This window comes from Curcuma longa, chromosome 18 (assembly GCF_044706935.1).
Source record: "Curcuma longa cultivar G26 ecotype Majalengka, Jawa Barat chromosome 18, ITB_CL_G26_1.1, whole genome shotgun sequence".
Classification (NCBI taxonomy): Eukaryota; Viridiplantae; Streptophyta; class Magnoliopsida; order Zingiberales; family Zingiberaceae; genus Curcuma; species Curcuma longa.
In genome coordinates, this window is record NC_133878.1 from 192,789 (window position 1) to 254,943 (window position 62,155).

Below are 62,155 nucleotides of genomic sequence, written 5' to 3' on the forward strand. Positions count from 1 at the left end.
CCTGCGATATAATAGCTATGCATATGAGTTGTAGTCATGCATTTTGTTTACCGTAGAGATAAACTATGTTCTGTTCGGCATGTTAAGGTTTACAGCATGTTTAAATGTTTTTGTTTTCAGTATGTTGGTAACAAGATTTAAGGTATTGCATGTGTAAACTATGTTGTTGAAAACCTAGAATTCGATCATGTTTTACAAGTTAAGATTTAAAGATAGATTAGATAGTTGTTAGAATAAATGTTGTAAAAAGTTTTGGTTAGACGGAACTTAACCGAGAACAGCGATGATGGTAATCGACTGCTTAGTCGATTACCAAAGCGTGTAATCGATCGGTTGATCGATTACACGGCTTAATGAGATGGAAATCGCGGCTCGTAATCGATCACCCGATCGATTAAGGGGCCGTAATCGATCAGCTGATCGATTACGAGGCTGTAATCGATCGGTTGATCGATTACCAAGCCTACTGTGGACTCCGTAACGAGGAAATCGATCTTCTGATCGATTAAACTCCTGTAATCGATCGGTTGATCGATTACAGAGAGTACTGTGAGGAAAATTATGAACAGAATCGACCCGTGGATCGATTTAAGCCTATCAATTGATCTTCTGATCGATTATAAGGATATAATCTCCTGTTTGGGTCGGTTTAAGGTGAATGAAGCTTAGTGAAGCTAAGTTTATGAAGGAAGTTCAACCAAACCTAGATTAGGGCTTCAAAGATATGTTGAATGCAACCGATGAGAACAGGTCTATGTTAAGAACCCTAAGAATGCTCTAATCCTAAGAAATTTGGGTTAGTTGAATGAGGGTTTCAAGTATCATAGTTAGTTGTATTCAAACAGGTTCGAATGAAATGAAATGATATGCTATGAGTGGTTGACCTCTTTAAGGAAAGGTTATGGTTGGAGCAAATTAGGATTTAAATAATGATATGCCTGATGATCTATGCTCCATGACCCTACTCTATGCCAAGTAAGATTAAGTTATGATAAGATGTGTTAGACATAGATTAAGCGTAATGAAATGATTAAAGAATATTATGGGAAGACTCATACGTGTCTAGGCTATACCTGATTAATGAATAATGGAATGTTGGAAAACATTCACTATGAAAGGAAAGGGAATGGTGTATGCTATGACTTATGAGTTATAATATGTAAATTGACTGAATGTTAAAAGAACATACATTATGATAAAGAAAAGAATGTATGTTATATTAATGCGAGGCTTGTACCGGACCCGGAAAGGGATCCAAGGGATGGGCACCTAAGAACGCTCCTAGGCCGAAGGATAGTAGGTCTAGTAGGTCGAAGGATAGCTTGAATGTTCATTATGTTATGATAATGAAATGAAAGGAACATTCATGATGAAAATGAAAAGGAAGCATGTATGATAAGCATGTATACATTATTTTACTTTAATGCATGCATATCATGTATAGCATTATTTTACTAATGCATGGCTGGTACCCGACTTCCAAGGTTGTCGTTAAAGAAATCCAGGTGACCAATACCAAGGTTTTGGGCCTAGTGAGACCACAGGTGACCAATTCCAAGGGTTGGGCCTGGTAGAACCCCTTTTAGGCTGGCGGCTCGCTACCCCAGTGACTATTAGGGAGCGCGCTTTGGTACCAAGCCAGGGATCCCCAAGAATGATTATGATTATGTTTAAATGTTTTCAAAAGGAAATGATTTTCATGTTTATGATACAAATGTGATTGAATATGCATGTTTAAGAGATATTGATATGCTTTCATGTTTTAAATGTTATGATGCTATGTAACGATGGATTTTGTGAGTAGGAAAGGAACTTACTAAGCTTTATGCTTATAGATACTTTCCTTATATTGCAGATCCAGTTAACAGGTACTAAGCAATGGGAGGCAGCAGGACAGGGCAGTGAAGATGTGTGTGGGGTGACTTGACCAAGCCGTGGATTTTGTTTATGCCTGTTAAACAATGTCTTAATTACCATGTTTTATGAATGACTCGAAAAACTTTATAATCGAGATTTACCATGCAATCTAGGTTAGTTTTATTATTAGGCTATCATATATGAACTTCTGTTGTAAATAGTATTAATGTTTCCGCGGCAAGTAATAAGTCATCGCAGATTAACAACAATTAATGAGACTGATAAGAGACAATTAGATCATAACAAGGTCAATAGTAATTATTAAGCAACAAATACAATAAGGATAACAACAAGATAATTAACATTGGATAATAAATCATGCACTACGAAAATACTTGTGTTGATCACGCACAAGAGTACCCACCTGGTAAGACGCACGTCGAATATAACCTTGTATATAACAGGATCATTAATAACAATTTATACTAAATCATGCACTAACTTACCCAATTAAATCAAATTAATACAACTCGGTTAATTTAATTTAAGATAATCTTATTCCAATTTAGCTCAATCCTCACTTAATCACCTGGATCCAACATCAAAACAAGACCAGATCAATGACACCTTCGATTGATACAGAATCAGCAGTTTCAGGTTGATTTTTAGTCAAATCATATCTGAGGCACCAAGCTGATCATCACTAGCTCTAATCCTTGCAATATCAGGGTTTTCTAGCTTAGTTGACTCAAATTTACCATCCTCAACTTTGACGGCACCATTGTCGAATGAAGTAACTTGTTCAGAATTAGGCCTTTCTTCCTGATTAGATCCTTGAGAAAAGTGATCCATGGAAGTAGATATCTTGCGCTCCCTCTCTGAGCACTCTAAGCAGTGAGTGAGCTTGTTGTCAGATCCGATGCTCGCGATGACAGACTCCCGGTCCGGATGTGCGCTAGGGTCAAGGGAAAACATGGGAAGAAGGTAGACATACCATCTCTGATCATAGAATTTCTTGGCGCTAGAGGAGTTGGTGACTCGCTTGAAGCCGAACACGGTGATCTGATCAAGGAGGTGGGCAATGAAGCTAGGTGGATCGACGTAGAAGTGGCCTGAGACGACCTGAGCAACAGCGTTGACGCCCTTGTCGGTGCGAGCAGATCGAGCCCAATCGTAGCGGTGCGAGAGGCCACAGTTAGCAGCAGGGGCAGCGTCGGCAAGGGGCACAATGGAGCAGGGGAGCGTGCGGCAGCAGGGCGGCGGCATCGGGCGTCTTCTCCACTCGGAGGGCGACGAAGGGCGATCGTGACAAACGATAGCGACGTGCAACGTGCAATGTGCGGCGAAAGGTCACGGTAGACGGCGGTGTTAGATCGCGACAGGTACGGTGCAAGCAGAGAAGAAGAAGAGGAATCACCTCTCCCAGCTAGGGTTTTCCCCGATTTATAGGCTTCCTCCACGAGTTCCTCGCTGGTGGACACGGGTGCGAGCAGCGGCGTCCGTCGGTTCTGCGCGAGACACGGGCATGGGGGAAATCGTAATTACATGATTTTTTAAAGCTACACTGAATTAAAACCGCGATTTTGGGATTTGGCTGAACCGGACCACACGTGAACCGAACTAAGCCTAACCGAAACCGAGTTTACTGTAGCAAACTAGATTCAATTTTGGTTCGCTTGGTTCACTAACCAAACGACCTCCAATTTGATTCAAATCAGTTTTATTCAATTCGTCTTCGCAAGATGAATCTTCTTGTCCCTTTTATTTTGTCAAAACTTCTTCCATCATGAACCAAACCAAGTTGGTTCAATTTGATTCAAAACTAAATCGTTTGGTTCACTAACCAAACAATCTATGATTTGATTCAAATCAGTTTCGTTTATTTTATCTTTACAAGATGAGTTTCATTCTCTACCACTAGCAATTTACGTGGTTAACCTAATTCTAGATCCAACCCATTAACCTAAATGAGCTTAGCTAATTTGAGCTTCAACTTATTTAATCCGGCCTAATTAAAATTCAGCCTTTAATTGATTAATCCTAATCATAAAATTTCTAGTATCTTACACAATCAAATAAGAAAAAAATTAATAATCATCAAGATAAATCTAATAATTAAAATTTAATAATTAAGATAATTTAAATAATTAGATAAATTTAAATTCTCATAAAATAAATTTTAAAATTAATAATTTAATTATTGAAAATTCAAAATTAAATCTAAAAACTTCTTACAATAAATTTTTAAACTTTAAAAATATTAATCCAAATTTAAATTTTAAAAATTAGAATTTAAATAATAAAATTAATTACAATCATGTACCATTTAATTATGAAATGATGAATAATTTTTAAAATTTGAATAAATGTAAAAAATTTGAAACTAAATCCTAAAATTCAATAAAATAAATTTATCAATTTTAACAAGTCAAATGTAAATTTTAAGAACTCAAATTTAATAATAAAATTAATTATTATCAAGTTTCATATAGAACATAACTTAATTTAATTCAAAATTTAAAAACAAATTCAAATTTTAAAAACAAACATAATTAAAAAAACATAATTAAAATGAACATAATTGAAATAAATATAATTAAAATCCATAAACTTAATTATAATAAAGTACTTATAATTATGAATCTAATTAAAATAGTACGTAATGAAATAGAAATATAATAAAATTTAAAATATGTTAAAGTGGATTGACACATTCGCGGGTTCACATGAAATGTATCAAATTAAGAATTTGATATATTATTATAAATTAAAATTTATTTGACATGATTGACTCATGAATATCTAGTCATGTACATGTATATGCTTATTTAATTATATGCACATAAATGTCATGTCATTAATGTTTAAATTCCTGTTTAATTTAGAACGGTTAGTTAAGGACACAAGATTGCTTGATTCTTGTTCAATATAGTATCAGGGTGGGGTGAGATGATAGTATGTTAGGGAAGTTTGATCATAGATAGTCAAGTGGGGTAAGGAGTACCTTGCTTGGTATGCTTAGCTAAGTGAAATTAACAAAAGCTACATCATCACATCCTAGACTAGTTATACCAGTATTTCTCAAGAAGTTAGTTAAGTTCATAATTTCTTAAAAAGATTTTGTCTAATAAAGTGGTCGTTATTCTCGATAATCAAGAAGGTCCCTACCTTGCTATGACTTGAAAATTGATTTTTAAAATGTGGACTTAATTAACTGATAGTTAAACCTGAATCTAACACAAGATCAAATACTCATTAGCACCTAACTTAAATTAATAAAGATAAAATTAACAAATCATCTCACAAAACCCATAAAACAACTTTTATATATCATGTACTAAGGCACTTAGAATAGTGAGATGATAAGGACAATTAAATTATTAAGTTTTAAAAATATTTTCAAGAAAAAACTATTAAAATAAAACTATTTTTAAAATTTGATAATTATTTGAAATTCATGCTTATTGAGTGTAATTATACTATAGTTTTCAATACTCTATACATTTAAAAATTGGTTGACCAACACTTAGACACAAAACCTCTAAGTCAACACTATATCTATAACCCTAAGATACATATGTAGGTAGAAATTCTTTGTGGATAATAAGGATGTTCTAAGGGAGTGTCTAGTTAAGAGGGAGGTACTTCTTGAAAGATCCTATCTTCAAAAGACCTTTAAACATGTTACATGAAAACAATGGCGGAGCCAGGAAATGGATAGCCTCCGGGCTAATCCCGAGCTCCCTGGGCTATCTTCTTTTCTCCTTTATATTTTTTAATTTTTAACAATAAATTTAAATAGTAAATTTGTTGGGCCCCCGGGCTAAAGCCTGGGCAGCAAACTGTTTGGCTCCGCCCTTGCTTGAAAAACATTTTTGAAACTATTTTAAAAACTCATGATTTAAAAAATATTTTATAAATTATTCTTTTGACTTAAAATAACCCCTAAGATATATAGAGAGATTATCTTGTGGTCAACAAGAAACCCTAAGGAAGTGTCAAATTAGGAGAAGTTCAAATTGAAGGTTCAATACAAATTCATAGTTTAAAAAATATTTTAAAAATCATAAGTTATTTATTCTGTTAACTTGGATTAACCTCTAAAACACAAAGGGAGTTTACCTTGCGATTAATAAGGAGACCTAAGGAAGTGTCAGATTAAAGGAGAGGTCCAAATCAAATGAGCAAATATATTTCAAAAATTACTTTTTATAAATCTTTAAAAACCCTCTGAAAAATATTTGAAAATTAATTTTAAAATCATACATTTTAAAATTATTTTTTAATTTGGATTAAACTTTAAGATACATAAGGAGGTTGCTTTATGGTTAATAAAGACACACTGAGAACATGTCAGGTTAAGGGGGAGATCCTGATTGAAAGAATAATAAATAATTTTTTAAAAATATATATTTTAAAAATCCTTTGAAAATATTTATGAAACTTCTTTTGAATCTTTTAAAAAATCTTTTTAAAAACTTATTTTGAAAATCTTTAAAAAATATCTAAAACACATTTCAAAACTTATTTTGAAAACCTTTTGAAAAACTGCATTGAAGACTATTTTTGAAAAATTATTTTGAAATCTACTATGGTCTTTCAAGAAATATCAAGACTAAGTTATAATTATAGGAAATACCTTAATTGTTGATACAAACTTTTTGATGTATGAAAAGGGAGAGAAGGGAACTTAAGTTAAATAATCTAGAATTCTTCCAGATTGACAAAACTCTAACCTAATTTAACTTAAAAAATTATCAAAAATAAAAAAGGAGGAGATTGTTAATGCAGGGAGCACCAGTCTACCTCCAAGATTTTGATATTTGATAATATACCTAGGTCTGATCAGTTTGACTAAGGGTTGATCTAAACAGGACCTAATATTTGGATATAAAGTGAAGTCTAGTTAGGGCAGATTTGACTAGATGACTAGCAAAAAGAAGTCCTAGTCAGTTGGACTAGACAGGAAAAGTCTTAGTTGGAGGCTAGGTAGGAGAAAGTCCTAGTTGAAAACTAGGCAGAGGAAGTCTTGGTGAGTGAAGTTGGATAGGAAGTCCTAGTGAGTGAAGCTGGGCAAGGAAGTCCTAACTGGAGGTTAGGCAAGAAAAATCCAAGCAGGTCAAGGGTAGATTAAATGTGGCAGGTGAAAATTATGGTAAGTGACTAGTTCTAACTAGAGGTTAGGCAAGGAAAAGTCCAAACTGGTCAAGGGTGACTGGATGTTTGACAGGTGAAAAGTACCTATCAAGTGACTAGTCCTAACTAGAAGTTAAACACGGGCAAGCCGAGTAGGTTAGACCTACAGGGTAAGGCTTAGGTAAGCCTAGTAGGTCAGACAGACTATAGGTAGGTTTAGGTTGCTTGTTTATTGTATACTGATCTTCCATGAAGCAAGAGCTGGAAGCAAGACTGAGGAAGTATAAGAGAAGCAAACAGAAGCAGCATCAAATCAGGAGTCAACTTAGATCAAACTTGAATTGACTAGATCGGGTGCTCGGAGCATCCGAGTGCCTAGGGTTGGTCCAGGCACCCGGATAAGGTGGAATTAGCCTAAATAAAGACCGACAGAATCAAATCGAATCAGATTAGTTCGGGGCACCTGGAAGCATCTTTATATGGTCTCTCCATCCAGCACCAAGGCACCATAACGACGCTACTACTTCTTTATCCTACGATGCTGTTGAACATGAACGGAGATTAGCATGTGCAACCCAGGAAGCTCCTAGAAGGGTGAGCTGCACTCAAGGAGATTAGCATAATCAGAGTTAATCAAGTAAGCATAAATATTAAGCATGAATATTTAGTATTTCTACTAAATTTAGTATTTTCTACTAAATTTTCTTTAAGCTATCATTCATTCATTAATATCAAGGAATTATTGAAGGAAAATTGTGGGTATTACATCCACCTCTCTGTTCTCTATCGTGATGCTGAAGTTCTTCTTCTTCACACATGGTTTGCCCATCGGTCTTCGGCCTTCTTCTGATCGAGTGGCATCGCATCCCTTCTCCCAAGCATGTGGACCATTCCCGAACGCAGTCGAGCAGTGTTCCTCCTCCTTCGATCGTGGCATCTTCCTCTGATTGCTCCCGGCTGCGTAAAGTCATCGATGCGTCGAGCGATAACAGCAAGCAGGTTGCAGAAGGGGAGCGGCATAAACCCTAGTTGTTGTTGGCTGGCGGTTGCTCGCGTCGGCTGCTTCTTCAAGGGTTTGTGAGGAGAAACTAAGACAACGATTAAAGAGTATTGGGTTTTTCCATGAGAGTGCTACTGTAGCTTCTCAAAATAATAGAGGATCACATTTTCCCTGGTCTTCTTCCTTCTCGATCGCGCGGCATCCCCTATTCTTCTTCATCCGCGAGAAACACGAAAAACCCTAAAGCCATCGAACTTCCTCCCTACTATTCTCTCCTGCCCACTGCCAACTATGTCACATCCCGAGAGATGACTGTCCGAAAAATTTATGCAGCAACTCCCGTGTAACAATTCAACTTTCCTTGATACATTTCAACATAAAGGCTCACACGGCCGCTCTACAATCCAACATATATACATAACTGCTAGAACTACAAGAAAAAGGGCCCACATGGCCACATCTACATATCCGACACATGCATGTAAAAATACCAACCACAACAAGCTGATCCACATACACATACCAATAAGGTATGATCACCAATACATGTCAACTACATAACAACGAAAATCCCATAGCACATCGATAGTGCTCACAACAAAATCAAGCGACAAACTCCATAAGTCTACGATACAGAATTTCATAGCAGAATTCTGACAAAATCCATATCCACATGAAAATGAACATAAGTCTAAACCACAGATCAAAACAATCCAAAACGACACAAACAAATACCAACCGAAAACCACATAAAGAAAACCAACGACTCCTGCTGTGAGATGGGGGTAGTCTGGCAGAACTCCAAGCTTCAAGTCAGCATCCTTATCTGCTACCTAGAGAGACAGAAAAGTCCCAGGGTCTGGGTGGTGAGTATAAAATACTCAGTGGATAAAAATAGAAATGCACAACATAAGAATATAAACATGAATATCAAAGGTATACAATCTCAATATGATACTTAAGGAACAAGATCAACATACTACGTACAACTAATATGTATCATACAATACGAGAATAATGTATGTCATGTCACAAAAATGCAACAATCATATAACAACAAGTGCACAACTATAATCATATAACAACAAGTGTAACAACCACAATCATATAACAACAAGTGCAACAACAATAAATGTAGTAAATAACTACCAACAAATGCATGTACATATGCTATGCATGGTCACTGTCGGCTCGCCACCCCCAGACACCCACCCAGAGCAGTGGACTAGGGCGCACGATAGGAAAATTGTACACACTCCAATAACAGACCACTACACGTGAGTGAGGAGCGGGGAAAATATCGTTGTTTTGTTAATTTGAGGGGTGTCCTAAGGCAATCGTCTTACGGTTATACTATTTATTGGATAAATAGCAATTCACTATTTGAGTGCACATTCCATATGTGTTTGATTGGATCTTAAACTCAAATACTGAATGTCCGCAATACGATTCATAGCGTGAGAGAATTTGTGATTGGATCACAACTAGTGAGCATCTCTACATGTGTAATTATGAACGTATTGAAATTATCCCTAGTCGAGGAATTGATGAGCACGGACGTCATCGATTCTGTCGAGACTAGCACGTTTTGAACTCCTTGGTTAACCAAGCAGCTGATCTCATTGCTGTCAACATTAGATGTTGAGAGTTAAACGTGGATGCTGGTTAAAGGTAACCAGTTCATTGGAGTGACCTGCTTTGAGACTTCATATGGTTCGATATATATATATATGTCAATGAAGATCTCAGTGCAGCTTAAGTGCGAGTTTCCTTTGACTTGCGGTATTCAAGTCACCTTGGTCATGGAGGCTTATACTTTGACATCTTAAGCAAGCATCTCCGAGGAGGTGTGGACCAGAGATGATTGGGTATAAGTCGAAGTGTTCGAAGGTGTTTGAATAGCCCACAGAGGATTCACCGCTCCTTGAAAAAGGAGACGTATACCCTGCGGCCGCTTGTCAGGATTGTTACTAAAAGTCTTTGGCCAAAGCATTACATGTTAAGAGTACAGTACTCTTGGATACATGTACAAGTAACTTGAATCCATAGGACAAGAAAGCAGCTTGGGCTAGGTGTGACGTAGTCAGCCTAGTGGGGACCGACACATAGACCATGTCCTGAACCAAGCGGGTATAAGACGGTGAAAGGAACGAGGCACGATTCAGTGTAGCTGCTGAAAGGTTTAGAAGATGTTCTGGAATCAATCGTTGATTTTTCGATCAATTGGGGATCATGATATACTACTAGGTGTCACTCATGATCGTTCCGTAATTAATGGTTAATTACGGACGGCCAACATAACCGGGAACCTATTGGGTCACACGCACAACAAGTTCTCCGAAGGACTTAAAACGAGTTTGAGAATTAGATTCTCAGAATGAGAGAAATAAAATCTGGTTGGACCAGACAATGGACAAAATGATGGAACTTGTCTTACGAAGATGAAATGAACGAAATTGATTTTGTTCAAATCAGAGGTCGTTTGGTTAGTGAACCAAATGATTCAGTTTTGAACCGAATTGAACCAACTTGGTTTGGTTCATGATGGAAGAGGTTTTGGCAAAACAGAAGTGATGAGTAGATTCGTCTTGTGAAGATGAATCGAACAAAACTGATTTGGATCAAATCGGAGTTCGTTTGGTTAGTGAACCGAGCGAACCAAGTTTGAACTTGGTTTGCTACAGTAACCCGATTAGGGTTTCCAGCTGGTCCGATTTTCTTTGGGTTTTGGTTTTGGTTCGAAAACCTGCATCACTTGATCCGGTTTAACAAAACCCTAAAACTGTTTTTCTCCACTTGACGCGTGGATCGCTGCAGGGGATCTTCTCCATCCCGCCAGAAGGTGAGAAAACAGGGCAGGAGCTCGTGGCTTGATCTCCTCCACCGTAGAAACCCGCCACCGCCCCTTTTCTTCTTGAGCTTTGTGAGCAAGGGAACGACGACGAGTTTCTTCCTGCGTGCACAAGAGAATAGGCCACCGGCGCTATTTCTCCAACGCCTGCGACCGAGGAGGTCTTGGGGCTTCCCAACAGCGGTACAAGGTGGCTGTGTTCTCTATTCCGGCGCGATTTCACCGGCCACATGGGAGAGGCAGCCGATGAAGCTTCTTCCCGCAGAAGCAAGGCGGCTCGTCTCCCCTGTTGACCAGCCGCCGATGAAGAATTTGCCTCGATAGAGTCCAGCGAACAACGCTGAACCCCTGTTTTTCTTCTTCTCCGACAATGCATGAAAGAAGTCTCTGTTCGTTGCCACAAACCTGTGTTAGACTTTCTCTACGCGTGGCGAACTCCACCAAAAGGGATCTGAGCTGGAATCGAGAAACCAGAGCTGCTGCTGGTTCTTTTGTGTTTTCGGCTGCGGAGAAGAGAAGTTCGGTTTTGGGTTTGATGGTGAAGAAAGAGGGAGTTTGTAGGGTGATTTTCTGATTGTATCAGGATTTTGATTGTTGGAAATTGAAGCTTATGATAATCCGTTGTCGATCTAATCTCGATCGTTAGTGACCGTTTGTTTCTCGTGGAAGGAAGATTATTCCATCATTATCGGAAATGTTCCGATCAATTTGTCCGTTATCGGTGGTCAATGGTTGACCACCGAAAACTACATCGAGAATACGATTCTCGGTGATAGTTAGAAAGCCCCGGAACGATCGCGACAAACGTTGTTGCGTGGTTTCTGGAATAAGGCTTCTCTCGATTCGATCGTCATCGATCATCGGCTAGTACCGAAGACGATGACGCGACTCGTGGCTTCCGAAGCCGTCCAGACGGGAGCTTGGCGTGGATCACCAGTAGAGGCGGGACTCCGACGAGGACCGCTCGATTGATTCAACACGGCTCAAACATCGTCATCGCGAGGTACGTTTAGAATAATCTTTTATTCTGTAAATTTTAATTGTGCAAGTAGAATAATTTTTATTCTGTAAAATTTTAATTTCCTGTCATGCCTTGTACATGTTATTTCCTGTTTATGCATGCGTGTGTTGTATAATAATTAGTTTTAATTATTATTTTATTTCCGCTGCGCACGTTTTTGAAACGTGTAGAACACGCGCATTGCACCGGGACGATCCCAACAGTGGTATCAGAGCTAGATCGTGCAAGGCCTACGCGTAAAATTGTTTACGCGTAGTAGTTAGTCGTAAATTTAATTTAGAAAATTTTGAGATTTTAATTTTGAATTTCTAATTATAGAAATTTTCTAATTTGTTAGGAAATTTCATATTAGGAAATTTGTTTCCTAATTAATTAGATTTTCTTAATTAAAATTTTATTTCCTAAAATAGAGAAATTTATTATTTAATTCAGAATTTCTAATTGTAGAAATTTCCTAATTTGTTAGGAAATTTCATATTAGGAAATTTATTTCCTGATTAATTAGATTTTCTTAATTAATAATTTATTTCCTAAAAAGAAAATATTGATATTTAATTTAGAATTTCTAATTGTAGAATTTCCTAATTTGTTAGGAAATTTGGATTAGGAAATTTGTTTCCTAATTAATTAGATTTTCTGATTAGATTTATTTCCTAATCTAATTAAAGAATTTTGATTTGTGAAATCAGATTCTTTACCATATTTTATTAAATTAGATTTACGACAACTATGACTGGAAATAATCATACGATATCTTAAACACAGGGAGACTAATGTACTTATAGTAAGAAGGAGCCTATGTTGTAATATGGGATTGGTACGGTAGTGCAATAATAACTCTCTAGTGGAATGAGTTATTATTGATGGACTTAAGCTGTGTGTTCAGGAAGAACATGAGAAGCTTAAGCCCATCGGGAGACCAAAACCAATTCCTCCTCTAGGTCCCTACTATAGCCTCTGAAATTCCTCAAATCCACCTCAGGAAGAATTCTTGGAGACCTTCGGAAGAATTCTTAAAGACCTCCCGGAGACCTTCGGAAGAATTCTTGAAGACCTCCCGAAGACCCTCGGAAGAATTCCGGGAGAATTCTGTGAGAAATTTCAAATAGGAAATTCTATTTATAAAAGAAAATTTTTGGAATTTTATTTAGAATTTTTCCTGGGAAAATTCTGATAAGAAAGACATTTTTTATAAGAATTTCCGCTAAGAAATTTCGTCTCTTCTCGTACAAAATTTTATTATAAAATTTTGTGAATTAATTTTGTTAAATTAACAAAATATTAATTATGGAATCTCGTTAAGAATTAGCGAGATATAATTAAAATATTTTGTTAAAAATAAGAACAAAATTAATATATAATTGAAACTTATTAAAAAGATAACAAATTTTATCCATAAGATTTTATTAGATTTGTTCTAATTAAATCTTATAAAAATTTGTTAGACTTTTTCTTAAATTTCCTAGATGACATATCTATATAAGGAGGATTTTAGGGGAGTCAAAAGAACACACAAAAATTCCTTTCTCCTCCCCCTAGGGTCGGTGGCACCAAAGTTCTTTCCCCTTTTTGTTGCCGCCGCCAACACCCCCTCTCCCTTCTTTTTGATTTCGGTTCTTCTCCATCCCTCCCTCTTTGATTTCGGTTCATCCTCTACCAAGCCTTGCTAGGGTTGGAGCACTCCCTATCTCTTGGCTTGGGTCGGCGGCAAGTGAGGAACAAGAAAGAAGAGAAGAAGGAAGAAGAAGAAGAAAAAGGAAGAGAAGGCTCCTTGCTTGCTTGCCATCGGAGAGAAGAGACTTGGTGGAATCATCTCGAAGGATCGTTGTCCACACAACGTTCGAGAAGAGGAGAGGATATACAGCAAAAGATCGAGGGGTCATCCATCTCCTTCTAGACATCCCGAAGAAAAGGTATAATTTATTGCTTTCCGCTTTAAATAAATTATTCCTTTTATCTCGGATCCTGTAAACCAAACACAAGAGCCCAATGATCTAAATGTATCGATCAAACTTTGTTTGATTGACTATGAGGGCAACTTAAATCCGTTTTCAGAAAAAAAATTTATTCTGCAAGAATTCACCGGAACGAATTTTCTAGTGTTTCCCATCAACGTCAACAAACTTTGCTTATCTAGCACCACATCAACACCTTTTGTGACATCTAACCATGCAGTTATCCAGATTGACATTTCGGTGGCCCGAATAATCTGATCGATAGGATTGACCTTTTGGTCGATCGAAAACTTAAATCTTTGCAAAAACAAGTTAGCACAACAAATAGATTATATATATATATATATATATATATTAAAATTCATGTTCTATTTTTTAACAGTTAAAACTATCTAACTTCAACTTTGAAACTCATGTTAGTTTTTTAGTCAAATCATCGCCAAACTATAGGATTAGCCCTGTCCCAAAGAAAAGATGCTCCTCACAATCTTCTTTCAGAATGACCTCTCCATAACTTACCTTATTTTATCTTACCTGGCCAAACATCTGGTCCTGCTGATCTATTTGGACTTCTTCTACTTAGTGTCTAATCTTCTAACCTATTTAGGGTTTTCTTCTATTTGGTGTTCGGTCCTGCTAACCTACCAAGTCTTTCCTATCAGATGTCCAGTTCATCAACCCATCTGATCTTTCTTTGCTTAGTGTTTGGTCCACTTGATCCATTAAGACTCTTTCTATTGCCTAGTGTCCAATCCTCTTGGCCCACAAGGGCTTTCCCTATTAAGTGACCTATACATTAAACACCCAAGTTAGATTCTCAATTTGTAACTTTAAACCCTTTACCAGATATCAAAATACAAGTTTGACTGTCTGTGCTGAATGCACCAACATTTTTAAAATCCTTGCTTCAAAAAATAAATTTATATACGAATATACCAAGCTTATGGGGATTGTTTTAATCCATATAGCTTTCTTTAATCTATAAACTATATTCTCATTACCAAATTTCACATGACCAGGAAGTTGATCAATAATACCTGTTCTTTCAAATGTTGATTTTACATCCAACTAAAAGATAGATTATGAATTTTGAACTATCATAACTATCACCAATTTGATTGTATCATGCCTTGCCATGACAAAAACATCTTTATAATTAACACCAAACTCTTGCTTATAACTATTTGCTACCAAGTGTGTCTTGTACTTGTCAATTTCGCCATTATCCTTTAACTTTGTCTTGTAAATACATTTTACACCAATTATCTTTTACCTTTTTGGAAGATCACATAATTCTCATGTACTATTTTATTCAATTGTTGCAATTTCATCATCCATAGCCTTTCTCCATTTTGGTTCTTTGACAGACACTTCAAAGATAGTAGAGTCACAATATGAAAACAAAACAAAATATGTAAGTGGATTATCACCTTGGTCAATTCCATACACCTCATAATTAGACATCCATGTTGGACTTCTTCAAACACATTGTAGCCTTTGTGATTCAGTTTCAATTGGACTTTGATATACTATTGGAATACTTTAAGTGACTTCCTCATGTTACTCATCCTCTATAGAGTATTGCAATTTCTCATCATCATCAAAATTTACAAGAATATTTTCTTTAACACAATTTTGATTCCATGACCAAGTGATTTTTTTCATCAAATACAACATCATGACTAATAACAATTTTCTTAATACTAGGATTATATAATATACAAGCTTTTGATGTATTACTCATACTAAGAAAAATGCATTATTTACCTTTGTTATCTATCTTCTTTCTCCTTTCATCTAGAATATGAGCATAAGCAATACATCCAAAAAATCGAAAATGAACAACAATAATAGATTTTCTTTCACTCCAAGCTTTCTCTAATGTCATATTTTGAATAGATAATGTGGAGCTTCTATTTAATATATAGGTACTCCAATTAACTATTTCTAACCAAATATTTTTGAGAATACCACTTATCGTAAGAAGGTTTCACACTATATATATAATAATACAGTTCTTCCTTTCACATACATTATTCTATTGGGGTGTGTAAGCTACTGTAAGTTGCCTTTTGCTACAAAGGCCTTATATTTTTCTTACAAAAAATAAACTAGTATTTTGCGACTAAAATCATCCATGAAGGTAATTATATGTCTTTTACCTTGATTAGAATGTGATGTTATTGACCGATAAATATCTAAGTGGACAAGCTCTAGTGCCGCCTTTACTCTCCAAGATTTTCCTTGTGGGAATTGATTAAGGTGTTATTTGCTAACAAGACATTCTTCACAAACTTGAAAAGGAGTTATAATTTGAGAAAGACTAGTCATCATATTCTTCTATTGTAATATTTTCAATCCGCCAAAATTTAGATGTCATAGCAAAAGTGTCATAACCATGCCTCATTATCTAATTTTATTGGAAAACATGAATGAGATGTAGTATGGAGATAAAGTGGAAACATACAATTTGTTGTTATATTAACTTGAGCAAATAAACTCAACTTTGCATCTTGAATTTGACAAACACCATCTTTGATAGAAATTAATCTCATATCCTTTTTCTTGTAATTGACCTACACTAAGCAAATTAGCCTTTAAATCTGACAAAAAAGAACATTAAAAATAGTATGAGTAGAATTCCCTTTCACTTGGATTGTTACCTTTAATTTTCCCATAATAGAAATTGTAAAGTTGTCATAAATTTGATAGAACTCTAAAAGGATACATTCAAGTCAGAAAATGTCTCCTCTTCACACATGCGATTACTGCAACATGTATCTAAATACCACATAATTTTGTTGAGTTTTCTCCTTCTTGTGACATACCCTCAAAAGAGACACTTCTTCTTTTTCTACAAAGTTAGTCTGATCTCCACTTTATTTCTTCAAATTAGTATAATATTTTGAACTATAATGTGCATACCTATAATATCTATAAATTCAACATTCGACTTGTTTGCTGACTTTGTTTTATTAGTTGTTAAATGATGACCTCCACCTCCTCTTGTTTATGCAGGCAACACCGATAATCAAACTTATATTTTAATGTTTGATAAAAGATTTAATGTTAGACATTATGCATTTAATATTGGAGTTAAGTGTATACACTGAACATGGAAAATCCTAATAGGTCAGGAGGACCGGGCATTAGACATTGAAAGTCCTAGTGAGTCAGGTGGATTGGACACTAGATAGTGAAGTTTTAGTGGATCAGAAGGACCAAACACCGGGTTGAAGATCAAATAAGTTGATCTGATAGAACATTTGATGGGTCAACTGGATCGGACATCAAGTAAAGAAGGAAGTCCTAGTGAGTCGTTTAGACACTAACCATAGAAAGTCCAAACAAATCAACTAGACTAGATGTTTGGTAGATAAGTGAGGTAAGTTCTTGAGAGATCTTTCAGATTGAAAGGCAGTGAGGACGTGTGTCCCATTTGGGAGGAATTGATTAGTGATGGTCTAAATTCAAAACCAACAAGGAATGAAATTGTAATAGAAGGGTTTGGTCGATCGAACAGGGAGGTTCGATTAACCGATCAGAGAAGAAGAGAAGCACAGATTGATTTCGATCCAAGCCCAAAAGGAAATATAGGATTGATTGACTGATTACCATGATCAATCAACTGAACACATATGGAAAGCAAGGATAAAAAATGATCAGACCATGCAACAAAGGAAACTCCAATGTTCAATCAATTGATAGGGATGTTCAGTCGACCGAATTAAGTGGAATGTAGGATCATGTAGGATTGGATTTGATTGAACGAACCATCAAGGAAAGAAATAGGGTTTAATTGATCGATAAGAGGTTCAATCGACTGGAAACCCCTGAAATCAAGCACGGATATAACAAGGATCTAATTGGGATCAGTGGATCGAACGTGGGTTCGATCGCTTGACTAAAAGTTATAAAAGAAGCTCGAGTTTTGAGGCTTCAGACATCAATTCTTTATAATCCAACTCTCTCATCTCGCTGGTTGAAGAAAGGTTTGCACTTCTATTACATCAAATCTCTCTTCGACAACCTACACGAACCTCTACTATTTTGTTGTCGGTAATATTTATTATGTGCATTATAATTCAAAAGAGATAATAGTAGTTTACTATTCTCTTATCATTTTGTACAAGTTTTCTTCTTTGAAAGCTTTCCGAAGGAAACTTATAGTGGATTGCCTACTCGTAAATGATTCAAGAGATTGTAGGCCTTGGAGTAGTAGTCGTTGAACTATAAACCAAGTAACCAATCTTGTCAAGTTTCGCTTTATGTTTCCGTTGTGACTCTTCTTGATTTGTTTCAAAAGAAAAGAAAGATTTTAAAAAAGCGATATTCACCCCTCCTATCACTTTCCTAGACCTACACATCTATCTCTTCTTTGAAAATAACTCTCTTGGTGTTGATTTGTTATCGATTCTCATGATCATTATTGTTTCTACCTCATCTTCCTCGACCTTTATCTCTTACTTTCCTCTATCACCTCTACTATTTATATAGTGATTTTCTGATAAAGCATTCAATGATTGCTTCTCTTTTCAAGGTAATTAATTTTCTACTCATGAACTAATAATGAACTTTGTAATTTATCAATTGAAAGTAGACTTACATCATTCACTTCTTCGATTGAGCAGACAACAAAATTAAATTTTGATGTCATAGATCGAAAGAATTTTCTCAACAATAAGAACATCCTTTGTCTTATCGCCAAGGATCCATATTTTATTAACAATTACCATTGGTCTTTAAAAAGTAATCTATAATTGATTTCCTTGATTTCATTCGGAGCATTTAAAACTCTAAACGAAGTGCTTGAAGTTGCTGCTTCTTAGTCCTTGTTGTACCTTAGTACTTCTTTTTCATGAAATCTTAGATATCTTTGACGGTATTCTTCCAAAGAATGATTTCCAAAATTGAGTGGTCAATATCTTAGAAAACATAATTCTTTACTCTAAGATCCTTTAATTTCAACGTTTCATGTTCTATCTTCTGCATATTTATTAGTGCAACATCTTCTGTTGGTTTTGCTACTCTAGAAACCATGACTATCTAATTTTTTTTTAACCTTAAAAATTCTCCACGAGTATGCTCCAATGGTTATAGTGACCATCAAATCAAGGAATGATGGGTAATATAAAACTTTTAGAATCATGTCTCTCCTCGAAATTTGACTATGATATTACTATTAAGAAAAATAATAAAAAAGTTTTATACAAACATACAATGTAGTAGAAGGTTGAGGATAGACAAGGAAGGTAAAATAAAATTTCTCAATGCTTTTGATTGATAAATAAATAACATATTTATAAATTAATACGTAACTTACCATTAATCCACTATCATCTTAATTATACTCCACTAACTCTTCAACATTAATAACCAGCTTCACAATACAACCATTATCTCATTACCTCTCATCTACTAATTCAACTACATAGCCACTATTTTAAAATATATATGGATAATTTTTATAACCATTAACTTTCACTCTTTAACTCATCAATCCATTGACTCTCCAATATTTATATTAAATTTTATCAATGTGTCGGGGCAAAATTGACATTTCACAGTCTCTCTGGCGATGCTTTAGGTCATTTAATCCCTTCTTTAAAAAAAAATAAAATTTATCATCTTAAAAAAAAATGATAAATCCCAATCAGTCTCATGGACTCAATCCCTGGGGGTGGCCGGCCCGGTCCCATGGAAGTTTCCCACCGACCACCAGGGTAAATCGGGAAGCGCATACGGCGACCAATCCAGATGCACAACATCCTTTGATTGCGTTCTCCATTTGGAGGAAAATTCCTACAAATACGCCGTAGCTGGGAATTGAATCGCGGGTCCCTAAGTCCACAATTCGAATGTCCTACCGTTATACTATTCCCGGGGATAAAAATTTACCACCTTAACATCTCCACGTAATAGGTCATCCAATCTCATTTTGCATAGAAAAGATGTTGATTGAGCCAAAAAAAAAAAAAAAAAAAATCGGAGGCTGCGAGAGCCCCAGCAAGTCGCGCTCGACTCCCTTGTCAATCCGCGGACCGAGTTTCCGCCCTCGAGGGTAAGCGGACCCTCCAATATAGTTGAACCCCCTACCCTCTTTGCAGTCTCCTGGCGTCCGACTATTTTTGCGATGACTCGCATTGGTCGGGTTTTCCGGATCGTATCCGCTCGCCCTGGCCCCTCTCTCCTTTTCTTCTCTTCTCGTTGCTCTTCCTCCTCAACTCGAGCAACCGCGCGTCTGCTCCGGGTCGGCGACGTGCTTAGGGAGTCTAGGCGGTTCTCTGAGTCGGATGTGGCACACTTCTCCGAAATCAGTGGCGACCACAACCCCATCCACCTGGACGACGGCTTCGCACGGGATATCGGCTGCTTCGACCGCGGCCGCGTCGTCCATGGAATGCTCGTCGCTTCGCTTTTCTCTTCCGTCATCGCTTCGCATGTCGTAAGCTCTCCAACTCTTTCCGTCTTATTCTATTTTGAAGGATGTTTCTAGTCCTTGGTTTTCCTTCGAACATTTGTAGAACATGTAATGCGGGACGACAAAAGTAATTTTTCCTAAGGCAAAGTTGTCTAAAATATTAAGGATTAATCCGATCAATAAATAATGGCTCTTTTTCGGAAATTTTATCGAATATATGAAGGACGAATGACTGAACTATCTGCAGTGAAATTACTTGATGAAAACCCTTAAATGTGTGAGCATTATTAACTATAAAGAGACAAATTTAGGAGATATAATGGCACCAACAAAAAAAAAAATGCCATAGCAACTAAATTAGTTGGATTCCAATGATCCATAAGGTGAGAAAAGGCTGTGTGAGAGAGAGTGGAGAAATCCATAAGGTGGATTACTTGATGGTGAAGATGACGAAAAGGAAAAGTGGAAGTGAGTTGAAGAGATAAGGAATTCAATCTTTCACCTTCTCTATCAAATCCATCTTTCCAAATCCATTCAAGTGGCATTGCTCATCATTTTAGCAGACAAATGCCTTGAGGTCTACATCTGGTATCATCAATGACGAGCATTATATTGGATCATAGAGGCGAAGGGCATCATGGTCTTTCTGCCCATTTGACTAATTTTTCCTTCATACATATATTTGGGAGGAAGCAAAATTTGTCCAGATCCTTTTGCAGAATCATTCGTGGACTCCATTCTAAAATCCATTAAGAGTGATCGGCAGTTAGGGGCCTTTCTATGGAATGGGAATCTATCCTCCTGAGTAAGCATAGTCCAAACAATGACAATTTTAACTTCATCAGGGCTTTCTATCGAACTAATGTCCTGTCACAGTTATAGATTGTTTTTTTTACATTATTAATGGTTTTTTTTTAGTGTGGCCTATTTTGTAGCTCTTTGCTCATTTCATCAGAAAACAGAATAACTTAACTAGCTTTATTGAAACCACAATATCCTTTCAACCACTATAAGAACTATAAGCAAAATTTGGGACCAAGTTTTTTATTCCTCAAATTCTGAAACTCGTCGCATCTTGGTGCTTAAAATCATGATCTATCTATCTATCTATATATATATATATATATATAAAGGGATAAAATTCATAAAGTCAACCCCATATAGATGAAAGTTAATGTATAATAATCACACTTGACCAATAATTAGTGTTCTGGCCAAATATCGTGGATGATCAAACTATCGGTTAATGAACAGGCTGATGTAGACTCTCCCCGGTGATAGCTGTCGGAAGGGATGAAAGGGTCTTGAAAATCACTCCAAAAGACCGTTAGAATGACACCGGAGATGGATCTCGACATACTACTTCGATGATCAACTTAGGAGTTTTTTGCAGAAGTGGCTAAGGGAAATTAAGGTTTTGTGTGTGCATACCTGTGCTCCTGGAGGTGGACAACTTTTTTAAAAGTTATTAATGTGTCTGTTCTCCCGAACATATGCATCCATTATGATCTGTTTTGAGATACACACTACCATTTATGGTATGTTTTGAGATACGTGCTCCTATTGCCAGATCTTCTTGGAGAAACGGTCTTATGAACAAAAAGGTCAATGGGCCCAAGTCAGGAGCGAGTGAGGAGGTGAGATTGATGTTGAGCGATCTCATAGGGAGATGAGGTTGGTATCTGGGACCGAGTTAGAGATGTGGTCGGTGGCTGAGGCCGAGTTGCAAATGAGGTCGGTAGCTGAGACTGAGTGGAAAATGAGGTCGGCGACTGAGGTCGAGTTGGAGATGAAGTCAGTGATTGAGGCTGAGTCAAAATGAAGTCGGCTATTGAGGCCGAATTGGATATGAGGTCAGCCGCTGAGGTTGAGTCGAAAATAAGGATGATGGCTAAGGCCTAGTTATGATAGTCAATCGATCCCTTGACAAACTTGGCTTCTTGGGATGCGTACATCGAGTTGATTCGACTAGACTCGAATCCCTTCTAGGCCTAGATTGTTTCATTTCGGATCACGTCTAACCCGCCTTGACTTCGACTGATAGCTCAACACGATTTTGTATCACATGGGTCATGTAGAGGCTGTAGGCTTTTGTTATATCACAAATCTCCTCAATTAGTCTAATTGAAAGAGGTGTAGTCCGATTGATTAGACCGTGCTAAGTTGTCACACACCTTCTAAGCTGGCTGGTTTGGAATGCTGAGTCGAGGTGTCAATGTTTTGTTAGGATAGCTGGTCGGGTCTTTGTTACGGAGGAGATAAGGCGTCACATTTAATGAACACGATACGTCAGTTCGCGTATCACCCTTATGATTGGTGCGCTGTACCGTCACCTTACTGGCAGACATATAGTATCCATCTCGAGCTGCGAGAATACCTTGCTGCATTAATTGTGAAGGCACGTGGTGATGTCGTTGCTTACGCGACCCTAGATTTTGTGGTGGCACTGTATTGCCACTTATCTGAACGACTTTCTTTAAATCATCGCGGAGCTCGATGGTGTTGTCTCACCATTTTCCCTTTGGTGCTTTGATGGGGGAGATTGTGCCATGATCGCAATGATCCGACTTCTCAATCTGAAGGCTATGATAGACATCTTGCCGTTTAATTCTCTCCATTCGATGGCTCAGTGGGCTGATGTGGTAAACTATACTACCGCCAACATATATTAGGTTATCGAAAAGCAACACCACTTTCATTTGCTTTGGATTGTCTCAAGGTCTTCATCTTCCTCCAGCTTTCGGTGACAGTATGTTTGCCATCCTTTTTCTTCCTTTGTTTTCTTTGTCTTCGTCTTTCTTTCTGAGCCCATGGTCATTGATGAACCCTTGGTCTTCTGGTATAAGACCCAACGATCTATATATATGAGAGAGGAAGAACCGTACCTCCGACTACAGTTTGGCATCCCTTGCCGATCACGAGATTAGGATTTCAATGCCGGAGCATCGACCACATGAGTCGCCTCTTGCTTATGCCGCCTGTTTCCATGGTCAGCTAGCGCATGGCCTTAGGTTTCCCCTCCTTTTCCTTCAAGACCTCACCACCTATTTTTAAATTTCACTATCACAACTCACCCTAAATTCCTATCGTCGATCTGTGGCACAGTCATCATTCTCCAACTGTACCAAATTTCACTTGATCTCCGTGATCTTTCACTATCTCTTTTACCCTAAACGAGGAGAGCCCATAATCTTTTACTTCGCCACCAGACCGGGGTGTAACTTCCTCAATGAATACCCGACGTCACACAAGGGATGAAAAGGTTGCTATATCTTTGTCAAGCCACCCCTGTATACCCGGCCAACTGCTTGGTGAGCCGACCTACCGCCTCAATCGTTGCTTGGGTAATACAAACTGGAGCAGACATATTTGGAGGCGATCGAGACCTTAGCGGGCTTGAAGTTCAATATAAATATGCTGGAGAATGAAACCCTACTATATCGAGTTGAGTTAATCTCGAATAATATTGCGTTGGAAGAACGACTGAGTAATGCACTATTTGTTTTAGATTTCCACCCGCACTGACTAGCTCTACCTTTTCTTGTAGATCAAACTATGTTGAACGCCACGGTCAACAAAACCCTAAAGTGGGACCTTTTGAGTGTGGAAGGCCTGTGGGCCTTAGAGGATGCGACCAAGGGCTCAACAGAACTGCCACCCCCTCACCCCTCCATGGTCTTCTGTTGCGGCTGAGTTTGAGGTCCCCATCATTGAGGAGACGCAAATCGAGTCTGGGGTCCCCGTCGTCGAGGAGATGCAGATCGAGTTCGGGGTCCCTGTGGTAGCCGAGACATCGACTTTCGCCATCGAGTTGGAGTCTCACGAAGTAGACAATCCTGAGGTTGGGGTCAATACTGAGGTCCAACCTCGAAAGAGGGATTGGGCTTCTAGACAACCACCATCTGCCCATCCAATTCAGCAAACGTCAAGTTTGAGGCAAATCGGCTCCTCGAAACGATAGAAGTCGACCCGACCTCCAGCAGAGAATATCCTAGCCCCACAACCAATAAGAAGTTGCCCTCTATAAGCGAGCATGGGGAAAGAGCAAAGACTTCCAAGGACTTGGTGACCTCTTGTGCCGCCAACAGAGTCGCCAACCCAATACTCGGACAAACGCAACCTAGTCCCTGTATCGAGATTCAGAATCGTGCCTCTTCATCGTCTAAGCCTTCTTGACTGAGCTCTAGTTCTGCCACCCCCCTAGAGTTCCTCGAGGCGAGGAAAGATCTAGAAGGCCTAGCCCCTCCCCAACTGAGGGTCTTAAGGCTTACGAGACGGGCGTCATACCCTGCTTGGGCCTCTTGGACTTGTGTGAAAACTTGTTCGGGTCCATTTTAAAGGTATGATTCAACGACCAAGCTATATTTATAGGAACTGCACCACCGCCTTCTACACTTGGTGAAACAACATTGAAGAATGGAGACGTGATTAGCTGAGCTGGAAGGTCAACAAACTCAATCGACCCCGGGACGCGAGGTCGAGGAGGCTTAGTGCGAAGCTGATAAAGCCAAGGTCGAGACAGTTGCTGCTCAGATGGCAAATGAGAAAGCTGAGATCGAAATGGAGAAATAGCGTTAAGGGGCCCGGATATATTTTGATACGGCTAATGAGTTGGAGCACGAGTTGGCAAAGACCCAAGTCGTTGCACGAGCTTCAGAGGAGTCAACTAAGCAGCTACAAGATGAGCCGACTCGGGCCTAACAAGATCTAATCATGTAAGAGGTGAAGCTAACCCCCCTCGAGGGTCAACAGCTATAACATCAATCTAACCTTTGCGCAAAGACTTCGACCGTGGAAAAGTTAGAGCTACAACTAGTTGATAAGAAGGGGAAGGAAATGAAGCTAACCTCTAAGTTAGAGACCGCCAAGGCTGCATTGGTTGATTATCAGCGGGTGAGGAAGGCCGCTGGGAGTACCGAAAGAAGACCTTTTTGGCCTCTGAAGAAGTAAATGCTTAAGCATGGATTTGAAGGCGCCACCCACTAATTCCTTCGCTTAGGGCTCGTTCCACGAGGGAGTAACTTGGCCTTCCTAGACCTGAAGAAGGTTTAGGACGATTTGCTCGATTTCGAGAAGGCCGACTGATCTCATCCCCCGTCTCGAGTTTACAATTTCATATTTGTACTATCTTTGTATCTTCTTTTGTATTGAATTTGCAAAATTTCAAGTAATAAAGGTACTTATTCAGCTTTCGTCTTTCTTCATATGTCGAATGCTTGTCTTCACTTCATTTCCGAGTGGAGAGTGAGCCAGGTAGCAGCTAAGGCCATAACCCCTATAGGGAGTTAGAGTTAATAACGATCAAAGGCTCGGTTGATAGTCCTACAAACTTCTCATGGCTTGAACGGTGTGAGGAGTGTTGAATAACGGGTGACCCGATAGGGGATCATTAATTGAGGGAGGGCTTATCGTCAAGATACTTTACTTTGGGGGTCGAAGGTTTCGAGCTTGTCGTGAGACTATAAGGTTGAATCGCTAGCTTAAGGCTAGGAATTTTCTGCCTGTCATAAGGTTGTATTGCTAGCTCTGGGCTAGGAGGTCCATGTCTGACGTAAAATTGCATCGCTAGCTCGGGGCAAGGAGTTTCGTGTTTGTCGTAAGGTTGTATTGCTAGCTTAGGTTTAAGGGTTCTGTGCCTGTTGTAAGGTTGAGTCGCTAGCTCAGGGATAGGGGTTCAGTGTCTGTCGTAAGACTGAGTCGCTAACTCGGGGCTAAGAGTTCTGTGCTTGTCGTAAGGTTGAATCGTTAGCTCGGGACTAAGTGTTCCATGCTTGTCATAAGGCCGAGTTGTTAGCTATTTTGTGCCTGTCATAAGACTGAGTCGCTTGCTCGGGGATAGGAGTTTTGTGCTTGTCGTAATCTTGAGTCGTGAGTTTGAGGCTAGATGTTCTATGTCTGTCATAAGGCGGAGTTGCCAGCTCGGTGCTAGGGGTTCCCATGTCTGTTGTAAGATGGAGTTGTTAGCACGGGGCTAGATGTTATGTGTCTGTCGCAAGACTAAGTTGCTAGCTTGGGGTTAGGGGTTCTGTGTCTGTTGTAAGACTGAGTCGCTAGCTCGAGGCTAGGGGTTCTATGTCTGTCGTAAGACTGAGTCACTAGCTTGGGGATAGGCTTTCCGTGTCTGTCGTAACACTGAGTCGCTAGCTTGAGGATAGATTTTCCATGCCTGTCGTAACGCTGAGTGATTAGCTTGGGGATAGGTTTTCCATGTTTGTCGTAAGACTGAGTCGTTAGTTCAAGGCTAGGGGTTCTGTGTTTGTCGTAAGGCTGAGTCGTTAGTTCGGGGCTAGGGGTTCCGTGTTTGTTGTAAGGTTGAGTCGCTAGCTAGAGGCTAGGGGTTTCGTGTTTGGTAAGTAATATTTGCATACAAGGGAAACATGGAAAAAAGATGAAAAGAACGAGGGATGACTCGTTTATTGTATGTATGACATATGCGTTGGCGGTAGGAGGTGAGTCGTGTGACTGCTCTCTCCCTTGTTTCAGTAATGAGGTCAAGTTCGAGTTGTCTCTTGTCTGAGTTATCCTTTCCATAAGTGTAGATGCACATCAATTTGAGGTCGATCTCGATAGGCACCATTGTTTCCCCACCATAGACAAGATAGAAGGTGTCATCTTTGTGTAGTCCCTCGGAGTAGTTTTTAAGCCCACAGGATGCCAAGCAATTCGTTCACCCAACTGTATTGTACTTGATCTAACTTTACCTTGAGACCTTGGATAAACTCTTGATTGACTGCCTCTGCTTGATCATTGCTTTGAGGATAGACAATAGAGGTGAAGGTTTGAATGATACCGAGCCCTTGGCATTACTCCTTAAGCTTACGACCTTGGAATTGTCGGTCGTTGTCTGACACCAGCTTGCGAGGGATGCCAAACCTATAAACGATGTTCTTCTAGAGAAATTTGAGGATGACTTTCTCGACGATCCGTGCCCATGGTTCTGCCTCAACCTATTTAAAGAAATAGTCGACGACAATTAAAAGAAATTTCTTCTAATTGAGATATATAGGGAAAAGACTCACGATATCTATTCCCTATTAGTTAAAGGGGCAAGAGACGGTCGTAATCTTTGACTACTCCGTAAGATGATGGGGAGATGTTAATGCCTCTAGTAGTTCAGGCAGGTATTGACCAGCTGAGTTGTGTTGGCCTGAAGGGTGGGCCAGAAGTAACTAGTTAACAAAACTTTCGTGTCAGAGTTCGCTCTCAAATGTGATTTCCGTAAAGGTCTTGATGAATCTTCCGCATAACATAGTCAATCTCATCTAAATTGAGGCATTTAGGCAAAGGGCGACAGAAAGTCCATTCGTAAAAGATGTCTCCTATCAAAGTGAAGCGTGTTGCTCATCTTTTTTAGTGTTCTGGCCTGATCTAAGTCCTGGGGTAGAGTTCCATACTTTAAGAAGGTAGTGATGGGAACCCTCCAGTTGGCGGTTCAACCAAGTCAGCCACCTGGTCGATCGTGCTCCCATGCCACTAAGGTACTGGCTAATTTGGCCAGTTCATCTGCCTTCTGGTTTTCAGATCAAGACATTCTCTAGATGATAACCTCTTGGAAGTCAACTTTCATTTTCTCAAAGGCTTTAGTGTATCACCGAAGCTAATCATTATGATTTTAAAGGTGTCATTAAGTTGTTAAGCTGTTAATTGTGAATCTGAGTGGATGATTATTCGGGTTGCTCCACATGTGTTTGGCTGCTTGAAGGCCAACAAATAAGGCATCATATTTGGCTTCCTTGTTGGAGGCCTTGAAGTGGAGTTTTACCGTTAGCTGCAATATCTCCTCCTAGGTGAGCATAACAATACCCTGACTCTACTTTCTTTCTTGGCGGTCTATCCGTATACAAAGATCTTCCAGGTCTTTTGCAGTTCTATGCAGGAGGTTTCGATTAGGAAGTCTGCTAAGGCTTGGGCCTTGATGGATGTCTTGGCTGGTATTGGATGTTATACTCGCTGAGTTCCGTAGTCCACTTAATTAGGCGTCTAGAAGCTTTTAGATTAAGTTAGCACTCGACCCAGGGTGCTGTTAGTGAGCACCATAGTGGGGGTGTGAGAGGAAGTAAAATTGAAATCGATGGGCAATTAATACTAATGCTAGAGCAAGCTTCTCAAAGGTGGTGTAGCAAGTTTTAGCGTCTTTCAATAGATGACTTAATAAATAGATAAGTTGTTGAACATTGCCCTTCCCTGTCGCACCAGGATTGAGCTGAGAGCTCCTTCAGGAGCTGATAAATATATCCACAGAGGTTCTCTTGTTACAGGCTTGGACAGAACCGGAAGAGTTATTAAGTATGTCTTCAAATCGTTAAAAGTTTACTCACTTCTCATCCCAAGTGAATCTAACAACTTTGCGCATTATTTTAAAGAATTGAAGGCTCTTTGCAGTTGATTGTGATATGAATCGTGATAATGTCATGATTCGTCCGACCAATCTCTGGACCTCATTGGTGTTTCGTGGTTAAACCATATTTTGTAAGGCTTGGTCTTTTTCTGGGTTGGCTTCTATCCCTTTCTCGATGACTATGTATTCGAGAAACAATCACTTTTCACATCGAGTAGACACTTGCTTGAATTTAATTTGAGATTATACCTCCACAAGGTATTACATGTCTCCTCAATGTCATTGATCAGGTTTTCAACCTGAGCTGATTTGATTAGTTTGGCGTCCATATATACCTCGATGTTGTGACCGATCTAGTGTCTGATGACCTAATCTATGAGCTGTTGATAAGTAGCTCCTATATTCTTTCAACCCAAAAGGCATAACTGTATAATAAAAAATCCCATCAGAGGTGATGAAACTAACCTTTTCTTGATCTTCCTGAGCTAAAAGGATTTGGTGATATCCTTGATACACATCTAGCATACATATAAGCTTGCATCCCGAGGTCGAGTCTACCAACTGATTGATTCTAGGGAGCGGATAACAGTCCTTAGGGCAGACTTTGTTGAGGTCTCGGAAGTCAATACAGACTCGCTATTTACCTTTTGGTTGAGTATCAGCACTATGTTCGCTAGCGATATTGGAAATTGAATTTCTTGAATATGTCCAACCTTGATGAGCTTGGTGATTTCACTACGTATTACCTTATCTTGTCGAGGTCTGAAGTGTCACTTCTTTTGTTGAATAGGTCAAGACTCTGAGAGGATGTTGAGGTGATGCTCCATTATGGTGGATGCTATTCCAGTGACTTCGTTAGGCACCCAGGCAAAGACATCGTTATTCCAGACAAGACAATTTAAGCTCAGGTGTTAAGTCAGTTGCTATCTGAGTAACACGGTTAGGTTGACTTGGTACAATTTGAACTTCCTCCTTTTCATGAATAGGCTGCGATCCGAGTTCTTCGCATCTTCCTAAGGTCGATCCGAACTGTCTCTATATAGCATTTTTGAGCAGCGGTTTGATCTCCTCTAACCGAGCTGACTTGATCGTCTACTGTGAACTTCAACTTCTGATGAAAAGTAAAGACAATCGTGTGGAATGAGCTGATGACTGACCTTCCAAGGATGAGATTGTAAGAAGATGGAGTGTTGACCACGATGAAGATGACGCTCCGAGTGGCCTAGTGAGAGAGGAAAGCTGATTTACCCTAGCAGTTGTATCTTTGTGAATTTGAATAGGGTTGCTGACATAGATTGTAACTCTACGCGGTCGATATGCATTTAGTTAAAAGCTTCTTTGAACAATATATTAACCGAGCTCTCCGTGTCCATGAATACTCTAACTATATCGTAGTTAGTTACAGTGGCGTGGATTAATAAAGCATTGTGTGCGGGGTAGACTCCCTCTAGGTCTTGAGGCCCAAAATTTATTTTAAAGTCATTTTTGTAGGGATCTTTTATGAAAAATAATAAATAAACGCAGCAGAACAAAATCGATCCCTCCAGAGATCCATGCGAATGTAGTATACATGTTTAATCGAGTTGTCACTTTTGTTGCATGAACGGAACAATCCTCGGTAGCAACTTGATTTGGTAGATCTCAGCACGATCAAAATGGTCACGCCTCTTCGGTATCCACATGAACACGTCCTTCGTTCGTCGCACGAACTTAGCCTTCGGAGAAGAACCACCTTTGTTGTGCTAGCAACTTGGATGATTTTGCTAAGAGTAGAAGAAGAGGAGACTAGAAGTGATCATTCACCAAATGTATAAAATTGACCTTTTGTACTTATCCAATGAATACAAAAGGTCATCTAATGAATACCAATCAATACAAAGAGAATACAAAGAGTCATCCAATGAATACAAATTTTTTTTGCCTTTTGCTCTCCTTTTCATCAATACTCCATTAATCTCTATTAATAGACATTAATCCTCTTTAGTGGTTGAGTCTAATCCAATAAGTCTAATTTGGATTAGACTCAATCCAATAATCCAATAGTTGGATTCATTTGAGTCTAACTTAATGAGATTAAACTTAATCCTATAATCTTAGAGTTCATCATATTTTAGTCAAACTAAAATATACCCATCTCTAAATCAACATGTTCTTTGTGTGTGACCCAATAGGTTCTCATAACGTTTGACAATGTATCTAAAATAATATTTTAGATACATAAGCAATGAGTGACATCTAACAATGCATCATTGCTACCCAAGTGATGAGAATGTCGAGATCCGACCTAACCTTTCTGTGTCTATTATCTTGTATAACTTGGTCCTTCTATCCTCGATATCTAGATTGATCCATGAGGTATAGACTGTGTCATCCCCTTATTAATTTTTATGTTTCTTGATCTCTAAGTAGACTTCACTTAACCAAATGAGCTCAATATCTCATATTGACTTATTTGAGCATGGTCATGCATTTTAGTAGTTCTACTTAATCAAGGGGCTCACAGATATCACTTCTGTCATATGGAAGAGATAGATCTCATCTACATCACTCACATCCTTTCTACATAATTTATTGCATACCCAGTGATCGACTTTATAGTCCACCTTGTTACAGGTGACATTTGTCGATACTAAAGTACACAACTCCTTATGTAGGGAACCGTAGTGACTTCAAGTCTAAGGACTATTTATATTAATAGTCACTATGAGAATGTTTATGACACTCATATAATGATCTATGAAACATTCTCATGATAGGTCAATTCAGTATATATTCTCTAATATATACCATGTGTCAACTTGATATCTTATATCCATGACTTGTGAGATTAAGTCATCAGTTGACCTACATGCTAGTCTCAATGCATTAATATTGCCCTTGTATATTAAAGTTTGACTAGGAATAGTTAAGAGTAGTGTTCTATATATATAACCTTCCACTATCAATTCAACCAATTGATACGTTGTAGACTAGAACCTACTACCCTAGGACATTATTATACTTATTCATCTGGCACAGATCTAAAGTAAATATAATAACCATAAACTTTATCTTTTATTAATGAAATATGATACAAAAGTTTCCTTATCAATCATCTCATAATTGACTCTAGGGCTAACACTAATAATCTCCCACTAGCACTAGTGTCAATCACTGAAATATCTAATACCCAGTGACCTAGTGTGACCATCATGCTTCCTCTATGCCAAAGCCTTGGTCAAAGGATCTGCAATGTTAGCATCAGTCGATACTCTGCATATCCTCACATCTCCTCTATCGATGATCTCTCGAATGAGATGAAATTGTTATAGTATGTGTTTGGATCGCTGATGAGAGCGAGGTTCCTTAGCCTATGCAATTGCCCCATTGTTATCACAATAGAGGTCTATTGGGTTCACTATGCTAGGAACTACACCAAGCTCTGTAATAAATTTTTTGATCCAAACAACCTCTTTTGCTGCACCAGAAGCAGCAATATACTCGACCTCTATAGTAGAATCAACAACTGTGTCTTGCTTTGAACTCTTCCAACTCACAACACCACCATTTAAGCAAAATACATACCCTGACTGCGATCTGAAATCATCCTTATCAGTTTGGAAGCTTGCATCGCTGTAACCCTTTACAGTGAGCTCCTCATCACCTCCAAATATCAAGAAATAATCTTTTATTCTTCTCAAGTACTTAAGAATATTCTTGACTGTTGTCTAGTGACCTTCACCTGGATCTGACTGGTATCTGCTCGTCATGCTTAATGCATATGAGACATTAGGGCGAGTATAAAGCATACGTATGTGATAGACCCTATAGCAGATGCATAAGGAATCTAATCCATGCGGTCCCTTTCTTCCTTAGAAGAGGGGCATTGAGCCTTCGAAAGGCTCACACCATGTGATATCGGCAAGAATCCCTTTTTGAAATTCTGCATGGCAAAACGATTGAGCACCTTGTTAATATATGTACTCTGACTTAGGCCAAACAATCTGTTAGATCTATCTCTATAGATCTTAATGCCTAAAATATAGGACTGCTTCACCTAAGTCTTTCATTGAGAAATAATTCCCAAGCCATGTCTTTACAGACTGCAATATAGGGATATCATTTTCAATGAGAAGTATGTCATCTACATACAGGATGAGAAAGATGACTGTGCTTCCACTAATTCTTTTGTAGACACAAGGTTCATCTTCGTTCTTGATGAAACCAAAAGCTTTGATTGCATCATCAAATCGAAGATTCCAGCTTCTAGAAGCTTGTTTTAATCCATAAATGGACCTTTGCAACTTACATACCTTTCTATCATCCTTTGGATCTACAAAACCCTCAGGTTGTGTCATGTACACATCCTCGAGTAGATTTTCATTTAGAAATGCAGTTTTGACATTCATCTGTTAGATCTTATAATCATGGTAAACTGCAATAGCAAGCATGATCCGAATAGACTTAAGCATCACAACTGGTGAAAAGGTTTCATCATAGTCTATACCATGAAGTTGCTTGAATCCTTTAGCTACCAATCGTCCTTTATAGGTATACATATGACTATTCATGTTAGTCTTTCTCTTAAAGATCCACTTACACCCAATGAGTTTGATTCCTTCAGGTGGATCAATAAAAGTCCATACTTGGTTGTACATGGATTCCATTTTAAACCTCATTGCCTTTAGTCATTTCTTAGAATTTGAGTTCATTACCATTTTTTGATAGGATGTAGGCTCGTTGAGACCAACAAGCATTATATCATTGTAGTCAGACAAGAGAAAAGAATATCTCTCAGATTGACAACGTACCCTACAAGATCTCCAGTAGCTTCCCTCGTCGTTGGCACCGGCAGCCAACCTCGTGTGCGAGTGTCAGAGAAGAAGAAACAGAGGCTCGCGATCAGGGAAAACAGGGAAGGCGACACGCGAAAGGTAGACCTCCTTCACGCGGTCGGGAGGAGTAGGGGACGACACCTCTAGGGTTCGAGTCCTCTCGCACCAAGCCCGGCTTCTCCACGAAATTCCACGATCGGCTTCGTCGGGTGAGCACGGGAACAAGCAATCAGGATCAGCGTTGGTGATTCTCCGGTCCGGTGACACCCTTGTGCGGCCAAGAGCAGCGGACAGCGATGCGATACGGGGAGAAGATTGGTAGCACCGAGCCCTTTGGAGAAGACGAACAGGGCACACACAGTGGTATCTCACAATTTCTTTTATAACGAGTAGTGCATAATAACTTTCAATGGGGTTAGGGTTTGGGCTAAATTGGCTTAAAATTTAGGATTTATTGTAACTATTGAACCGATTACTGTAGCGAATCAGGTTCAATCTTGGTTCGCTTGGTTCACTAACCAAACAATCTCCGATTTGATCCAAACCAATTTTGTTCGATTCATCTTCGCAAGACGAATCTTCCCGCCCCTTTTATTTTGTCAACCTCCTTTTCTATTACGAACCAAACCAAGTTAGTTCAAATTGGGTTTCAACTGACTCGTTTGGTTCAGTTCATTCCGTCTTCGCAAAACAAGTTCCCTTCTCTCTTAATAACAAAACTTCTGGTATCTTACACTCAACATGCTTAACATTTCAAGCGACGATTTGTCAATTTCATTCATGTTATAGTTCATGACAAATTGACTATAGCCTTTTGACAACGAATGCAGAATAAGGTCAGTGGCCAATTTTTGGCATAATAGAAATCCCAATCTTTCAAGGTTCTCAACGTACCCAATCATTTTAAGTACATGAGTTCCTACGGAACTTCTTTTTTGCATTGAAATAAAGCTTTAGATATTTCAAATCTCTCGTGCCTTGCCTGTCCCTGATATAGTTGTCTAAGATGTTCAACTATATTGTGAGCATCCATGTTCTCATGTTACTTCTGAATTTAGAGTTCATGGTAGCAAACATAACGCATGACACATCCAATGCATCATTTTGATGTTTCTTATAAACATCTTTATTAGCATGAGCAGCAGTAGTGGCGGGTGCTTCAGGAATAGGTTGCTTTAGGATGTACAGTTTTCGTTTTTGCTTGAGAACAATTCTCAAGTTTCTATACCAGTTTAGGAAATTAGTTCCATTGAGCTTATCCTTATAAAGGACAGATCGCAAAGAGAGTTTTAAACGTATTTGATGACATAGTGCTCTACAATAAGAAATGCAAAAATGAATATCATATTTAAATCATTTAATTAGACCTTTAATTAAATGATTCTCCTACTGAATTGTAAAACTTGGTAAGAGCAAATCATAGATGTGGCCAACCGGAGTTTACCCACACTATTAGCTCCAACCCAATAGCAATGACATTTAAGGAGGATAGGATCTATATTATACCTTATCTTGAATTAACTTTGGTTAATCGCCCAAGACTCGTATAATTTAGGTAGACAACGTGTATAATTACATCGTGTGTAACTCTTGTATAGTTATGTGAACAAGACTATTTGTTCATTTATCCAATGCAAGGGATATGTCTCTAAGTTTTCAATCTAATTGACGTAATTTAGTTAAGTCTCACCAAAAATTCAATATTTAGATATCACAATTATTCTGTCGCACTTTACCAAGATAAATTGAGTCATTGACTTTGGCAAACATGTTTACAATTGATTAAGGTAAAAGTGAGTACCAAACTTTGGTAGACGTATAAAAATGACCTAATTATTATAATACTACTAATTAAACATGCATCACATACAAACATAACACACATCAACATATATGCATAATTAGAAATATGACATGGTTATGGTCCATCTACTTCGATTTTTTCAAGCCAATGAGAAGATCAAAAGATCAACCTAGGGAATTGCATCTTCTCCAAGTGCTTCCTTAGTTGTCATATGTTACTGACCTTCTCCCTTTTCATTATTGTCCAATAAACTAGTATTATTCTTAATTATACATTACAAATTTAAAGAAACCTCAAGTTACATTCGAGGGGAGTCTAATTTTATAACTGGAAGTATAAAGGTAAAAGACACAACACGTAGGCCATATTATGAATTACAGCATGCACATACATAATCCAATAACATTGGGTAAAAGGAGTCATAATCATGCACCATGATATACATCATTCGTAATATATCTTAATTATGCACTATAATATACTTTTATTATGATTCTAAATAATTATTTATGAGCCGCAACCTTATGGCAGTCCTGCTCAAAAGGTCATGAAAGATTTATTGAATAAAATCGGATTATAGCACGCGTTCATATAATGTATGAAGATGCTACAATCCTTTAGTTTTGATTAATACAAACTGTTTGCTCAACAAAACCACATATATAATCAAACACATGCTCGTTATCTATATCAAATATGAAATATAATTAAAACTATGTATACGCTTTCGCAAGTGACTCTGATTCCACTGTAGGGATCTTTTGCGAAAAATAATAAATAAACGCAGAGGAACAAAATCGATCCCTCTAGAGATCCATGCGAATGTAGTATACATGTTTGATCAAGTTATCACATTAGTTGCTTGAACGGAACAATCCCAGCAGTAACTTGATTCGGTAGATCTCAACACAATTAAAATAGTCATGCCTCTTCGGTATTCACACGAACACGTCCTTCGTTCGTCGCATGAACTTAGCCTTCGGAGAAGAACCACCTTCATTGTGCTAGCAACTTGGATAATTTTGCCAAGAGTAGAAGAAGAGGAGACTAGAAGTGATCATTCATCAAATGTATAAAATTGACCTTTTGTACTCATCCAATGGATACAAAAGGTCATTCAACGAATACAAAGAGTCATCTAATGAATACCAATGATTACAAAGAGTTATCAATGAATACAAAGAGTCATCCAATGAATATAAAAGGTTTTTTACCTTTTGTTTTCCTTTTCATCAATACTTTATTAATCTCTATTAATGGATATTAATCCTCTTTAGTGGTTGAGTCTAATCCAATGAGTCTAATTTGAATTAGACTCAATCTAATAATCTAATAGTTGGATTCATTTGAGTCTAATTTAATGAGTCTAATTCGGATTAGACTTAACCCTATAATCTTAGGATCCATTATATTTTAGTCAAACTAAAACATACCTATCTTCTAATTAACATGTTATTTGTGTGTGATCCAATAGGTTCTTATAACGTTGGCAAGATATCTAAAACAACATTTTAGATATATAAGTAATGAATGACATCTAAAAATGCATCATTACTACCCAAGTGATAATAATGTCGAGATCCGACCTAACTTTTCTGTGTTAGGAATGACCTAGTGCGTTGCGCGTGTTTACACATTTCACAAACGTGCGCAACGGAAAAAAAACAATAATTAAAGCTAATTATTACAATACTCGAAATACACGCATGTAGGATATAACATGTACATGACATAACTGGAAATTTAAAAATTTTAGAATAACAATTTATTCTACGTATACCTGACATATGATGCTCAACGGGAATGCCATCAATCAAGTGGCTTTGTTGAAGTTCCGTCTCTACTGGTGATCCACGTCAAATTTTCGTCTGGACGACTTCCTAAGTTACAAGTCGTGTCACCGTCTGCAGTACTAGCCTCGAGCAGCAAAGGTTGATACGAGAGAAAACCTTAATATCGAAAATACACAACAACACATATTGCATTTGGTTTCGGGGCTTTCTAACTATCGTCGACAATCTTATTTCCGGTGTAGTTACGGTGTAAGGTAAACGATCGGAACTCTTTTTGGCGAAGATGGAAAATCTCCGAAAGCGCCCAAGCTTTCGGCAACGAACCCCGGGGGCAACCCGGTGTCGCGTCAGCAACTCCGATAGTCTTTTTCACTGGTGACCGGAGGCAGCCCTTCACGAGGGCTCTTGAAGCAGATGGGAGGCAAGATTCGGCAATGAAGGAGGGCTTCGGAAGTCTGTGATGGTTGGCGATCGGAAGGGAGGAAGGAGACACGTGGTGGCTGGCCAGTCTTCTCCTCTCGTGGTCGGCACTGAGCAGTGAGACCGTGGAGGGTGAAGGGCGGCGCTAGGGTTTCGACTCTACTTTAACTAGCAATCGGCAATGCACTTTTAAGGAGGGATCATGCGAGCATGAATCGCAATCGGTATTCCTTGCCTTCTTCGCACAGCGGTCGATCGGAGGAGAAGATCGTGATTGCCTTCCTCTTCTACGCATGTGGCGGCCGATCGGAGGAGAAGGGATCGTGATTCCGCGCGACAGCCGATCGCAAGAGAAGGGATCGCGATTTCTTTCCTATTTTACGCGCACGGCAGCTGATCGGAGGAGACAAGGATCGTGATCCTTTTCTACGCGTGCGGTGACTGATCGGAGGAGAAGGGAAGATTGAACTGGGTTTAGGTTTTCTTTTAGACCAGGTACTATAGAAAATTAAGGTTTAGGGATGGACCAAGTTGGTCTAATTTGGTTCATAATCAAATCGTTCAGTTCAGTAACCAAAATACCTCCATTCTAAATTAAACTAATTTTGTTCATTTCGTCTTCATAAGACGAATCCCATTATTGCTTTCGATTTGTCAAAATATCTTCCATCAGGAACCAAATCATTTTGGTTCACTTCGTCTTCATAAGACTAATAAGACTAATTTTATCATCTTTGCCCTTTTCTGGTCTAACCAAATTTTATTTCTCCCATTCTGAGAATCCAATTTTTAAATTCGTTTTACGTCCTTCGGAGAACTTGTAGTACGTGTGACCCAATAGATTCCTGGTTATGTTGGCTGTCTATAATTAATCATTAATTATGGAACGATCATGAGTGACAACCAGTAGTACATCATGATCCCCAATTGATCGAAAAATCAACGATTGATTCCAAAACCATTTCTGAACCTTTTAGTAGCTACAATGAAACGTGTCTCGTTCCTTTCACCGTCTTATATCCGCTTAGTTCAGGACATGGTCTATTTGTGTCAGTCTCCATTAGGCTGACTACGCTACACCTAGTCCAAAGTTGCTTTTTTGTCCTATGAGTTCAAGTTACTTATACATGTATCTAAGAGTACCATATTCTTGACATGTAATGCTTTGGCTAAAGACATTCAATAACAATCTTAATAAGCGGTCGTAGGGTATACATCTCTTTTTTTTACAAAGAGCGGTAAATCCTCTGTGGGCTATCTAAACATTTTCGGACATTTCCACTTATACTCAATTATCTCTGGTCCACACCTCCTTGGAGATGTTTGTTTAAGATGTCAAAATATAAGCCTTCATGACCAAGATGACTTGAATACCGCAAGTCAAAGGAAACTCACACTTAAGCTGTACTGAGATCTTTATTGATATATTTCTATATGCATAGAACCATATGAAGTCTCATGGCAGGTCACTCTAATAAACTAGTTACTTTTAACTAGCATATACATTTGACTCTCAACATCTAATGTCTCCAGCCAGCAAGAACTGTTTGGTAAACCAAGGAGTTTAAAACGTGCTAGTCTCAATAGAATCGATGATGTCCGTGTTCATCAATTCTTTGATTAGGGATAATTTCAATACATTTATAATTACACATGTAGAATGCTCACTAGTTGTGATCCAATTATAAATTCTCTCGTGTTATGAATCATATTGCGGACATTCAGTAAATAAGTTTAAGATCCAATCAAATATATGGTGAATGTGCACTCAAATAGTGAATTTTTAATTATTCAATAAATAGTACAATTATAAGGTGATTACCTTAGGACACCTCTCAAATATAACAATTGCAACACTTCTTGCACCACTTTGGAGATCAGTTGATTGATTTTTTCTGATGTTATGGCTATTACTTTGCCATAACTTTTCTCTTCAACGGAGCTGTGGTTGTTATTAGTTCTTCCAGTGTTAACCATCGCAGTATCTTGGCTCGGAGTTCTCATAGACGACGCTAATTTGTTCCGACCAAACACCGTTGATGATTAAGCCATAGGTCAACGAATGGACTGACGTGCACGCTCTTTGGGGATAGCTACCGAAAGGGATGAAAGGGTCCTGAAAAGCACTTCAAATAAACGATTAGAATGACGCAGGAGATGGATCCTAGCATGCCACTCCAATGATGAAGTTAGAGTTTTTTACAAGAGAAGTGGTCAAGGGAAATTGAGATTTTGTGTGAGCATACTTATGCTCCTGGAGGTAGACAACCTTTTAAAGAGTTATCAATGTGCCCGTTCTCCTGAATGTACGCATCCGTTTATGGTCTGTTTTGAGATACGCGCTACCGTTTATGGTATGATTTGAGATACATGCTACCATTTATGGTGCGCTCCGAGATACAAACTTTCGTTGCCCACATCTTCCGAGAGAAATGGTTTTGTCAACAAAGAGGTCATGTGGGCCAAATCTGGGAGTGGGTGAGGAGGTGGGATTGATATTGAATGACCTCATGGGGAGACGAAGTTGGCACTTGGGCTGAGTCAGAGATGAAGTCGGCGGATGAGGCCGAGTTGCAAATGAGGTCAGCGGTTGAGGACAAGTGGTTGACCGCTAAGGCCGAGTTAGAGATGAGGTCGGTTGTTGAAGCTGTCGGAGATGAGGTCGGTGGTTGGCGGTTGAGGCCAAGTAGAAAATGAGATTGGTGGCTGACGCTGAGTCGGAGATAGTCGGCGAGTCGAAAATGAGACCGAGTTGAAAATGAAATTGGCGGCTGAGGCTGAGACGAAAATGAGATTGGCTGTTGAGGTCAAGTTTGAGATGAGGTCGGCGGCTGAGGTCAAGTTATGTTAGTCAACCGATCCCTTAGCAAACTTGACTCCTTGGGATGCGTACATCGAGCTGATCCCTAATCCCTTCTAGGCCTAGTCCGTTTTATTTCGAGTCACGTCTAAATCGTCTTGATTTTGACTGACAGCTCACCACGATTTCGTATCACACGGGCTATGTGGATGCTATAGGTTTCCGCCATATCAATTAGCAAGAAATATATGTGGACCATCAAGTATAATGAGTGATGACAAGGTTGAATCAATGATCCTTGATCTTGTTTTGAATCTCAAGTTATGGCAATGCCAGCTAATTAAAGAGGGTAAGAAATACTCTCTCTCCTTTTTTCTCTCCTCATGTGAGTCTCTAAGAATCAAGATGCTTAATAGATTAATTAAGTTTTTTAAATCCATTTTTGTTTGATCATGTTTTAATAGTGTATTCCAACATTGGAGAGTAAAATTCACTTGTGCCCACAATAGACTTTCCTTGAGAAGTAGTAAATCGAACATATTGTTAGAGTGTAGAGCATTAACCTACTGCTACCAACCTAAATTCAAATTCAAAATTGCCTCTAAGATAAATCTAGGATTTGATTGTCAAACTAAAGATTATATAAATGCAAAATGTTTAGGTGCCAATGCAATGTAAAATAAATAACAAAATGTGCACTGCAATATAAGATAAATGACAAGAAAATGGACGTGCAGTTAAACACTTTGAAGTATCTTTGCAAAAAAAAAAAAAAATTAGAGGGTCCAAATCAGCATCTAGGATGAGGGTATGTAATCAGGTCACATAGTGTCGAGGAAAAGAAGCAAGGTTTAAAATATCGATCCGTATTGATGTTTTGGTCTTAGACCGGAATGATATGATTTCGGTACCATATCATACTGTATCGATACAGTTTTGATACTTTTTTATTTATATATATAGTAATTATTAGATAAATATGTTTATTGTGTATAATTTAAAAATAAGTTGTGTATTGATTTTATATAAGTCCTCAATTATTAAACAACTTAATATTGTTAGGTAAAAATTATAGTGACTATGTTTAGCGTAGAGACACAAAAAAGAGCTATGACTAATGTGATATGTAAGCTAATCCAACATAAAATGATTGATGATTAAGTTGTAATGTACTCCTACTAAGCTGTTGAAGTTATATTATGATAATCTAGTTCTCATGTACATCCTTGTTCATGCAGCTATAAAACGGATTTCAATTGGGGGAAAGATAGTTGATTAGGATTTGAGCTCTAATAGTATGTACCAGAGGAAGACTAGTTTGATTTTCCTGGGCAGCCCCATATATTTATATATATTATTATATTATGGGGATTAACACAAAGATCATAGTTTATATATAATAATTATATAAATTAACTATTTGTTTATTTAATTAATTATTGATTTATATAATATATATTTATATAATTATAGTTTATAAATATTTTGAATAATATGTATATTAAATATTATAGTTTATATATTTATATATATATTCTTTATGGTACATTCTAAAGTCAAATTTATTTAAAATGTTTATATATATTTTTATTTTTTTTTACAAATAAAAATTTTAAAATTATTTATAAAATTATATTCCAAATATTTTAAATATTTTTTTGAAATTTTAATCTATTTTTAATTTCTAAAAATAATTTAAGGTTTGATTTTGAATATATTATCAATACGAATTTAAAATTTTTAATTAGAATTTTTTTATTTTTCTTTAATTTTTTTATAATTTTGATAAAAATATAAAATTTTATTATATTTATTTATTTATTTTGATAATCCAGATATTCAGTTTTTCGAACTGACTAAGTCCTAGAGGTGATTGGCTTGGTCTCACGGAAAGCTCCCACCTGTCATCAGGTAAATCTGGAAGTGCTCCGACTTTTCACCCAATAGTCAACGTCGTAGATTTTTCATCCTATTGGTTGGGAATCGAACCATTGGTGTTTAGTTAATCTGTCAAATGTCTTATAGCTGAACCATTGCCCGAGGGGAAAAAAATTTTATATTGTAATTATATTAGTTAATTAATAGTTTATTTAATTAGTTATTAATTTATATAATATATAGTTATAAGCTATATAGTAATTAATTATTAATTAAAAATTATATATAATTTAAATAATATATTTTTTTAAAAACTAATCTAACATTGATTATAACTTATAAATTTTTATTTTATTTTAATATAACAGTTTTAATTAAAACTGTTATATAAGATTTTAATAAAGTCCTAATTTATAATTCCTTGTGATTTTGATTTCTGCGTCTTCTTCTTACCTCGTGATTCCACCACCTCCTTCCTCCTTTCTGTGTGATTTTTTTGTCGATCGACATCTTATCTTTTTCGGAAGTGCAATTTTTTGTCGATCGACATTTTGCCTCTTCCGAAAAGTGATCGTTGCCTTGCTACCTCCGTGTTGCCGCTTCGCCACTGCTATTGATCTCTTTCTGGTCACCTCATCAAGCAAATTTTTCGCTAATGCTTCTAGTTAAGTCTTCGTCGATTCCTTTTATCGTGCATGCGTGACAGACGTGAAATTATCGCGCATGCTGTGTCGGTGTTGGCCCTATGTCTGGAACAGTAAAAAACGTCTGTTTCAGACGACATGACACGGTATTGGAGCATTTGCCTTTAGCCATAAATATGTAGAACAGGTTTGTCGATGGTGTATGCTATAGTGGTGGGAGGTATAAGAATGACTAATAAATAAAGAAGAATTCTGCATATGATCTTATAATCTTTAACCTTGTGCAAATTTTTCTTCAATTTTCTTTGAAATTTTCATTTATGCTTAAATTTTTTTTCTTTGCAAAAGATTTTTTTCTGTACGAGGTCTCTTCTCCTCTTGAAGGAGAATTGTTTGAGTAGGATTTTTTAGGAGTGACAGTACGCTCTGAAGTAGGACAAGGGTGTCCAAACCACATTAAATACTTTGTTTGCACTCATATTATTTTATTCTGTTGTGAATATGATTTAAACCTTGTTTCGCTGGAGTAGTCAATTTTTGTATTCTTAGGTTTTTGGCTATTCACCACCTAGCCATGTCACTAGAAAGTATGAGAGTACTCCTTAGCATTATTGTTAGAACTTCAATAGGCACTCATTTGAGGTTTAATCTTCATAGAGAGAGAAAAAAGCATAAAGAAATTTTGTTCTTTCATAGGGAAACATGTTCAAGAATAGTCATCTAGAGAATATTTAAATGCAAGAATTGAAGTTGATTCAAACCTTATGGACCCTACTTCGTCTTTTCCATCCTTCAGTCTTGAATTAAAACAAAAGTGTCATTGAATGTTATGGAGTAATTCAAGAATTTATTGAGATTACTAATGGACAATAAAAGCAATGGAAGTTCAAGTATATAATATAAAGGATAAAGGCAACAAGTGAGAGAGAAACATCAATATTAAGGATAAAGATAACAGGTGAAAGAGAAACATTTTTGATACTCTTAACCCCATTAATGAGATTCATTGACCATTATGACATTGATAGATATGCTGGTGCCTAAGAGCGTAGAAAAAAGAGATGGTACTAGAAATGTGTTTAGAGGCTCTTATATCTAGAATTTGAGGGAATGATCTATATATATGAAATACGCAGATAATAGATGTACTTATTTTGGGCTATAAGAGGTACCTTGGCTGAGATGAGGCATTGAATAGCTTGGAATTGAAACAAGTGAAAATACTTCTTAGGAAGAACTACAGTAGTGGAACCAAACTGGTTGTAAGTATGGGTTGATGGACCTCCAGAGAAGTAACATTTTACCGGACCATATGAATTGTATAAAGCATTCTTGAGAGTACCAACCATTCTTGAGATTGCCAAATTTATCATCTGGGGTTACTTTGGCTTGCATTGCCCACTAGATTGTTAGCCACAGTCTGTTGATAATCTCTTTCACTGCCATGTGATCCTCTAGATGGAAACTAGACCATTATAGTGGATTGATCCACTGTTAGATTAGAAAATGATGGGACTGAGTTAGAAGTTTGCGAGACCTGCATGAACATGTGGATGGAATAAAAGTGCATAAAATTTTACTCTTTGTTGTCTTAAACTCAGGATGAGCATTGTGAAGGAACATGATGTTCAGGAGCATATCAACGTGATTGCATGACCCTACAATATGAATTGCTTTAGGAAATATCTCTAAAATCAACTGCAAAAGGTTAGAATTAGCTAATATGAATACTCTCTTCCAATGATAAGACTAGACACCAAGTTGATCAGGGATGTCACCTTATATAGATTCTTAGCTTATGTGCAAGCCTTGTGATAAGAGAAGAAATAATAGAAGATGCTCATTAGGTTGGTATCAATGTTGCCAAAGGAGTGCACATAATCAAGCATCAATCCACTCTCTTATGTCTTGGACTTAAAAATCTTGATAACTTGGGTGATGAGTGGTGACATGCTCTAGCTAACCTTGACTGCTGACAAATTAAAACCATTACAACTCATAAAGCATAGCTCTTCAAATTCAATTATTTATAGTCATGATCATGGAGCTAGAAAGGATCAGGAGACTAGTGGTAGGAAACATCAAAAAGATAGTGAGGTTCCAACTTTCTGAATTGAATGGAGCTCCCGACTGCCAACAACCAACTTAAGCACACAAGAGATAGGTATTTTACTACTGCTTAGAGGGCAACAAGCAGAAACCACCTCATGAATTAGTGGTGGGATGCACATTGCCATTGCATATTACGGGCAAAAATCAAACCAAGTGCTAGAGGAAAACATTGCTTGAGAGATCGAAGGAAGAACACACTCTTTGGCTACTCAGTGGTGTTGCCCATGATTAAAGAGAGTTCTTACAGTGCTAAGATGAGAAGGGTGGGTTTTTGTGTGACATTAAAGGAGGTGACAATCAGAATAGGGAGAGTCACTAGGGAGGAGGAAAGAAAAGATCTGTCGTTGGTCGGACAGTTGGCGGATAGTTGGTCTCTGTATTCACCACATTCTATGGATCACTTGGTCTTAATTGCAGGCATGGAGGCATCATGGTGGGTAGACATTTGCAATCATGGATAAAACAAATGGCCATTATTCTGGGTGAGCATGACAACTAGTGGTGTGGGCATTGCTTGAAGACTGCCACGTTAAAGCTATCATGACGCATTGACGAAGGCAACGTGATGATACGGCAGACCAGGTCGGCTTGTATTTGTCGAACATTGATGTGACAGAGATCTTGTATATGGAGGTGAGAGGAGCCAACAAGGCCCACAAGAGAAAAACTTAATAGCTAGAAGACGATCACCTCTAATCAATCAACTGACCACAACCACAATATCAAGTATCATGGCTCTAATTACCATATTGAAATTATTGAGGAAGCATGACTAGTATTAGTTATCTTATGTAGTCTCATCTTTGAAGGCTTATTATTCATCAATATAAAATTATAACTAGGTTCCTAATGTAATATAGTATTAATATTTTGGTGCTTAGGTCCATAACATCTTACAAGTTGGATAGGTAAATTTGGTGACATATGTACACGTTATATGCCCAAATTATAGTTAATTTTTCTCATATATATAAATTGTATTTGGGTGGATTATTTATTTAATCAAATGATTTACAATACATTAAATAAATCGAATAACTAAATCAAGCGATTATAGAAATATACTCAAAGGCAAGCCAAAGCTTTGTCTTAAGGCGAAGTCTTGATCTTTGTGCGAGTTTGATTTGGCCCTTTAGCACCCCCAAGAATTCAACCAGTAATAATCCTATTGTCAATATGACAATGCTTTGAGGTATGTCATACAGCCTTTCAATATTGAGCATTTTAGCTATATAATTAAAAATATCAAAAGAGGAAGAATATGAATAGGAGGACACTAGAGCTTTGATAAACCTATGATCTCATGACCTTGCAGAGCTCTTTCTTCTATAGATGGCTCTTTAAGACACTTATTTGATAAGAGTCATGTCTCTTTCTTTGAAGACAAGTACCCATTAAATAATAACTTAATTAGAATTAAATAATTAATAGAATAAAAACTAAAATTGATTTTAGATTTTGGGATATTTAAATCAAAAAACACTAGCAATCTGCTGCTACGAAACTCAAAATTCAATTATTATTCATATATAAAATGTTGCTCAACATTTATATTATGCGATCAATGAGGTGTTTGGCTAGCAACCTTGATCACTTAGTAGTGTAGGAATCTACGATATTATGCATTAGTGGTTGTATAGGAATCTTTCTTTTTTACACTCTTTATTTGAGAAAATTATCATTCATTAATTCTTGAAAGGATTCTTTCTTCCTTCCTCATAATAGCCATTAGCACATAATCAGGCATATAAGGATCATTAAATAAATCACTATTTAATCATTAATAGATTCAGTCATGGAAATCATATTGCAAAATATGACTGAAAAATATAGTATTTTTAATCTGAAAAGGATAGACAATACACCTCTATATATCATGTAATAGTTACATGAGACATGAACAAGCCAATCTTGTACTTTAACAATGTAAGACATGCATAATAAAGAAGAAACATAAATTTAAAAACAATTTCATCGCATGCATGCACTCCTATATTATCTATTCATGGATATGCACACAAAACTTGTAAAAAAATCAAACGCTGGGGCTTACAGCTTGTACCCATGCATCTTTGAAGTGAATGAATGATTTCTTCATAAGATCCACTTCCATATCGTTCATATCAATGGTATGCCATTATATTGGGATCAAATTGGAGTTCCATTTTTAGAAAGATATGGATAATATAAAAGCATTACTATATATATAGCTCATTGCATGATGCATAATATATTTTAAGAACATGAGAATTAAATATTAAACAAGGAATATGAATTTAAGCATCATGCATATAATTGGTAATGGTACATTTTAATTACGAATACATAGCTCTTTGCATAGAGTATCTCTTCATGATTCCTCAGTTTAATCATGCTAAAGGAAGCACTATGATGAATCCTTTCTCTATAATTCCTGCTGATTTCTTTTGGCATCATTGTAGTGATATTAGATGGGCTTTATATCATTATTATCTTCAATCCAACTCTAAACGATCATGATTCAAATATTAAATGAAATTAATAATGATGATAAGTACTTATACTACACTTCACTCAGCTTTGCACCCCAGGATGATGTGCAAATGAATCGTTAGTTTGTACATCATTAGCCATTTTACTTTCTTGATCAACATTCTTACTCAAAGGAAGTTTCTGAGAAATTGGATGTATATTTTATTGAATCCATGCCACTTGTTTCATGAAACCAATGCATGCTACAGTCCTCCATGTGAAACAATGACATTGTGGATGGAGAGCAGCCCCACCAAAAGCTAGGCAAAGCTCCAGCTCGGATGAATCGATACCACATGGTACTGATCAGATGTAACACCTGGAGATCATAGGATGGTGCATCATCTTCGTGGGACCCTGACATCTTTAACCGATTAGCCAAAGAGGAGGAGATCACATGTTGTTGACAGACTTTTTTTAAGCCAACCTACCTATACCTATGTACCTATGACAAATTTGAAAAGTGTTGCTATTGGATCTCAAAATCAAAATAAAGGAGAGGCGAGATTATTAGGGGGAAATCATATAAATATCATTTCTACAAATGATTGATAACAAATGTGCACTTGCACCAAAATTTTATCAAGAGATAAAACCCATAAAAGGTAAAAAACCAAAATAATCAAATAAATAAATCAAGAAATCAAAGACATGGAACACAGACAAGCCAAAGCACTACCATAAGACGAGGCTCTGAGCCTCATGTGGGTTTGATCTAGTACTCTAGCACCCTAAGGATTCGGCTGGTGATATTCATGAAATAGGAGAAAGCATTTTAGGGACTCTCAATGTTGAGCATTTTAGGTTTATAATTATAAACATCAAAGGATATGAAATAGGAGAAGAACACTAAAGCTCTAGAGAAAAAGTAATTCATGATCTCATGAATCTTTTGAATGGTTTCTCTTTTATATAGAATAGGTGTTTCTCTAAGGCACCTATATGATAAAAACTGAAATTGATTTTTAATTTGGGGTTTCCTAAATCAAAGAACACCAATTCAAACTAATTGTTGCTTATCAACGAATTGTGCATGTCGTTGGTATTCTTGCCTTCAGTGACGTATCATGGTTTCGCATGCTCTCATGTTTTTGTAAATGTACATGCAGCCAGGATCTGTTTATGTTTCTCAGACGCTAAAATTTATTTCGCCTGTCTACATTGGTGATGAGGTTCTTGCTGAAGTAGAAGCAACATACTTGCGGGAACACAAGAAAAGATACATGTATGATGCAATAATTCACTATATTCATTTCAAAATTTAGTTTTACCTTTTTCTAACTGTTTTTGTAACCGTGCAGTGTAAAGTTTACTTCAAAATGTTTAACAAACGGGGGTTCTCTTGTTATTGATGGTGAAACAACAGCTATTTTACCAACACTTGTATTACTGGACAGGAAGAATTTGGACTGATAGGTAGATGATTTTCTTATCCATTTTTCTTCTTCACGTTCTTGACAAATTTTCTATAATAATAGAAAATTGATAGCATAGGACTACACATTCTTAAATCTTAAGCGACTTGTCAATCATCTTTAAGTGGGGCATGCAAGCTAAGGTGCACTTCTTATCTGCAGGTATAAATTCTTGCAAAATTCTGGGATGAGATACCCTGCATTAACCTTTCTACAGCTTCTAAATTGTCCCTGAAGTTTTGTTCCATCACGGCTTTAGCATCTGAGCTGCTTTTTTTTTGTTGTTGAAAAAGGAAGAAGTTTCGTTTGTCTTCCACACGAATTTAGTGGATGCAGAACTTTACTGTATCCAACTCACCGTCTTGTGTCACTGGTCCGTAATTATTGTCGACTATTGAAGGGACACGATCACCTGCAGGGAGCAGTAAGACAAATTAAATTTGATTATGCATTTATGCTAATGAAGTGGCTGGTAACCTTCAAAAAAGATGTCTGTACAGAAGCATTCAAATTTCGAACACATCGACTTGAAACACCAAACTGTTAACATTTGGAAAATATTTTCATGAATTGACTTGCTCTAGTATGTACTGTAAGTCATCAAAACCATTGGTAGGTTTATGTATTGATCCAGAATACTTGGTGCCGAAGTCACTGATCAGGATCAGAATCGCTTATTAAGTTAAAATCAGGGAGATGACTTGGTAAGAATATGAGTTTGGAATCAGACAGGAAGACGGGAGGATCACATTAAAATATTGTTTATGACAAAAAATAACCCGGGTCAATTCAACCACACAAAGTATTGTTTTTTGGGGCAAAAATGTGAAGTGTTTTTCATTTGAATCGCCCATAGAGTGTCCTTTTTAATTTGTTATTAAAATAATATTTATTTGGCTCAATTTTATTTTTTATGTTGATGTTGGAGAGTAATTACAAAATTATAATTATTATAATATAAATATTTTAATTTTGATAACATTAATAATATTATATTATATTAATTATAATTTAATTATTATAATATAAATATTTAATTTCTGATTAATATTATATTCTATTAGTTACATAATCGTATACATTGAATTATAATTGTATTATTATAGATCAGATATATATAATTATTATCATAAAAATAAAGATATATTTTTTACCATCCTAATAATTAAAAAAAACCGGTGATATACCAAAGGGCGCACATGCAGGTTTTAGAAATTCTCAAATCATATATCATATTTTGAGAATAACCAAAGGATGTATTATTTTACAATGAACCCCCCCCCCCCCCCCCCCCCCCCCCCCCCCCCCCCCCCTTCCCCTTTCCACGCAGCGGTTTCTTGCAATCCGAGCCACATTTGAAACGTTTAAATTTTAAAATAATTTCGATAGTTTAGATGTATGTAACTTCAACAGCTCTATTTTAGTTGGCAAGATTGTTCCTCTCCCTGTTCTCTTTGGCATGCCAACGGTGACAACTCACTTAGGATTTTCGACAAAACCCATATACTGACCTAGTTCAACTCTACATTTGAGTTTAGGATTTTGTTTGCCGTCTATACTCTTGTTTCAGAATGGTGCAAGAAGGTGTGATAGATGTTTCAGCCTCTAGTTCTCGATCATCCGTAAAGGTATGTAGCATGTACATGTTTAGTCTTTAGTATTTGTGTTTGTCTCCTGTGGGTTTGGATGCCATTGTTTTTAACATACACACTGATTTGTTGAAGTCTATAATTCCATTGACAAGCCATAATATAAATTTTGTTGGATTTCAAAACCACACTACTGTTGTGTTGGATATATTTAAAACAATGTTCATTTGAATTTGAGAAACCTCCACCGGTGTGTATTTAGTTATTAATAATTTCAATATTGAAAAATTATAGGTTTCAGTGATCTTAGAAATTCCATTGGAATAGTGTATTAGGTCATTTTAATCATCTACATTGAAAGTAAGACATGTTTTGTTTATTTACATGATCGACACATAATTATCAAATAGTCCCCCTTTGGTATTTTCTTAGACATACAAAGACATGCAGCATGATATGCAACATATTTATGGTATATTGGCCAATATATTTCAAAATTGAGATTCAACATCGGGAACTTTAGATTCTCAGGTACAACTTCCAATTGTGAAACTTAAGCATGAAGTAGTCAGTACTTCAGTAAAATCAAATAGTTGGAGAAACTTAATATTTTTTAATTTTGGTCAACAGAAAGTATATCTTAGAAAATAATTAATCATTTTAGATTTCCATGTGTATCAGATGCCTTCACTAAAAGAGACGTGTCTTTGTTGCTTGGTATTGTAGATTAAGGTTCATCGATTCCTATGAATTCAACTAAAGCATTGAGTGGCCTTTTTCTTGTTCACTTTTCAAATAAAAAAGAATCTACTAGATCAAGAATTGAGGAGTTGCTTAAATTTTATTCCCATAGATTTGAAGTAGATGATAATATTTTAATAATTTTCAAATTGTACATTTTGTATATATTTGTTTGTCTTATTTTTTTCTAGTAGATATAAGATTTTTTAAAGTCTTGTAGATATAGTAGATGATTTTTGATCTTGGTAGATTTAATTAGGTTGAAGTCATCCATCAATTTATGGCTTCACAATTACCTAAGTTTGGGCATCTATTTTCATCTACTCAAACAAATCAATCCAACGCCACACTCTCTTACCTCCCTAAAGGGATTTGTTGGTCTTCTGACTGTGAGTTTATTTTTAATGTTAAATTTGATAATATTTTATGGACATTTATGCGTAGGTTACACTTTTTATGATGAATCATGCATGATTTTTGAAGCATGTTCCAATCCAGAAATCATACAATAATGAAGGAGTACGAATAAACAAGTGGAGGAATATTCCTTTACATATTAGTAAGGTGAGGGCCTTATTCGATTGAGTTTCACCTAAAGAGGTAAATATCGAAGACTGTCACATAACTTAAGTTAATATGAAATTTTCAAGATTTATTTTTATGATTTGATATGTTATGATTAAACTAATCCCTACCCAATATGAATTTACATTGTTGTGAACTTTGATTTCATTGATGATACTTCACATCCAATGGAGACATCACAATTAGATGGTATAAAAGTTGGATGCGAAAGTAATAACGAATGTCGTAAATGCATTATTCAAGGAAACTGAATCAATAAGCTAACATTGGAGAACATGCAGCTGAATGTAAGGTGAAAGAATTACTCAAAATAATAGAAAATAAAGATATGATGGCTAAATCAAGCGATCCTGTAGTCAGTCATCATCCTGAACCAGTGACTTTTGCAACAAGGAGTAGGAGAGGATGTGATTCAAGTCGCTATGATTACAGGGATACTCCAATTGATAGTCCATTGTGGCTCTAGCTTTTATCTAAGAGAAAGTGGGGCAAGATACAAATCTATGAGCTTGTAGAGAACATCATAGCAAAAGGAGAGGGTAAAAAATTTATAAAAGAACCCAACAATGTTGTAGACAAGGGGAAAGAAAAAATTGATAGGGATGATATGGAAGAAGAAAGAGAGACTATTTTAATTATCGAAGGCAACTCCAAAGAAGCGAAAAAGGATGCAACATGGATTGCCAAACTTAATAAATGAGAAAATAAGTCATTGTCGTAAGTGTGTATTTGCACATAAATTAATTTTAGTCGTTTGTTTAAAATTATTAATTAAATTTATTTTATGTTTATGGTGGTAGTATGTCAAGAAGCAATTTAAGACTTCAAAGAAAAAAACAAGATAAATATGTGACCTACTTGTTAAAACAATTAGAGAAGCCAAAGCATGTTAGTCTGAATTCTGAATTACATAGTTTATTCAATCAAGTGGCAAATTAAGATAATTATCTAGTTCTTTAATTTATTTTCTTGATTTATAGTAATTGATTTACTTTGTAGGTTTACAACTGAAATAGTTTAGGAGCGAGGAACTATGTTTTGGTTTAACTATGCCTTCCTTCTTATCTAGTTTAAATGGAGAGGTTTTACAATAGGGGAGTTAATTAACAGCTATTGTATTATTCTATTTTGGTGGGGGCATATATCCTTGTCTGGTAGACTATACAACAAGTCTATTTATTGTTCAACCTTCTTCACTGTAAGGAATTTAAATGATTTGAACTATATAATATTATAATATATTTTATTATTTGGTTAAGTATGTATGTCTTTGCATATTTGTAGTCAACATTAAAATCCTTAAGGAAGTCTATCATGTAACAAATAATAAAGACAGATATGGAAGATGAAGGAATTAAGTATATTTTTATACCTTTGACCATTGATCAAGCACACTTTCACTTGTTGGCCGTCGACACCAAATCAATGCCTTTCAATCATTACAATTCTCTTATAAGTGGATGCAAATCAAATTCTGATTTTGAAGCAGCGGTGAGCATCCAATATTCATGTGCACGCTAGAATTATAATATAAATTCAAGTTGATGTCTATTTGATAATCCTATTCATTCTCACAAGCATCGGAATTAAAACAATATACTCATAAGAAACTTGTTGCAATTCATTTTTATTTAGAAAGACATCATCCCTTGACCAATGGGTCTCTCTCATAGTAGAATGCCCACAACAAGAAGCCAAGTAAAGGAGAAAAAATATGAATATAAAATTTTATATTAAATATCAAATACTAAATTATTGAAATTATTTACAACATCAACTATGTCTTCTTTGTGATGCAATACATTCGATGTTTGCTACATGATCTGAAGATGGACTTCAAACAAGCAGACATGAAAAAAATTTAGAATTGATGTACTAATATCAATTTTAAGGGATAGATCTTGCAAAACATTGAATTAATTATTCATAGTGTTGTAAGAAAAATAGTTAGGTAGGGAATTTAATATATGTGATTCGTAAATTATATTTAATCCTAATATATGTAGTATTAGTTGTGTAATATATGATGTTATCTATAATATGAGAAGTGTATACTAAATGATCACAATAATAACTTGATTGCCTAGCTAAATAGAAATCATCACACTGTTCAAATTGGCACAGAACAGTGCAACTATGAATATCATCAATGTAAACCAATCCCAGCAAGCCTGAAATTGAAAATGATTATCTTATTTCAGAGTTTGTGCCATATCTACATTTTATATACTCAACCCTTTCTAATGGTTGTAAGTTTGTCGAAATCCAAATAGCCTAGGCCATGATAGGTTAGATCGGATCCATTTTAGGTCCTTTGTGTTCCTGAGGCTGCATGGAGACCAATAATGCCCTCCATTCCCTATTTCTTTCTCTCTGTAGGTTCTCTACTTTTATGTAACCTCTCAGCTAGAATGTGGTCCTGGTATCCTGGAGATCAGACCCACATTGGGCCTGGTCTGGGATTAGAACAAGCTCGCGATAGTGCTTATCTCTCAACACTAGACCCACGTTGTTCCTTGATCAGAACTAAGGTTTAATACCATATCTACATTCTTCTCACTTAACCCCTCCTAATTGTAAGTTTGTAGAAATTTAAATAGCTTAGATCCATCAATGGATTTGGTCAAAACCATTGATCTACTTAGATAGGTCCAATCAGACCCATTTCAAATCTTTCATGTTCCTAAGGCTTCACGAAGTCCAACGGTGCCCTCCATTCCCTATCTATCTCTCAATAGGTGCTCCACTATTATGCACCCTCTCATCCAGAATATGGTCCTGGTCTCTTGAAGATTATACCCACATTGGGCCTGATATGGGATCAGACTAGGCCCATGGTAGTGCTGATGTCCCGACAGCAGACCCATGTTGTTCCTTAATAAGAAGCAATGTTTAATACAATATCTACCTTCTCCTTACTAAACCCTTCCTAGTGGTTGCAAGTTTGTAGAAATCTAAATAATGTAGGTTGATTAGTGGGTTTCGATCAAAATCCACTAATCAACATAGATAAGCCTGATGGGACCAATTTCAGGTCCTTTGTGTTCTTGAGGTTTCACGGAGTCAAACAACCCTCCACATTGGGCATGGTTTGGGATCATATCGGGCCCATGGTAGTGCTGATCTCCTGACACTAGGTCCACGTTGTTTCTTGAATATAATTGAGATTTGATACCATATCTACCTTCTCTTCGATCAACCCTTCCTAGTGGGTGCATGTCTGTAGAAATTCAAATATCCTAGGTCCATAAGTGGATTTTGATCAAAATCCACTGATCAACCTTACAGGTCATATTAGACCCATTTCAGGTCTTTTGTGTTCCTGAGGCTGCACTGCGGTGTTGATCAGTGAAAACCATCAGTGTAAACCAATACCATCAAGCCTAAAACTTTTATCTTGTTTCAGACTCTATGTCAAATGGCATGCGACCATAACTAACTTCACATTGCTCAGAACTAATAATTCACACCATATCTATGTTCTACAGACTCAACCCTTCTTAGTAGTTGCAAGTTTACAGAAATCTAAATATCCTAGGTCTATCAGTGGATTTCTGTCAAAACCCACTGATTAACCTAGACAAGTTAGATATAACCCATTTCAGGTCCTTTGTGTTCCTAAGACTACATAGTGGTGCTAATTAATGAAAACCGTGAGTCAGTGTAAATCAATACCATCAAGCCTAAAAATTTATCTTGTTTCAGACTCTATGTCAAATGGCATGCGACGATAACTAACTTTACATTGCTTAGAACTAACACTTCACATCATTTTTATGTTCTGCAAACTCAACCCTTCCTAGTGGTTGCAAGTTTACATAAATTAAATAGCCTAGGTCCATTAATGGATTTCGATCAAAATTCACTAATTGACCTAGATAGGTCAGATTGGACTCATTTCAGGTCCTTTGTTTTCCTTAGACTGCTAAGTGGTATTGATCAATGAAAACCATCAGTGTAAACCAATACCATCAAGCCTAAAAACTTTTATCTTGTTTCATACTCTATGCCAAATGGTATGTGACCATAACTAATTTTACATTGCTCAGAACATATACTTCACATCATATCCATGTTCTGTAGACTCAACCCTTCCTACTAGTTGCAAGTTTGCACAAATCCAAATTGCCTAAGTCCATCAGTGGATTTTGATCAAAATCTGCTAATCGGCTTAGACAGGTCTGATCAGACTCATTTTAGGTCCTTGGTATTCTTAAGGCTGCAAGAAATTCAACGGTACTTATTTCTGCACGTGGTGCTTCAAATCCCAATGTATGTAGTGGAGGACCATTGCGTGCGAGAGAGGGGGGGGGGTGAATCTCACTTGTTCTTTTCGTGCAATTTCATCTTTTGTTTGTGTGTTAGATTCTATTAAAGAAAATTTACAGCAGAATTAAATAAAAAAACATAAATACATGATATGATTTACTTGGTTCTTAACCCCCCATGATTGGTAATCCAAGGCCTATGTACGACAAGCGACCCATCCACTAGCGGTATCTTTTTCAAAAGTTTTTTGGAGGTGGAGAAACCCATCTTACAATTCAAAATAAGCACAATGATATGAAATTTAAATACAAACTATCTGTTACTAAATGCAAACAAATTCATTTATCATCGGTCGATCCGGAAGCTCCTGAGCACAATGCACCCCTTTTGGAACTTCCTTGGCTGCACGAGCAAAGCTTTGGTTGCGTTCATGAGCATAACAAAATTTGAGAGGAGAAGTGAATTTATGATGTTCAAGCTACTTGTTGAGGGGCCTTATAAAGGCCTATCCGAGCACTCAGATCTCTTTTCAGGTGCCCTGACTCCATCCAATTTGATTCGACTCTGTCGGTCTTTATCCATCCGAGTCTTATCCTAGTCCAGGAGCCTAAACCACCCTAGGGTGCCTGGACCGTCTAGACACTTGAACATAATTCGGGGGCTCGAATTTAGTTCGACTAGGTTCACCTCAAGTCGACTTTGATTCCCTCCGAGTTTGGTTTGACTGCGTTTGTTTTTTTTTGTCTATTTCCTTAGTCTTGCTTCCAACTCTAGGTTCCTACAAGACAAGCATACAATAAACAAGCAAGCAATCTAAGCCTTAATTATAATCTGTCTGACCTACTAGGTTTACCAAAGTTTTATCCTATAGGTCTAACCATTAGGCTTTTTCGTCTAAGGGTTACTCCCTTAGGACTTTCTTTTGCTAAGCATCTGATCACCCTTGACTTGCTTGGACTTACCCTTGCCTAATCTTTAATTAGGACTAGTCACTCGGTAGATTTCTCACCCTCCAAACATCTGGTCCTCCAGACCTACTTGGACTTTCCCTTGCCAAACTTTCAGTTAGAGCTAGTCACTCAGTAGACTTCTCACCGCCAAGCATCCGATCACTCTTGACCTACTTAGACTTCTGCTCAGCCTCGATCACCCAACTACCAAGACTTTTCTTCAATGTCAGATCCTCGTTGACCTATCGACTTGCTAGACATCTGGTCTACTAACCCGCCTAGACTTCCCTCCCTAGTGTCTATGATTCCGCTAAGACTTCCTTACCTAACATCCAGTTAGGACTTGCCTTGCCTAATCTCCAGAAATATCAAAATCCTAGCGGCAGGCTGCACTAATAATCTATCCCCTTTTAATGTTTGACAATTTTCTTAAGTTAAGTTGTAGGTCATAATGGTTTTAAGACTTCGGGAGATTATTAGATTCTATATCTTAAGCTTCCCTTGTCCCCCTTTGTCCATCATCAAAAAATGATGTACGTTTGATTTTGCACCAATAATTTATGAATTTCCTATGGTTAAAACTTAGTCTAACCCTTTTTTAAAAGACTATAGTAGATTGCAAAATTAATTTTGTAAAATAATTTTCAATGACCGTTTTCAAAAAAAAAATTTCAAAGGATTTTCAAAATGAAGTTTAAAAGTGTTTTTCAAAGATTTTCAAAGTAGATATTTTGAAAAAATATTTGTTATTCTTCAATCAAGATTTCTCCATTAATCCGACACTTCCTTAAGACTCCTTGTTAATCACAAGACAAACTCCTTATGTGTCTCAGGATTTGACCCAAATCAAAAGATTGATTTTAAAATTATTTTGAAAGTAATTTTGATATGTATTTTCAAAGAATTTTTCAAAGATTTATAAAAATTAGTTTTCAAAATATGTTTGATCTTTTAATTTAGACCTCCCCTTAATCTAACACTTCCTTAGGACTCATTATTAATCACAAAGCAAACTCCCTATATGTTTTAGGGGCTGACAAAATCAAAAGAATAATTAACTACATTTTTCAAAATATAAGTTTTTAAATTAAATTTTTCAAAAGATTTTCAAGTAATTCTTTTAAAGGAATTTTTGAAATTAATTTTTAAAAAGATCTTTTCAAAATAAGATCTTTCAAAAAGGACCTTCCCTTAACTAGATACTCCTTTAGGACATCCTTGTTGACTACAAGGAATGCCTATGTGTCTTAGGATTCTAGAAGTAGTGTTGACTTAGAGGTTTTGTGTCTAAGTATTGATCAATCAATTTTCAAACATATACAGATTTTTGAAAATTTTATAGTATAAGTACACCCAACAAGCATAAATTTTAAATAAATATTAAATGTTTAAAAATAATTTTAAAAATAGTTTTATATATTTTAAAAATATTTTTAAAACTTTTTAATTTAATAGTCTTTATCATCTCACCTATTCTAAGTATTTCAGTACATAGCATATAAGGATTGACTTATGAATTTTATGAGATATTTCATCAATTTTATCTTTATTAATTTAATTTGAGTTCTAATGAATATTTGACATTATTTAGATTTAAGTTTAACGACCAGTGAGTTAAGTGCATATTTAAAAAATTAGTTTCTAGGTCGTGGCGAGGCAAGGACCTTCTTAATTATTGGAACAACGACCATTTCCTTAAATAAAACCTTTTAAAGAAATTATACACTTAATCTACGTCTTAAAAAATTCTGATCTAACTAATTTAGGATATGACAAGGTAGTTTCAGTTAATTCCACTTAGCTAAACAGACTAAGTAAGGTAAGGATCTTACCCCACTTGATTACCTTGACTAAACTTCCCTGACGTAAAATTATTTTATTAATTTTATCTTAGTTAATTAAATTATTAACTAATTTTAGATTAATTAAATTAATTATATTTGAACTTTTTAAATTATTGTTATCTTGGTTGAATGAGTTAAAGATTTTATTTAAAATTTTATTAATTTGATTTATATCTAGATTAATCTTATTATCAAAATTAATTAAGTTTAAATTATTTATGATTGAATTTTTTAAATTTAACTTTGTTAAATTATTATTTAATTTTAATTTATTAATTAAATTATCAATATTAAATTTATTGAATTAGTTAAATTAATATTAATTAATTTATTTTTTAATTCTAAATTTTTTAAATTATCTAAATTAGAATTTATCAAATTAATATTTTTATTAATTAACTTAATTTTTAATTTTAAATTTTCCAACTTATCTAAATTTGAATTTGCTAAATTAATATTTTTGTTAATTAAATTAATTTTTGGTTTTGAATTTTTCAAATTAATTATTTTTGAATTATCAAAATTATTAATTGAAATTTTCAAGTTAATATTAATTGAATTATTGAAACTTGAACTAGCATTTTACTTACGAAATTTAATATAAGGAAAACCTAATTTACCATGCATAAGGTTTTTTCATAAATACATATATTAACATTTTTCGCATCCCCTGATTTTGATTTTTTCGCTGTCTTCTTCTCCGGGCATTTGTTCTTTTAGTGTCCGGATATCTGACACTTGAAGCATATGATGTGTTCTTTGCTCCTCCGGGCTCTTGACGTTAATTGCTCCGTTGCCACTGATGGTGTCATCCGAATCTTACGAGTAGGACACTGATTTTTGTAATGTCCTCTCTCTTTGCACTTGAAGTATATTATATGTAATTTAAAATAAATAATAAATATTTAAATTATTAGCTTGCTCCCCCTCCATCTTTGTCTTCTTGCTCCCATGGTGGTTAGTCTGATCGAGAGTCGACCGGCTCTGACACCAATTATAAGACCGTTGCGTGCAAGAGAGAAGGGTGAATCTCACTCATTCTTTTCGTGCGATTTCATCTTTCGTTCATGTGTTAGATTCTATCAAAGAAAACTTACACAAGAATTAAATAAACAAAACACAAAAATACGATGGGATTTACTTGGTTTCCAACCTCCTAGGGTTGGTACTCCAAGACCTATGTACGAGAGACGACCCGTCCATTAACAGTTTCCTTTTTGAAAGTTTTTTGGAGGCTGAGAAACCTATCTTACAATTCAGAATAAGCACAATGATATGAAATTTGAATACAAACAACTTGTTACTAAATGCAAACAAACTCATTTGTCATTGGTCGGTCCATAAGCTCCTAAGCGCATGAGCAGAGCTTCGATTGCATTCATGAGCACAATCGAATCTAAGAGGAGAAGTGAATTGATGATCTTCAAGTTGTTGGTTGAGGGGCCTTATAAAGGCCTATTCGGGTGCCCGAATCTCTTTCCGGGTGCCCCTGCTCCATCCAATCTAGTTCAACTCCACCGGTCTTTATCTAGTTGATTCATATCCTAGTCCAGGCGCTTGAACCATCCGAGCACTAGAACATAATCCAAGCCCCTAAATCTAGTTTGACTCGGTTCACCCCGAGTTACTCTAGTTCCCTCCAAGCTTGGTTTGGTTACGTCTGTTGGCTTTTGTTTACTTCCTTAGTCTTGCTTCTAGCTCTAAGTTCTTGCAAGACACACATACAATAAATAAGAAAACAACCTAAGCCTTAATTGTAGTATGTCTTATCTACTAGGCTTATATAAGTCTTACCTTGTAAGTCTAACCTACTAGGCTTCTCCATCTAAAGGTTACTCCCCCCAGGATTTTTTTTATCAAGCATTTGGTCACCCTTAACCTGCTTGGACTTACCCTTGCCTAACCTACAGTTAGGATTAATCACTCGGTAGACTTCCCACCCACCAAACATCCAATCCTTCGGACCTGCTTGGACATTCCCTTGCCTAACCTTCAGTTAGGAGTAGTCACTCTATAGACTTCTCATAGTCAAGCATTCGGTCACTTTTGACCTACTTAGACTTTTTCTTGGCCTCGATTACTCAACCGCCAGCTTTCCTTTCAATGTCCGATCCTCGTTGACCCATCAACTTGTTAAATGTCTGGTCTACTAAATTGCTTAGACTTTCCTGCCTGGTGTCACCGATCCCGCTAAGACTTTCTTGCCTAACCTCTAATTAGGACTTGCCTTGTCTAACCTCCAACTAGGACTTGCCTTGCCTAACCTCTAGTTAGGATTTTTTCTTTTGCCTAACCTTCAGTTAGGACTTCCCTTGCTAGTTATCTGGTCAACTTTGACTTGACTAGACTTCACTCACATCTAAATATTAGACCTGTTTGGATCAACCCTTAGTCAAACTAATTAGACCTAGGTACATTGTCAAACATCGAAATCCTGGAGGTAGATTGCACCAACATGTAATATATATAGTAGTGGTTGTGTAATAGATGGTGTTTTCAATGATATGATAAGTGTATACTGAATCGTCAAAAAATAACTTAATTGCCTAGCCAAATAGAAATCATAATGTCAAAATTGGCATGGTGGCGCTGATTAGTGAAAACTGTTAGTGTAAATCAATACCATCTTGCCTAAAAACTTTTATCTTGTTTTAGACTCTGTGCTAAATAACACGCGATCATAACTAACTTCACATTGCTTAGAACTAATACTTGACACCATATCTATGTTTTGAAAACTGAACCCTTTTTATTGGTTGCAAGTTTGTAGAAATCCAAATAGACTAGGTCCCATGTTATTCCGAGGTGTCTAGGTCTATTAGCCACATTTGCACGAACTCGGCTGATGGACCTACTTCACACTATTTGCCTATGACTTCAGATAATTTAATTTGTGGCAACCTACTCCCTAATTGGACTGCCACATCCATAGAATTACAATTCTTTCTTGTCTTACATCATGGCCCATGTCCAACTCTCACTGCTATCACTTTTGGTCTGTGATATTTTGCTAAGTTGATGTGGAGGCCTAGGTTACCCTATAAGGAGTGACTTGTAGAAGGAGATATGAGCCTGCGGAGCCACAAGGGTCTTCCCATACTTGAGTGCCATCCGAGACCTCTTCTTCACCCAAAGTTTTATCGAAAAAATTCAGCACTACCTCATCTGACGACTCTAATACTGTTTTTACCACCCTTTCCCTTTATGATAACCCAATCATGCTTCCTTCCATGGTAAGAGGTTGTTATTTAACGCAAAATTTCTAATGATCTGCGTAACCTCTCTTTATTCATATATACAACATGCTTATCATTCACACCTCAGGAGCGCAACGAAATCTATGCATCCATATTCTTCTGTCGATATATTAATTTAGTGCTTTACTTTTGTACTTACATTTTAGGATG

At 36.7% G+C, this 62,155-nt stretch overlaps 1 protein-coding gene across 1 annotated transcript; it reads left to right on the forward strand.

The window, feature by feature from the left end:
• The first annotated feature begins 19,953 nt into the window (after nucleotides 1–19,953).
• On the forward strand, nucleotides 19,954–49,395 carry LOC141812361 (3-hydroxyacyl-[acyl-carrier-protein] dehydratase, mitochondrial). The gene is made up of 4 exons (XM_074700391.1): nucleotides 19,954–20,265; nucleotides 48,465–48,580; nucleotides 48,657–48,771; nucleotides 48,933–49,395. The coding sequence occupies exons 1-3, from the start codon at nucleotides 19,954–19,956 to the stop codon at nucleotides 48,766–48,768; spliced, it is 540 nt and encodes a 179-aa protein (XP_074556492.1). The 3' UTR covers nucleotides 48,769–48,771; nucleotides 48,933–49,395.
• The last annotated feature ends 12,760 nt before the right edge of the window (nucleotides 49,396–62,155 follow it).

Bases quoted from the DNA above. Each gene is read 5' to 3' on its own strand.
- LOC141812361 (XM_074700391.1), top strand. From the start codon at position 19,954: ATGACTCGCATTGGTCGGGTTTTCCGGATCGTATCCGCTCGCCCTGGC. The intron at 20,266-48,464 runs GTAAGCTCTCCA...ATGTACATGCAG, and splicing joins CCGTCATCGCTTCGCATGTC to CCAGGATCTGTTTATGTTTC. The intron at 48,581-48,656 runs GTATGATGCAAT...GTAACCGTGCAG, and splicing joins GAACACAAGAAAAGATACAT to TGTAAAGTTTACTTCAAAAT.